We start from the raw sequence: 72,089 nt of genomic DNA, 5'->3' as shown, positions 1-72,089 counted from the left end.
ACGTGTTGGGCTCTCACTCAGCGGGCTTATGTTCGATTCTCGTTCCAATACTTCAATTTTTTCGTCAATAAAGTTGTGATGTAAAATTAAAGTATCACCTAATTTTAGGTCAAAAGTGACGCTCGTATATGTCAGCGTCACAGCACCTAAAATTACATGAATATTTTTAGGTGTGTATAATTCTTTCCAATTTTACCATTCTTCATCATGTACTTTGATAACATCGAAGTACATTCACTGTAGGCCTACAAAATATCTATGTACCTATGAAGTTATGAATTTCATGAATCATAATGATAAAACTATTCACGATATAAAAATAGTGCTTAAACATAATCATGATGTTAACTTGGCAGGCTTCCGATTACTCCAAAATGTTGGAAAAAGTTTTTCTTTTCATATGACACATTCCACGCCAAGGGACCAAAATTTTAAACTGAAAATTAGGGTACATTATCTTTAGGACACGAAAATGTATATATTGATTTATAAGAAAAACATTTGTTTCATTGAAAATTAGTTTGGGAACATATTTTAATAGCCAATCAAAATAGTAGACTTTTAGTATGAGAAAAAAAACTTCCTAAGCTAATTTATACAAATGTGCTCCATCGCACTTATTTAGGTTCAAATGTATTGGTTAATACATGATAAAGTAGAGTTTATGATGGCCTTTTTGTGAGCCAATTGTATTACTTCGAAAAAATTGTTTTCTTAAATTTTCTGTACTTTGAAAACAGTGACATTGAAATGGTGTCGCGTTACAAAAATAGTCGTATAATTGATACTACACAATAAGTACACATTGGAAAAATATTACTTCGGATTCTCTTAGTACTCATCAAGAGCTTTCTTTTCATGTTTCAATATCCAAAATCGGAGTATTTTTCACGAAGTTACACTAGGTACAAAAATTTGGTGTCGCGTTACGCGAATTCAGTGTTTTACTGAAATGAGGGATAACCGGCTTTCGGTGGTCACAATGGCCCAGAAATAGAGAAAAAACATCTTTTTAGTATATTAGGGTTTGTACGTGAATAACTGGGTGTATCATTTGATAACTTTCCATACTAAAAAATGAGTTCCCATGCAAAAAATGTTACGAAGTGGTGGGAAGCTTCAAATTTTGGTATTTCGTAGAACTCGTAGGGGTCATCCATAAATAACTCACGAGAAATTTGAGGTCATTTTTTTGTTCGAATAGATTGTGAGGATTTTTTAAACCTCTCTCTTCGTGCTCGATATCACCATGTACTCATATGAGTAAACGTAGCGAACAGTTTACTTCCGAACACGGCTTACTTCTACCCTTTCACGGACCTTCAGACTCTTTGCGGATGCCATGTAGGACGTTTTTTTGCTTCAATTATTTATTTGAAAAGCTCATTTGTCGTGAAGCGTTAGGGAGCCGCAAAAATGCTTTCCGATACTAGTTTTATCTTGATTCTAATGCGTATTTTTGGCTTTGGAGATCAGCAAGACAGTGCTTTTCCTCTTGATTTGATGATTTTTAGTATTTTGATTTGTATTCCTTACGATCAGTAGATCCGTAATATTTTTTTTTTCAACTGAGATCCGCACGGCCCAATGCTTGGTTCATGAATTTCTACTAATATTCCAGTTGAAAACAAATGTTAGTTAATTGCAAGATTTAAAGGAGGCGTCGTAACCATGTGTCAATTTAGCCGATATTTTAGCTTAAGGAATTTCACCAAAATTGTCACAACCTAGAGCGTTGGCCACTGGCAGTAGAAAATATAATGGATAGCATCAGGAAAACAAACTTCAGCAACCACTACAAGAATAAGGGTTCATTGAAAAAGGCAAACAGGGGGCTTCTATGTGAAACATTGGAAATTTATTGATTTCCCGGTTATGTTAATCGAGATGAACCTGTTTAGGGCTGAAACCTCTTTATTAAAGACATATTATATTCGGTGTTTGTGTTTTATTTTACATCAGGACATCAACACTATTCTTAAAACATTAACTCAAGAGCGTAAGGGCGTAAGGGTTCAAAATGCACTTATTATGCAATTATTTCTGACCTTCTTGGGTCATCATCATCTTTTAAAACGCTTAACATAGAAAAAAGGCAACACCGAACATTTCATCTAAAAGACGAATCACTTCTAGGGAGATCGATCATCTGACCACGTACTTAAAAACATATCCGGATCGTACCTGGGCGTGACTAATATAAATATCAGAAAACCTATTACCATTGATTTCGTTTTGAAAACTGGATATGTGACATGAATGGTTTTGGTTGTTTGTTTGGATGGCCGGTTAGTCCCTAAAATCTTAATAGTCGAAACACCAGATCGTGGCCACCAACTCGAACAACATTCAAAGATAGATAATGTAACAATATCCCCTGTCGAATGCAACATGCCGCATCGAAATCTGCTGAAATTATGCACTCTATCACTGCCGTAATCTGGAAAAGTGACGTAACAGTCATTTTACAACATGCATGTTTTCCATTTTTCTGTTAAAGAGCTCGATGATTAGTACTCGTTAACACCATTTTTGGAAAATGTCGTATACGTCACTTTTTCAGATTACGGCAGATCAGCGAGAAACATGTTCGCGTAACGCGACACCATTTGCAGAACACTGTTTGTCGATCAGCGTAACGCGGTGGTGTTGAAATCAATCCATCGAATTTCATTGTAATTTCCGTTTTTACCCACAATTTGAGTTCACAGCCTCATTTCTGTTGATGTATACGAGAAGTGCTTGGAATAAATCGAGATTCCAAACCATATACCAGAGCTAAAAAACGCACTTGCATAGCAAACGACAAAAAAGTTCATTTCAGCGATGGTGTCGCGTTACGAAATGCACCGCGTTTTATTTACTATATTTAAAGCAAGAAATCTTAAAGTGAATATTCTATCAGAAAGGAAATTTAGTGAGGATTATTATAAACCTGTTTAATCATATGCCCCCGAAGCTAATTTTTGAATACAGACCAAATTTCTCGCTGAAAGTCGGCTCCTCATGGTGCCGCGTTACGCTGGAATGTGTCAATGGGCCACATATAGTGTATTCTCAGAAATCCTTCGCGGGCCGCAAGAAAAGGCTTGAAGGGCCGAACTTTGGGGATCACTGCCCTAACGGATTCTTTTCAGAATGTCAAACGGATTCTGTTCAGAATTCCAGACGGATTCAATTTGTAACACCCGAGTTTTGCTCACAATCACAATAAGGTTTTTCTCAGAACATCCTCGTTATTTTTGCTATGGCAAGTTATAGTAGACAATAAACCTTGAACATAAAATCGGTCGGCATATGATCATTTGGAAAAACAGCTTAACATTCTGTCAATTGAGCGAAAAAACAATTTCTCGTCTTCTCAGTTACGGCGTTAAAGCCTGTAGAATGAAATGTACTTACAAGTACATATATTATTTGAAAGAGATTCACAGGAATACGATATTTTGTTTTAATATACAATATTCTGTATTATGCAATATTAACATAAAAAATGTTGCAATATACTGCGACCCTTAATAGTAAGCGCGCTGGGGACCATCATTGGGTATACATCATTAGTCTCTGTACAGTGAGCCGGGAATTGGGTCCATTGGCCCAAGTAGTGATTTACCCTATTCGCACGCCCAACCGGCGGTTGTTGGATTTTCTTACAATTCTGCATAAGAATCTAGCAAAACCTGTATGAGAACTGGGGAATGCGAAATTGTTAGATTTTTATACAAAAAATGTAAGAAAACCTTACAAAATTATTCCTTACAATATTACAATATTACCTTACAATATTTGTATAAGAATATAGCAATTTCGCATATGCCCAGTTCTTATAAAGGTTTTGATAGATTCTTAAACAGAATTGTTGGAAAATCTAACAACCGCCGGTTGGGTGCTATTTTTTTCTGTACCTAAAGAGAATGAACTTTTTATTTATGTATCTCGAATGAAAGAATGCCATTAACGGGTGCCCACCCACTAAAAACGGGAATTTCAATACATCAATACTTTTCTATGAAAACATTAATGCTTTCAGAGAAATATTTCCTTATGTGAATGAATCCTTTGAATGTTCAGAAAATTGTCGCCTACACACTTTTATTCCAACGAGTTTAGTTGTTTCAAACATGCCGTCAAACAGGAAGTACTGCGGCGCGCATTGTACAATTCTCTCAAGTGAACAAAGATCAGGGGAAAAGTACACGATGGTCAATTTTAAACGTGAAATTTTTTCGAAAACTGTTAAAGGATTTTTGGTCTACTGGGCTTCATTGTATACAATGGAGATTGACACGACACGAAGGCACGAAGCAACTCATCAATAGGATCATAAGCATCATTCGGAAATGGCAGCCGTCTAGCGGTCGTGTGATATCTGTAAGATTAAATTACGCACGGCGGACCACAGACCATATGCTATTATTCATTAATCTATGTTTGAAGAATAAAGAAAACTCTTTGTATTACGTATATCAGATTGAACTGTTCTGCAAGCAAATTGATAGAAAATATGCGATCTATTTCTAGGGTGACCATATGAAATTTTTCCAAAGGAGGTGAATCGTCCTCCCAAATCGTAGCGAAAAAGGAGGACATAAAAACATCGGTGGACATAAAAACATTGGTTTTTAATATGATTAAAAATATTAGTTATTATTAATTATTTGTTAGAGTTTTGCACACTAATGTTTATTGAAAGAAGTTTTTGTAAGAACCAGCAAGTAACCCAGCAAACAAGAGATCGTATTACATTGCGAGTAAGTGCACAAAGTAGAGATCATATCCGTACACTTTGAATGAACTCAAATAAAGGCATGCGCCTATATCGCCTCCACCTTACACTTATTCGCAAGCACATGCAGCTTTGTTTTAGCTGGGAGATACGACATCTTCTACTTTATTAACATTACATCTCCAGATGAAATATTCCCAACTGTCATTATAGCACATTATAGTCTATATCACTTTCGAGTTGTAAACTGCCAGCACCTTCTTCTTAATGATAAGATTTTAGCTTCAACTAATTTTGAAATCAACAGTGAACAGAATTTTAACAAGAACAGCTCATCGCATACAATTCTGAAAATTTGTCAATAGATAACTGACTGAACATTAGGTTCTATAAGGACCGAACACAAGATGCTTAGTAGACAAGTGAAATTTGTTTCTTGAATGCCATTGAGAATCACAATTTAAGGCATGTAAATGAGAATGATATTGTTAACTGTATCACCAAGTTCTTAACTGAAGAAATTAAAAACTGTTCAGATTTAGACTGAAGAAACTCAACAGTTCAGATTAGTTCAGATTTCTATTCCATTCTAGGCATGACATAGGGACTGCTCTTTGCCGCACATATTCAAGAAACATACCGTGCGATGCGTTCCAAAGGCAATTCGATGGGTGTTTACTCGTCTAAAATTTTGAGAAACATTATCATTTTTCCTAATCCATTTTCCCAATACCTATTCTTCTGATATTTTTGAAATCTGTGTTACTGTAACTCAGGAATTTAGTTTCCTATAAAAACATTGATTTTATTCAAAAACTTAAAAGAAAATATTTCATATTAGAAATTAAAACACCATAATATATGCAACGATTAATTTGCGAATGGATCTCTGTTGCAGTAGCTAGAATTAGTACTGAAAAATCTTTTTTGCAATTTCTGATCATAATATCTGGTTTACAGTTCGTCTTTGAGTGATAAAACGGCCTACAGGCTTCGGAATTCTCACTCATATGAATAAAAACCTGCGATTAATCCATTAAGCGGAGTGTGATTTTTCATGGTCCCCATGTGAGAAAGTATTCTCACACAACATTTTTATCCGGATAGAATGGCGGGTGATAAATTCGTGAGCGCCGGCTCGCCGGATAATTTAATTTTAATCCACAAATTTTCCTTCTTGTCGCCTCACCTGATAAATTTTACAAGCATATTTACAAAAATTTAGGACCGCAACGGGATTCGAACCGAGAACAATCTTAAAATATTTCGAGCGCCCACTATAACCACGCCACCACATGATTTGATTGAAAGCGAGAGGAAAAACTGCTGTATTGAACCTTCTGCTCGTGGCGCATCGTCAGATTTAATCCACTTGGAGAGGCAAAGTAAGCAGCATTTGATTTTCGCGAAACATGGGAAGAAGGATAGCAATTTTTCGCACCATCGCTTGTGCCGGAGTTTATCGCACTGTAATTTATCCGGATAAAATGGATGGTGGAGTGATCAGTTGTCGCGTGAGTGAGTGAGAAATCCGAACCCTGACGGCCTACTTTTCTATACCAACGAAATTGATGCTTTAATGAACATTATGCAACTCAAATGGGTTGCATAATATTCATTATAACACTCATTTGGGTGCTATAATGAAAAACCAACACCAGAACAGTCGATACGTGACTACATGGTAACATGGAATCTGATTCTTCTCCGCAGCAACATATTTTAATGGCAAGAATGATCATGTGGAGAAAATAAGACTACAATTTTGAAACAGATTTATCAAATTAAAGTCCATTTTTCGTCATTGCAAAAATAGCGTGTGCAACTCGTTGCAAAACTCTATTTTTCAGCACTTAGTATGTTATCCAACTCGGCAAGCCTAGTTGGATAAACGTACAACTCGTGCTGAAAAAATCATCTTTTTGCAACTCGTTGCACAAACTACTATTTTTTAAATATCCGGAAGTCTTTTTTGTTTTTCAACTGAAGAACTGTCGCTTTGGAGAAAATTTATTTACAGACCCATCGCGCCACGAAAAGTTTAACAAGAACTATGTATATTATCAAAGTCTGCCAAAAGGTTCCAAACCTGGTTCTTCATACTGGTTCTTCTTTAACATTACGCTAGAAGGTGTCATGCGGAGAGCCGGGTGTAACAGCCGGGGTACGATTTTCAACAGATCCAGTCAATTTATTTGTTTCGCGGATGACATGGACATTGTCGGCCGAACATTTGCAAAGGTGGCAGAACTGTACACCCGCCTGAAACGTGAAGCAACAAAAGTTGGACTGGTGGTGAATGCATCGAAGACAAAGTACATGCTTGAGGACGGAACCGAGCGCGAAAAGGGCCCGCCTGGGAAGCAGTGTTACGATAGACGGGGATACCTTCGAGGTGGTCGATTAATTCGTCTACCTTTGATACTTGCTAACGGCTGATAAAAATGTTGGTTGTGAAATATGAAGGCGCGTCATCTGTGGAAGTCGGGCCTACTACGGGCTCCAGAAGGAACTGCGGTCAAATAAGATTCACCACCACACCAAATGTGTCATGTGCAAAGGGACATGGAACTTGGACAATGCTCGAGGAAGAATTGCAAACACTCGGATTATTCGAGAGACTGGAGCTTAGGACCATCTTTGGCGGTAGTCGAAATATGTTTCCGCTGTCTCAAACCGGGCCACAAATCGTGGACATGCAAAGAGCTGAACAGGAGCAACTTCCAGGGACTATCCGAGTCGATTAGGATCGAGATCGAGGTGGGAGTTGAACAGCATAAGATCACTGGAAATCGGTTATCGGAGTAGAACGCGTTAACATAACGGCCTCCTCCACTTCTACCCAGAATTCCTAGATCGACTTCGGCACTCGAAGGAAGATCGTCGGTTGCGGGGGACTGAACCCTTTTACCAGAGCATTTACCAACACAAAATTACCTACCATTTGAAGAGTAGAGAAAACAGTACAAGCATTGGGGTAAAACGGTAAGCAACTGCAGCTGAGCTCGCCGCGCTTGTGTCCAGTAGGTAAGGGCATATCGTCCTGCCTACACTGGAACGTTTTGACCAGTGAACCATATTTTCGAAAAACGTTACACTTTTGAAGATGGAAGCAATTTTATATCAACCACTGAGAGATATTAGGTATTTTGTTGCCCAATTGAGTGTTTCACTGCAAGTTTTGCGGACAGTATGCTAGCATCACCCCAGAATGTTGAACAAACAAACATTGAGAGTTGCATCAAAACTGACATTGTACACTGACACTGTATTTTGCTATTATTTTCATTATGTAATACAAAAATACTTCCTCATTCACATACCTTGATGGTTTTACAAATATTTATTTAAAGGTACCACTCGATTTTTACCAAACTTAGTTAATTGAAGTTTTCTAGAAATCATACAGGGGCGTTTTGGCCAGGTGAGCGCATTATACCGTCTTACCCTACTTTCATCAAGGACGACTTGAAGCTGTTTGTAGGGTCTGTGGAGAAACTTCACATTTTTTTTATTCATATTTTTTCACAACAGTATTCAGCAATGACATCTGGATGGAGTTTGGGATCGATAAATGACAGCCTATATATACGACAAGGTAAACTGGTCAACTAACATGATTGTAGGCGAAACGTACAAGTTACTAGGTTTCCTGCAACCAGACAACCGTCTGCCCAAGCAGCACGTACAATTTCTTTCAAATAGCTTGTTGTTTCTAAAATCTTGTTACTATAATCTTGTATTGAAGACTCTGACAACTTATTCTCATTAAATCTTCTTTTCGATTTCGGAAAAAAAAGGATTTGATAACGATCGACCATTACACTTAAAAGTCATGAAGAAAATATTGTATCGAACAAAATAAGATTAGCTTTTAAATAAAATTATCCTTGAAACTCCATCACACCTTATTTATAAATGAAAAAGCGTAAGTTTCAAAATAGAAGAGAATCCGATGATCCTTTATCTTACATAAGCACAATATTGCCAACAGAACAACCTATCCGCGGATGACCTTTCATTCATGAAAGCGAATCTCCCGAAATCATCGACCGTCTATCAATCATTATTCCACTTTTCACTTTCAACTATCGACGCGTGCATCTACCATGGGACGCAATCAACACATGCCAGCTGACCAATAACCGTAGCGGCGTAGCATGGTTTACCTTTTTGACGCAATACCCTAGCTGTCCTTTCGCTTTCCATTAGAGTGATTCAAATTACGAAATTTTTTTTATCTTTGCTTAAAAAATTGGACTTTGCTGTTTCTAGAGACATTTTATGTATTTTTTGTTATACTTTTGCATTACTATGAAAATAGTGACTCTTCTGAAAAAAAAACAAAGCTTTTAATATGCTTGTAAACGTGTCGAAAGAAACTCTACAGTCTACACGTAGGATAAAACAATATCAATAACATTGCTCACAATCTTTTGCAACATCGAGAGAAAATTTTGGTGAAGTCTCATGTGGAGTCAACGCATTAATTTGATGAAACCTTACACAACACTATTTCACTAGTGTAATACTGTACAACACATAGAAACTCCTAAATATCAAATATCGAATGCACACTCGGTAAAATGTAGCCGCTGTGGTCGCTGAACGACAGCACCGCGACATTGTCAAAATATCACTCTACTCTACGTATCGAGCGAGAAGGAAAGGCGGAACTAGAAGTGTGATCGTGTGATCTTTTCCATTGTCCGGGCCTAACGAGATTCGACCCTCTTTTCCGCTCCTACTTCGAAGCGATCTATCCAATCGACCCCAGCTGCTTTCACGCAGATGCTCCTAGATACGTACGTATTATCGCCATCGGACAAGAAATGTGTTATTATTTACTCACAAATTTTTCGCCTCGTCATTCGGTTAATTAATAATGCGTCGGGCGGGTGCGTGTCGGTAGGAGGAAGCAACCGTTTGAAAGATAAACAGAGAGACGCATTACTTTATCTTCATTAAACTGACCAAACATATCAACGGTTCCTAGAAGCCAATAATTATTCCTCGTTTGTATTTCACTCTAAGCGGTGGATCGCGATTATATTGATTAAAATAGTTTAAATGGTTGTATTACTTTCAAATATTTTTGAATTTGATAAGCATATCACACACAAGGACGTATTGCAGCTACAAATAGGGCCTTCCACGGCTTACATAACCAGCTTAGGACTCGCCACATGTAGACGAAAACGAGATTAACCGACCTTATCAACATATCAATTCATCTGATTCGAATGGTATAGTAGATAAATTGTTCCTATATGTTGCAAATGAAGTTTTGCCCGTGCTGTGTGCCAAACGCAAATTGTTTTTTTCTTTCACGATTATTATATTTTTTTATATTTTTACGTTGTGAGAACTTCAAGAACATTTCCATTCTTACATTTTCGCATCTTCGCCTTTCGCTTGTATGTTTAATTCATTCATATAAAGTCACTTATATTAAAACATTGGCTACTTCTTATTAATTTCACGCACACAAATTTTTGAATTGAAATTAGCTTTATTACTAGATTTACCATAGATGAAATCCTAAGTTTTTCAACAGTCACAATATTAACCCAAAACAAACCAATGAAAACATCAAGTTTTATAACCCAATAGACTACCAAATTAAAAGAACACACTTCAGAACAGCGAAAACAGAATGCCCCAATCACCATCGGCTCCAGCATACGGGCCATGAAATGACTCAATTTATCAATTAGTACACACTCGTCCAAATAACCGCTCATTTACGGTATTAATCAAGCCGCAATTGAGGGCCGAGGCCGTGTCGGTACTTCCAAATTAATCATATTTTACCACGCTGCTGCTGCGCTGGTTGCTTGCTCACCGCATCACGCGAAAGGAAGCAGCAGCATCGGCAAAATCATCATCATGGTCCAGTTGAGGCAGAAGCAGCAAATCGTTTGCTTAAATCAAATTACACTCGATAATCGTTTCGTATTTTCGCCGGGAAACTTCCTCCGACCGGGCTTCTGTAATGCGCATGTATAGCAATCTTCCTACTCTGGCCTACCAGATCGTCATCTCTTCCGAGAGAACGTGCGGGCCAACCACGCGGGCTCGACGATGATCACGGACAACTGCGGACCGGACGGGCGGTAAAGGTTTGTTCTCACATTTTGTTGGAACTATCACTGTTTATCGCTGGGTTCTGCGAAGATAAATTTGGCCGAAGGCGTGCAAAGATGTGCCCTGAAGGGAGTATGGGGTTCCGCACGATCGAACGGTGGCGGAACTAAGAACGGATTGACAATATTCAACAAATTTGAAAGAGAACTATTTAAGTTGGTTTAGTGACAGTGAAATGTCTTCACCTGTGTTAAGGTGAATTACCGCCAAATTCACAACATTTGGCGAGAATATAATTGCATGAGTGCCTTTCCGTCTATAGACAATACTCTCTAACTTTCATCTACTCAGTGACTGAGTAAAATTGTATTTCCGTCTCTTTTCTTCCACGGAAATTTTACTCAGTTTCCGTCAAAAGCAGGACTACTCATAGTTTTGAGTAGTTCCGTCTACTCTGGCTTCACCCTAAATGTGGGTGACATCGTAGCATGCGACGTTGATTGCTTGTTTGACAGGAGCTGTAGGACCTCCAGTTTGTTGACGATTTTAGAGAATGTCACACCGCTATCCAATGGTGGATTCGTCCAACCATTTCGGCTGGGATACGACATGACGAGTCGGTAGAAAGTATGTGAAAGTTTGGAAAATCTGACTAGGGCAATAAAATGGATACTTCCCACATTCCATTATTGTGTTTATTAGATGGTAAGTAAGTAGCTTTTCCCACATTTTAAGTAGGGCGTCTTGAAATTGAATAAAAGATTATATCATGGTGCGATCAGGAGACTCATGATTGAAAATAAAACAAAATGCCGGAGCGAGCAGGTCCCGAGTAGAAATACTAGAATAAGAGATCGGCGAAGACGCCATCTTGTTTCCAATCGAACCGTCAAAAGCGGTTCCATTTCGACTTGTTTACTTTTTGCTTCCATAAGAAGCAAGCAAAAAGTTCAAGTGCTGCCAGTAATATTTTCACGATTTCATGCATTTTCATACGTTGCCATTTCGACAGTTTTTCACTCCGCCGGTCTCTGGTTATAGTGTTGCTAGTCCCGAGGATAAATAAAATATCCAGAGCAGGTGCGCTGGTAAACCGTTATTATAAAATAAAAATGTCCATTAAAACCAAAATTCTGCACCTCTGGACCAATTTAAAAAAAAAATCTCAGATGAATCTCAAGAAATCTTGATTTCATCCTAAACCCCGTCCATTCTTGAACATTGTAAACTAACCTCGAGTCACAACGAGTACGCTGGCTTCTACCCTCTTCTTGCTAACCGTATAATAAAATGATATTGATTGTATATATCACAAAGAACCATTGCTCCGTAAAGTGTTATACACGCCTGAGCCTACCAAATAAACGAACTTGAAAAACAAATCTTGATTTGAACTTTTTTGTCAACAAAAACCCTAAATAATCCACTTAGACATAAACATCACTTCTATTCTTCTTGATCCTGCCGGGTCGGAAGTAACCACCATCTTTGCAGGGTTGCTTTCCGGCATTCTTGAAATATGCCCTGCCCATTGTACCCTTCCAGCTTTAGCAACCTTCTGGGTACTGGGCTCGAAGCAGAGCTCGTGGTTCATCCTTCGCCGCCACAAACCATTCTCTTGCACAGCGCCAAAGATGGTTCTAAACACACGTTGCCGTTATTAAAATTATAAATATTTACAACTGACTTATCTTAATACCAAACTGACTTAGGTATGTTTGCTCGGGTTTAGTGTGTGTTGTGTTTTGTATGGCCAACTTGCTCGGGGTTAGTGTGTGTTGCTTTCTATGTTTAATAGAATGAAAGGTAAAAATTAATTTTAATTTAGTGTTTATGTTCACAATGGAGAGATGTAAGACCAGAGTTCGTGTAGAATAATAGTAGTTAGAAGATATTATATTCAATCACAGCACTTATTAACCGATCTTTGCAGCCAAATCTCGTCAAAGTTCTAATGAATGGACTAGAAAAAGCATGTTTGATATGTAAGCCAAGACCTCTTCCGGTGCCTCTACAGAACTCTAAAACACGATAATTCAAGATATGGAACTTTGACGTGAATTGAAGCTGCGGCTTTTTTCAGCTGCTAGCAAAGCCATCAATTGCTTCTTCAAAACCATGCTCGAGTTTCAAAGAGCTGTATCCTGCGTTCATGTTTTTGAAACCATCCAACCTGATGATTGAAATATTAATTAGACAATTGTTAATGTTTAAGCAGAGTAACTTACCGTGACGTAATCCAAAAGATCGGGATTCTAGTGAATTCTATGCAATTTGTTAATGTCTTATCTGTATTTTGTTCACTCACAAATTTACTCTACATGGCGCTTCTCGAGAAACTTGAAAATCGTGTTAACAATTCCGAACTAGATGTGTAGTGGCGTAGATGAGCAAAAGTTCATTTTTTTCTTAATTAGGCCGTTACAAATATGTAGTTATCATCTTGTCCTACTGGTGTCAGAAAGGTCCCCCTTGACCCTTGACCCCTTTACCCCCTAATAAAAAATAAATATTTAAATGAAAAAAAATTAAAAAAAAACTCCTCGGATTTGTTAAAGAATATTTTGAAAATCCTAAAAATTATCCAAATTTTATTTTGTTGCCCCCTCAAAATATTATTTTTTGGCAAAAAAATCCAAGGGGGGGGAGACAAAATAGTTTTTAAATATTTGTATCGGCCTTAAAGTAAAAACCAAAAGAATATGCACACAGCTTGTTAAATTCTATCTTTCTCTTGCGCATTTTTCCTTAATGTTTTCTTTGGTTCTCGAAATGTCATTCGATATGCCATGCTTACTCTTGAAAATTATACTTTGATAAAAAGGATTTCCTTGCCGCCATCTTTGGAGTCATTACCAGTCCGATGATCCTTTTGCGGGGAAATCTCAAAATTTGATAAAGCTCCGCCAATTCAATTGTTATGGCATCTGACGAAGATCTATCCTGTTATATTATGCTAAACAACTACACTACTTTAAACAAATCTTTAAGCTGTTGGTTTTTTTTTTCACCAATTTCTTCCGTACTCCGTACTAATTTCCCAAGGTTTGGATCATACTTAGAATGTTCTCGTCTTTGGCATTTAACAAAGAATCTGCAGCCTGCACATGAATTCATGAATGGTTCATTCTTGAAGATAGACGACTTCAAGCCATACAAAAAACATACCTAAGTCAGTTTGGTGAGTTTAGTCAGTTGTAAAAATTATAATTGTCATAAGGGCAACAAATGCAAACTGGTTGAAAATAAGTTGGACCACCGCAGAATTAACACAGGAATCTAACCCTGCACTTGGTTTGAATGGACATTTTTATTTTATAATAACGGTCTACCGGCGCACCGTGAGTGCGCTTGCATAATTCTGCTGTTAACCGACTACAGCCACTCAATGATTTACCGCTTATTTGCCACAGAAGTCATATTTGTGAATAATTTTCTGTAATTCCTCTCAATGCCCTTTCCAGTCACTAACAGCAGCAAAACGAAAGTAAGAGTTTTTCGATAAAATTTCACTTGTGCGACCATATACAATACGGCAAACAAAACCTTCTTCTTCATAAAATGATAGTCCTGAAAAAGGACCGATTAAGTGTGCTTTTACGACTTTCGGAAAGCAGACTACGATAGTATCGGTAGTGTACTGGCCAATGTTGACTGGAATCATATTCTAAACCCCGTGGATGTCAACTTTGCCGCACAAACTCTTTCTTACGTCTTGGCATATGTCATTGATAGACACGTCCCTAAAAGGGTTGTCCGAAGCGATTCTCGAACTCAGTGGATGACTAAAGATCTTCGCTTACTGAAAAGATAAAAAAGGCGCTCTAAAAAGGTTCACTAGATTCCGTACACTGCCACTTAAACGCTATTATGTGAGACTTAACTACGAGTATAAGAGTTTGAGTAGCTCCCTCTTCCAACGCTTTCAAAGAAGAATTTAGCGGATGTTCAAATCGTATCCTCAATCTTTTTGGAAGTACGTGAATGAACAACTCAAGGAGGTCGTCCATCCCTCTACCATGTTTTTCAGTGGTGAATCGCCAAATTTGCCAGCGTATTCTAAATCAAGAGTATATCCGTAGATCAGATTTCCACAGCAGTGGCTAACGTTCCCTTGGCCAACCAAACTCTTAGTTTTGTTGATGTTAATTGAGAAAGAATCATGAAAGCCGCCTCACAGCTTAAATTTTGTCATAAGCTAGGTTACATATTTTCTGAGTGAAGACTCTTGGATAAGGGTATGCGATAACACACGAAACGAAACGAAACGAAATTTAAAATGTCTATGTTCATTCGGATCGAAACGAAACGAAATAAAGATTTCTTTCGAGACTTCGAAACGATACGAAATCAAGGTTCATTGATTTCGAAATTTTTCGAAACGAAACGAATTTTTTTTTCGACGAATTTTTATTAAATTGGTTTTAGATTATGTACGCAATTCTGATTTCACTTTTTCGAAGTCGAATAACTGTTTTGCGACCAAAAGAGTTTCAATAACAGAAAAGGCAATCTGTGATAAATCGCCACATTCTCGCCGTATATACCATTGGCGATAAGACAATACCCCAGCATTTGTGCCGCTTTTAACGGAATTCATAGTGCAGTGTGTGCTCCCGAATCCTAACAATTTTATATCAGTAAGTATATAAGAATAAAGAAATTGTGGGATTTTCCATATACGGATTCAAATTTCGTTTAAAACCTTAGTTCACTTAAGGATTTGGGTATTATGTTGTAGCAAACTACATATTGTCTTGTCAGCTTGGACTAAGTACTGGCTTAGTCAAAATTGGAAAATTAATGCTTAGATTTATGTTTATTTAGTGGGATACACAATTATGTATCCACATCTGCCAGGCGTATACGCAGATATAGAATTGATATTACTAGACCAACATTTAAAAAGAGCGTATCAGCCAAAATGTATTCCTTCTTATTCTTCGTCTACATATACTGTATATATAGCATACATTTGCTCACTAGAAGAATCCTGTGCACCTTTCTAAAATGCACGAAGATATGTATTTCCGATTGAATTTCACAGACCCATAGTCTTATATACAATCAGCTCGACAAACTGAGCTATTGTCTGTGTGTCCTTGGCATATGTGAACAGCTGTTATGGTCAGTATGAGCTGAAAGCAATCTTAAATAAAGAACTTTCAGCAATTTTATTGATCTTTCAACCCGTTCTGGTTTTTTAGCAAATTCCATGCAAAGATCTAGAAATGCCCACAAATCTGCAATGTTCTTTACATATTGTGCAAATAGTCAAAGAAGAGCTTATTAGCTTGATTAACTGTACACATCGTAGTTGCTAATCATGATTGGCCGAGAAACAGCAAATATGCACAGCTCACCAATTAAATAATATTTTTGGGATACCAAAAAGTTATTTTTATTGTATACTTGCTTCGGAGTTTCGTATTCATGACCAATAATAATACTGGTCACGTGCTTATAGTCAATTTAGGATTAGGAGAGTAAAATTACTTTAACATTCATTGTTATAAACCGAGGAATGCTCTGCATCTCCGTGAGTACTACAGGAAAAGAATCGTTGGTTAGTTGAGAAGGTAATTCGTGTGAAACCCCTTGGTAAGCTTATTGTAAACGAAGTTATTGTAAACAAAACTGTGTTTCAAATCAATCGAACGCAAGATCAATGTGTTTCGTCACTTTAGAACTGTCATCACCTTGATTCTGTATTGACGATTAAAGGTTGCATGAAGAAGAAGAAGTCGAAGGATGATATTTGAAAAATATTGCATGGGGAAACATACGGAAAGTTTTTTAAAACTGTTCTCAAAAATTCTAGGAGCAATTTAATTAAAACGATTAGCAGTACGGGGTTGGACTATCCTTCTACTGCATAATAAACGCAATTTTTCGATTTCAAATTTTATTTTATGATATCATATCTAATACACAGTATAAGAAAAGTCCAACTCCGTACTGCTTTCCGTTTTTAATTAAATCGCTTCTAGAATTTTTGAGAAGAGTTTTAAAAAAAATTCCGTATGCTTCCCCGTGCAATATTTTTCTAATATCATCCTTCGACTTCTTCTTCTTCATGCAACCTTTAATCGCCAATACGGTGCAGCTAAGCTAAGCTCCCACCGACGACAAGATTTCTGCAGCAACCACCGCCGACGGCCATCATTGTTGGATGAATTTCGAAATCTTGATGATGTTGCTGACGACGGCCGCACGATTATTTACAGCAAACCGGATCTGCAGCATCCACCAATTACGCGAGAGAACACCACTGCTGCCGACACTTGGAACACTCTCCGGAGAATTTCGAACTAAGTGTCTCGCGCGCGCTGGATGCAACCCTCCCGCGGGAAAGTTGCTCCCAGCCAACACAAAGCTGCATATGCTAGCGAATAAGTATACATGCACAGATAGAAAAATCCACTGGAATTTACGCTAAAAATCATGTACATAATGGAACGCCATTATTAGCATTATTCTACACGGGATATAGCCTAAATGTATACAATATTTGATGTGAATCGCCAGTATTGCATACAAGTTTTAGGCAATCTTGTTAGCAAGTGGACCATTTCAGCACCAAATAGCATAAATTTCTGGAAGTCAAGTGATAGGGTAAATGATGTATCTTGGACAAGCGCAGGACATTCATTAGAAAATATATCGAGATTGAATAGTATAAAACCATTGAAAACCACTAGGTTCATCCAAATACATAACCTACTAGTCGACCCGGCAGACGTTGTCCTGCATATGCGCATACAAATCTTAATTTCAGTTTTTCACGATTTACTCAACTTGAAATATGATTTTCACATGAGGAAATATCCTATAAACCCGTCGGACTGTTGAAGGAATGAAGAAAATCCATCCAGCCGTTTTCGAGTTATGCGGATACGAACACAGACCATTTCATTTTTATTATATAGATGATTAGTCTTGTGTCTCCATTGCCCAATTTTTGAGTAAATTACGTTTACTAGGTGTAAACTGTGATATACTGCGAACAGAAATATTTTCTTTTTGGACATCAAATATATAATTTCGACATGGAAAATGCATGTATTTTGGACAGAATCATTTTCTCCTAATTTAAAAATGGCCACCTACAGATCTCAATGGTATGACTTACCTACACGTATCCACATTCATTTAAATGCATTTATTTGCTTAACTGACATAGATTAAACCAGAAATTAACATTGTTTCGTATTCTTATCGATATCATTGAAAACAGCCTGAAAGTTGGCAATTAATGGTTCATCCATGTACTGTACATGGGGTGACCAATAAATGTCTGATGCATAAAACCATAACTTCATTTTGGTCACTCCTTTTTCATCCGTCTCAAGTTCATGTTAAGCGATTGGAATATGTTAGTATCTCAATTACAATTAAACTTTGGCCGCAGGACCTCAAGATTGCCATTTGAACCAATTTAAACGTGTTTCAGGTGCATGTTACGAATTGTCCTATAATGCATGTTCTCCTGCATACTGGCGTCCAGCAGGCACTTTGGTAGAAGCTTTACATTTTAGATAATTTTAAAGATAAATAATAGTTGATTTGTGAATTCTCATCAGAAGCCGCTAGAGTTGATGTAAAAGTATGCAATGATCATACTTTCGATAAAAATTTTTCTACACATTATCTAAAATTGATCGAAGAAGCTCAGGCTTGTCCAAAATATGTACATGTCCAAAATATATCATTTACCCTACGCGCTATTCATTTTTCATTATGCTTTTTTTCTGTATGGTGTACGTGATAAAGGCACATACCTCCCCGAGCAGCACAAGTCAGACAAAAATAGTTACAGCAACTTAATTGTGACGTAATCTAGTCACATATGAGTTTCAGAAACCTTTTTGGAACATCCCAAGTAACAATTTTCATGCTTGTTAGATTTATTTAATTCTTATAACGGATTTATGACAGCAGTCGCCATGGCTAGTTGCTCATATTTATTGGCGATCTTATTGCTGTCAATAAACCTCTAATAAGTCTGCTCAAAAAGCTTCAAACGTCAAATGCCGACTGGTCTTGTTAGCAGCTCTACAGTTGTAACGAAGAGCATAATAAGTCTAATTTTCAAAGCATGATCAAAGCCATAATTTTGGGTCGTAATGTGGTCAAATGCATAACCCCAATAAGAATGTTTACATTGCAAAGGGTTTATAACGATAAGATAATAAGGGCAACATTTATCTGATCGAAATCTATGATGGCCATATTGGAAATGGAGTACCATCTTAAAGTCAGTGAAATTTATCACTGGAAAAAAAATGAAATTTATCGCCGCAAAAGACACGTTTTTGGTAAAAGATATAAAAACAAACATATTTGGGTGTAATATCAATTAATTTAGTGAAGATTTACGTTATTAATGTTATAATAATTTTAAATTCATTGCCCAAAACTATATTATTTTGCGGGCGCGTATTGCTTAATATCATTTTTGCACTAGCTTTCACCATGAAATTGAGCCCGCACCTCATTTCCATGAAAGTATGTTGGATAAAAACTTGAAAAAGTATTATTTTGTAGTCATCCTCGTCATGATTTTCATCAACACTTTAGTTTGTTATTATTTGTTTGCAAGATTTTGTTTTGTTTCTTTTTCAAAGCAACATTTTTGACAGCTGCCGCAGCCAAATTCCTTTTTTTGCGGGCGGCTTGAAACGGATTTTTATATACTCTTATAAGAGGTTTATAGTGGTAATCTAGAGAGGGCCATTTGGACATATCTTACTCTTATAGTGGTCATCAGAAGGTAATCCTGTAGTAATGGGTTTTATTGTCAGTTCTTGTAATTCGATCTTGAAAACCATTCCTAGAGTGGAATAAAACTTGAAATGTTACTTGGGATGTGCTCTGCTGGGGTCCATTTGACTTCATGCAAAATGTACGCATATGGCCTCCACTTTCTACACTTATTCGCTGTGAAATTTGCACCCATAACAATTAACAAAGGGGCGGGGCTAATGAGTTCACTATATTGAATACAAGAAAGCAGCTTTCCCGCGTGCGTGGGACATCGCCCAGCTAACGCGGAGACAAGCTCAGTACATCATTGCCGACTACCAAAATGCCAAACATCAAGCCTGAGGAAACTGTCACGGCAATCGAAATTGCACCGTCTGGAGCAACAATATGGAGGAAGGCCACTACACGATACTGAGCCCGGATTCCCCCACTCGGCTGCGTCGGTCCGGCGTCCATTCGACAATCGACTTGTACATCACTAACATGAATGATCTCATCTCGCAGCCCGTCGTCTACCAGGAGCTCAGCTCGGATCACTATCCGGTGGTGGTGGAAGTGGGCCCCTCGGTTAACAGTTTCAGCGTACTGGACTGCCTGAGCTTAAGGCACGCTGCAATCGAATCATAAAAATTATCATGGCCAGTAGGGTGAACCTTAAAAATAACGATTTCTCGAATAAGATCAGCACTCTCCCAGACTATGCTAGTCCGTTCTGGAAAATGACCAAAATACTAATATCCAAGCCTCAGGACACACAAACTTTTTCTTTCTCGAGCTCGGCAAAATCGGGCACCGCTGTAGCTCAGTAAATTTCAGAACTGAACTTCGGCATAAAATTTCGTTTATTACTGATTTTCGGCAAAATATTTACCATATCTCAGCAACTGAAACGTCACTTTTACTGATATCTCGACAAAAATCATGTGTGCTGAAACTCAGCGGTGCCCAGCTCGGGAAAATAAGCAAAAAATGCTGAGATCTCGGTGAAAAAAATAAAGTGTGGAGGATCTCTTGATAACTCCTGCAGAGAAGGTCGTTTAAATAGTTCGTCACTTCGTCAGCTCACACAATTTTGTACAGAACATCGTCAGTCCACATGAAGCAGCCGTTAACGAGTATGCAAATAACATTCATCTTACTCCCAACGACTTCTCGGAGGAGTTGGAGATCTCAGTTGGCGAATTGATGCCCTATATCAAATCATCGAAGAACATGAAGGCCTCAGGTTTCGATAACATTCTGAATCTCGAGCTCAAACATATGCTCCGTTCTTTGAGCACATTTCGCTGATCTTTAATCAGCTGCTTTCCATCGTCCTGTCATTGCCATCCGTCCTGAATGTCATTGCCATCCGTAAGCCTGGGAAGAATCCTTCCTCCCCCAAAAGTTATCGTCTCATCAGCCTTCTCTCATGGTTATCCAGGCTATTCGAAAAAGCTATTCATCACCGGTTACTTGAGTCTGTCGAAACTCTCAACATCTTGCTCGAGGAACAGTTTGATTTCCGACGCGGTCGATCAACCTTTCATTAACTGACCCGAGTCACCAACGTCCTCAGACGGAACAAGTTTATCTCAAAAACCTTCGCCATGGCCTTACGCGATGTTGAGAAGGCGTTTGACAATGTGCGGCATGATGGCCTGGTGTACAACACAGATAGAAAAATCCACTGAAATTTACGCTAAAAATCATGCACATAAATGGAACGTCATTATTAGCGTAATTCCACATGGGATATAGCCTAAATGTATACAATATTTGACGTGAATCGTCAATATTGCATACAAGTTGTAAGCAATCTTGTTGGGAAGTGGACCATTTCAGCGTAAAATAGCGTAAATTTCCGCATGTCAAGTTTTACGCGCTGTTCATTTTTCATTATTATTTTCTGTGAACGCTACAATCTTGCCAGCTACCTTGCGGAAAACATCAACAATCATTCTGGATCTCAATCAGTGGAGCACTCGCTCCAATGCGCATAACATCGTCGCAGGCGTCCCCCAGGGTAGTATCCTCGGGCCCCTGCTTTTCAATCTGTTTACCTCCGACATGCCAGATCGTCCACAAGGCGGCATATTCTGTCTCTGTTCGTAGATGACGCCTCCATCGTCTACCAAAGTAGAGTGATCAGAGCACTAGAGACAAAACTCCAACGAGGCCTGGATGCCCTGACAGAGTACCTCATCAGCTAGCTGGAAGAGTTGTATCAACGCGGCGAAGACCCAGGTCATCATTTTTCTCCACTCCAAATCCTCTAAACTTGTTCTGCCTGAGGACTGCAATATTATCCTTAATGGCACGACCTTGCAATGGGCCAATGAGGCCAACTACCTTGGCTTGACCCTCGACAGCAAGCTTATTTTTCGGCAGCAGGTTGACAAGGCGGTGACAAAGTGTAGCGTCTTGTTGAAACTATTAAAAACTATTAATAAAGCTTGCTGTCTACAAGCAAATCATCCTCGATCGAACACGGCATGCCGGTCTGGGAGAGCTGTGCCAAATCCCACCATCTGAAACTACAATGGGTTCAAAACAAATTCCTGCGGATGATCATGAACACACCACCCAAGCCAAAAATATCTGGGGTCCACCGTCTGGCCGGGATTAAAACATTACATGAACGCTTTGGTTCGGGGAACGTTGCTTAGCTTCGGAACAACAAGCTATTAGGTCGCTAAGGGGCTGTCCATATACCACGTGGACGGACAGCTTAGGGGGAGGGGAAGTATGTCGATTGTCCACAATCCATACAAATTTTTGCCCCCGATTGGTCTCCAATGATCAACACATCACCCACCAGCTAATTTAATTTAATTTAATTTAACATTATTTAGGATTTTTTATATTTATTTAGGCCATTACAAATATTTAATTCAAATTATGCCCTAGTGGTCAACGGAAGGTCAAAAGAAGGGGATAAAAAACAATATCAAAAAACAAACTCTTCGGATTTGTTAAAGAATGTTTTGAAAATCCTCAAAAACTCCTTTATTTGCCAACTTTTTAGTTTTTTATTAGAAAATTTTCAATTCTTTGTGGAAATTTCATTTTGCTGCCTTTCGGAATATTTATATTTTTGTCAATTTTTCAAACCGATTTCACATCGTCTCCATAATTTCAATTAATAACAGCTTACTACAGATAAGTGTGTTTGGCTGTTTAGCGATTTGCTGAAAATAAAAATGAATTCTTTAAACGATTTACATGCTTTTCTTAAAATTAACATAAATGCAAGTGTTACAAAAATGCAGTCATAGACAGTGCACCCAACCTGTGTTTGTCAGATTTTCTTACAATTTTATATAAAAATTAGGCACATGTGAAAATGTTAGATTGTGAAATTGTGTGGATTATCCAGACCCATCCGTTGGTGACGTGTGGATAATTAAAGAACAATCTCCTTACCTAGACACACCCATGTCTTTTCACTGCTCTTATAATAATGAAGACGATAATGATGATAGCAATGGTGATCTCCAGTCAAACCGCACCGATCGTGGTTCGTTCTTCTGTCGAGAAAGGTCCCATCGTGGTAAGAGATAGCGAAAAGCCAAGGTCTCAAGATCTCGACGACGACAGAGGCGACGAACTACAATGAACCGCAACAAGCTTGATGAGTCTTGGAGGCAGAAACAGAACAACTTAGACGCATTATCGTCGGCATCACCACCTCTGTCCCGTTGTCGTGCTGCCTCACTGTTCTCTTGCAAAGGTAGGTACTTTGAATCTTACCAACCTCAGTACTGAGGATCGACAGTATCTCGGAGAATACAGCGGCGAACATCTCACACTTGCTAGTTCCATGATCTGCCAGCGTGAACAATTTATTGTAGGGGCTACCCATTTTCATTGACGAGATCTCGTGACGGCTGTCGGCTGATGCGGTGGAGGATTCTTCCGCGCACGCAAACATTCACAGAATCGCATTGCTTAAGTCATGCAATAAATGTGTTTCGAAAGGTATTCAATTCGTTCCATAAAGGATTTTTGATCCTATGCACCAGTCAAATAATTTTTGGGATTGTGTTTGCATTGGAGTGAACCCGTGCGTATATGTTTACAGTGAATGCGAAAATCTGCAGTACCATATAAGAGCTGTTTTATCCGCTAGGTGGATGAATCGGCCGTTTTTCCCTCTCAAAGTAGTAGTTGATTACAATGATTATGTTCATTTTTAAGGTGGTAATTATCACTTTTCACCGCGCTTTTTGCCTCCGATCTGTGGCCATGAAAAAGCCACGGCTGGGAGGGCGTTTTTCGAGTTTTATCTTCTCATTTGAAGCCCACGGTGAGTGTGAGCTTCGCCGCCGTCACTTGAAACACTGAAGGCAAAGTCGAAGCAATTGTGTTAGATGGGTCGTAAAATCTGCTTGCCGTATAATAGATACATTAAACGGTCTTGCCCCGAGGGCGGTGCTGGTGACTAATTGATTCATTAATGCGCCGTTAATTATCGCAATGATACGCTTCAATGGTGTTATGTTGTGGTTGTGGAAGGATTTCGATTGTTCTATAAATCCAGTAATGAATTGTAGTTAATTCATTATAGTAAAAATCTAACATTAAAAATCAAAACATGTATTCTGGGAAGTTGAGAACTAATAATATTACCCATCGAAACATCAATTTCACCATTAATTTAAATTCTATCTTGTTTTGTTGTCAATTTTCGGATTTAAAACAAAGGCAATATAGTGTTGACAAAATTTTTACCTTTATTTTTAGCTAGAGAACGAGAATAGATACACTGTCCTGTCCGGAATTTCTATCTAAAATACTGTCTAAACTTCTGGTGACATGTGTCAAGGATTCTTTGTTCCATTAAGTGAACAAATAATCCTTGGCACATGTCACCAGAAGTTTAGACAACATTTTTACGCCCTTTTTTGTATTTTATCCTCGTACTTTGTCTTACTTGCTTACTTACTCTTATTTTCCTTGTCATTCTGCACCTTTTCTACCTTTTATGCTTTCATTGTTCTCTCGTTTTCGCTTTTTAGCTTTTTATACGTGTCCTTATTTTAATTTTCCTGGCTTCGTCTGGTTATCTTTTGGTTTATTCCGCTTCCACTTTTTTAATATTCCTTTGATAATTTCTATTTTTATGTGCTTTGCTTTATAAACATATTTGTATCTGCGTTTGTGTCATCTTATTTTACCCAATAGTGGGCCCTCCTTAGCCGTGCGGCTACAAAGCAAGACCAGGCTGAGTTCGATTCCCGGTGCCGGTCTAGGTAATTTTCGGATTGGAAGTTGTCTCGATTTCCCTGGGCATAAAAGTATCATCGTGTTATGATATATGAATGAAAAAATGGTAACTTAGAAACCTCGCAGTTAATAAATACTTATTTTTATCCTTGAGCAAGGGTAAACGGAAATCTGCATCCAGACACCTGAGGAGGTTAACTCAGGTAGTGTAGGAATGGGACCCTTTCACCAGTCCGGACCCCCGGCCCGCAATTAAGCAACGCATCAGGGCTCACGCCTATGCTAACGCACTTGACGTTAATACACACAATATCGACTTCAAGGGTGGTTACCTCACTACGCGTCGATTGCAAGCTATGATAGTAACCTAGCGGTCCGTATCATAATCTCACGTTGGAGACGAGCACCCCGACAACAAACACCGCGTATGAACCGCAATAACCTCTATATCCACATACGGAGGTCCCCGCAGCCCACCTGCGACATGTTAGTTGTCGGGGTGAGCAAAGTGCTCACTGCATCACAGATGCCCTTACTGCATTCGTTGGTTTTGTTCAAGACGCCACCACCGCTCACTGTGGTCGGATATCATGAAATCATGGCATTAATAAATAACTCCTTAGGGTTGCCTCATAGAAGTTTGGTGTCTTCCACAAAGTTGTTGCATGATAAGTAGGCCTTCACATGGTGATAAAAATCTAGTTCGGAACTCTACCGCTAGGGCGGTGCTTCAGCTAACTTTTTATATGAGCATGAGAGGATGATGGTGTCTTCAGCAAAAACCAACAATTCAGTATTTTGAGCAACTCTTGAGAAGGAACTATCTTTGAAAAGGCTTTTGATTCTGAATAACAATGCATTTTATGTGAAAAAGTGAGTTTATATCCAAAATTTGATTATTTTTAGTTTAATTTTGTATCTATGTGAAATATTTATTTCCACATAATTTTTCTGCATCTCGGAGAGTAATGTATAGTAGTGTCTGAGCAGATTGGACCATGAAATAACTTGCAGAACGCCTTAATTTTTGGAAAATATTCAATATATGATGAAAAATCGATTTATTTTCCTACTCCCTCCACTTCCCGCTTAGATTTTATCTCGGATAGAATCTTTGGGTTATAAAGAATGTAACGGACGCGAATTCGGTTGCAGAATTTGCCGTAAATCTTCCACAGTGCCTTAATATTTATATAGTTCAGCATGTGTTTGACGGAAACCTTGTCACTTATTCAATCAAAGTAGGCCGTAAAATTCATATTATAATAAGCACATAAACTTTCTGGGCTTCGTTTCGGTTATTTTGCAGTATTGTTTCAAAATAAATTGGTCTGGAATTTAGCTTAGAAATCACTAAATGACGCTACAGATTTGGTTCCCTTGAAGTTAAAGTTAGTACACTCTGGACGGATTTCGGAACAAGATGGTTTGATTTTATCCACATTATTAACAAGCTCTGACTAGATCATATCAAAACGTAAACTAATTAACGTTGTCTGTAAATCTATGTCTTATTCGAGGAATGTGCCAATAATAAAAATTATAAAATGTGTATTTGATCAGATTCGTCAGAAATACCATCGGGTGTCAGTATATTCGAAGATATTCTATTTTCGTCTTCAAGATCTAAATCGTTGAAAATGGGCTCTTATGAAACATCACCGGAAATTATGGAACAGCTCCTAGTTATGAAAAAAGATAGGTACGTTCTTCAATGATTAATGTACAAAACATTTTGTATTTATATTATGTTCTGCATAAACAGTTCGTATGCCAACGTTAAATAAATATTAAAATGTTTACAACTATTATTGAAGAAAAATATAGTATCAGCAAAAAATTTCTATTGCATGGTACTATAAATGGTAGTAATGGTAATTGGTAGGACTGCATCCAAGAAATTTGTGGCGTATGTTAAATTGAGCGCAAAATCATTCAGTTGAGCAAATAAAAGTAGGTCGATTGAGAGTTACGGCAAGTTTCTGCAACCAAATTCCCCTCCATTTTATTCTTTACAACCCAAAGATTCTATCCGAGGTAAAATCTCGGTGGGATGTGGAGGGAGTGGGAAAATAAACCGATTTTTCTATAAATTTTAAATATTTTACAATAATTAAGCTATTTTTTAGGTTGTTTGTCGATTAAATCGGGTCAAACCCTACCATATATTACTCTCTGGGATACAAAAAGTTTATGCGATAATAAATATTATACATAGATACAAAACTAAACCAAAAAAAAATCAAATTTTGGGAATAAAAGCACATTTTTAACAAAAAAGGCATTGCATCTCAGAATCAAAAGCCTTTCCAAAGATGGTTCCTTCGCAAGAGTTGCTCATAATACTAAATTCTCAAACTTTGCAGAAGACACCATCAACCTGTCATGCTAATATAAAAAGTTAGCTGAAGCGCCGCCCTAGCGGTAGAGTTCCGAACTAAATTTTTATCGCCATATGAAGGCCTACTTATCAAGCAACAACTTTGTGGAAGACACCAAACTTCTATGAGGCAACCCTAAGAAGTTATTTATTAATGCCATGATTTAATGATATCCGACCACAGTGACCTGTCCAGCGTTAAATTCTGTTTCTATGGTAACAAGTGGTGCAGGGTTGCTGTTTTTTAATAAACACGTATGAGATATGCAGTTACACAAGAATTCGCTATCAAAAAATGAAATATATGTTCGGTGTCAACAGTATTTTTAGTATAACTTCTGCTACTTTCATCATATGAAAATTGTTTTTATATGAAAATTTTCCTTGAAATGTCAGAATGCGGTTCCTGTATTTCATGTAACTTGCTTCAAAAAAATCAGGATAGTTTTCTAGGTTAAAAATATCCCCTTAAATGGTAAAAAAAGTCAAATTTTCACCGATGAAATATTTTAATCGACACGGATCCTTAAACTAGAGGTCAAAAACTATGACCTAACGACTTAACATCCAAGGTGCATTCAATTTGCATAATAGTTGCCTTTAAACATAGCGTGCAATTGCTTTGCTCTTACCACATCATGCATCAGATAATTCCTTAAAGCTTACAATATTTTTCAAATTGGATGGGCAAAATCAGAGTTACAATTCAAAACGAAACATATTTTCTGAATTCAACAAGGATATTCCTCGACGAATAATTGGCTTTTCCATCCTTGAAGACAACTACTTATATAAAGCATGCTAATATTGAAGAGACGGTCTCGCCGATCCAGGACAAACATGTGGAAATTCGGTGAGAGAATTCCATTGTATATATAACATCGAAACTATATGATTATATAAAAGTACCATCAGGGCACCCGATTGAAGTGATTTGGAGGGGAAGAGTGGAATCGTCAACTTCCTATTGTTAACATCTAGTGGATAAAGGGCGGTCTCTTCTCGCCATCTATATATTGGGTCAATCTGGGAAACGAGGGCTAGATTATATTATTGTATGAACGAACTTTTTTCTAGAAGGAGATTCTCTATTAATCCCGTGGATTCGCATAAGTGTCTCTGCTTATGGAACCACCCCACCCATTTTTCGCCCTTCATACAGGAGTTTGATGAAATATAAACAATAATATAATCATGATCAAATCGTTTGTCAGATATGGCCAGTGCTATCGGCAGGTGCCTTGCTACAATAGATGGTAGTATCATCATCATCATCATCATGAATATGGCGTCGTTAAAAAAAATAATTAGTCGCTTACCAAGGCGATTTCCAATATATTTCTTTCCCAACTAACATACTATTCCTTTCCAGTGCGCCTATGGAAATGAAGAGGATTCCTCGGTCCCTTGTAGCAATGAGTGTCGAACTAGTTTTCTCCCCTTATCCTAATTGACTGTGAGGACGTGGGCGGCATCGTTCATTTAATTTATTTAGTCTACATCTAAACAGATAACACTGAATCGACAATTTGACACCACAATACACGGTTCGAGGTCGCATCTCTCCAACCTCGAATATACTCCACGCTCGTCAAGTCGTTTTGCACCTGATCTGCCCATCTTGCTCGCTGCGCTCCACGCCGTCACCTGCCGGATCGGAAGCGTACACCATCTTTGCAGGGTTGCTGTCCGGCATTCTTGCAACATGTCCTGCCCATCGTACCCTTCCGGCTTTAGCTTCCTTCTGGATACTGGGTTCGCCGTAGAGTTGGGCGAGCTCGTGATTCATTCTTCGCCGCCACACACCGTCTTCTTGCACACTGCCAAAGATGGTCCTAAGCACCCGTCTCTTGAATACTCCGAGTGCTTGCAAGTCCTCCTCGAGCATTATCCATGCTACATGTCCGTAGAAGACAACCGGTCTTATTAGCGTCTTGTACATGACACATTTGGTGCGGAGGCAAATCCTTTTTGACCGCAGTTTCTTCTGGAGCCCGTAGTAGGCCCGACTTCCACAGATAATGCGCCTCCGTATTTCACGACTAACGTTGTTATCAGCCGTTGGCAAGGATCCGAGGTAGACGAATTCCTCGACCACCTCGAAGGTATCCCCGTCTATAGTAACACTGCTTCCCAGGCGGGCCCTGTCGCGCTCGGTTCCGCCCACAAGCATGTACTTTGTCTTTGACGCAGTCACCACCAGTCCAACTTTTATTGCTTCACATTTCAGGTGGGTATACAATTCTACCACCTTTGCAAATGTTCGGCCGACAATGTCCATGTCATCCGCGAAACAAATTAATTGACTGGATCTGTTGAAAGTCGTACCCCGGATGTCACACCCGGCTCTCCGCATGACACCTTCTAGCGCAATGTTGAACAACAGGCACGAAAGTCCATCACCTTGTCTTAGTCCTCGGCGCGATTCGAACGAACTGAAGTGTTCGCCCGAAATCTTCACACAGTTTTGCACACCATCCACCGTTGCATTGATCAGTCTGGTAAGCTTCCCAGGAAAGCTGTTCACGTCCATAATTTTCCATAGCTGTACGCGGTCTATACTGTCGTATGCCGTAAAGATCAGTAAACAGACAGTAAAGATCTGATCCGTCGTTGTCGAGCGGCCGTCAACGAAGCCGGCTTGATAACTTCTCACGAACTCACTCACTAATATCACTGGGATATCACTTTGACTTTGTAGGCGGCATTAAGGATGGTGATCGCTCGAAAGTTCTCACACTCCAACTTGTCGCCTTTCTTGTAAATGGGGCATATAACCCCTTCCTTCCACTCCTCCGGTAGCTTTTCAGTTTCCTAGATTCATACTATCAGTTTGTGCAGGCAAGTGGCTAGCTTTTCCGGGCCCTTCTTGATGAGCTCAGCTCCGATACCATCCTTCTTCTTCTTATTGGCATTACATCCCCACACTGGGACAGAGCCGCCTCGCAGCTTAGTGTTCATTGAGCACTTCCACAGTTATTAACTGCCAGGTTACCATTTTTACATTTGTATATCATGAGGCTAGCGCGATGATACTTTTATGTCCAGGGAAGTCGAGACTATTTCCAATCCGAAAATTGACTAGACCGGCGCCGGGAATCGAACCCAGCCACCCTCAGCACCCAAGTAGCACATGCAACATCTTCCGAAAAGCACCTTATTTCTATTCAGTTTCATTAAAGGCATTGGAAAAACACGAAAATGTTGCATCAATGTGTCAAAAACGTTCGAATTGTGATCAATGTTCCATTTACATTGCAATGCAGTACGCGTTTGACATTTGGAAACAAACAACCTAAGAATACTGCTGTTGTGACCCCCGGAAATAGCGTTCTAGCACCAAACTCCGACACACAGCACGCCTTTACCGGTGTGATAATCGTGCAATAATTGCAACGCACAAACGGGTTCTGTTCTTCGGTTTAAAGCTTTTGAAACAAACTTCACAGCACTTTAACGGGTTTATAAACAGTTTATTTGCTTTAAACACTTATTACTACTAAACAGACACTTTATTGGGCAACTAACAATACATTTATTACATTTACTACTTCTAATTTAACTTCTAATAAATTTCGGTTGCCAGCCGAGAAAGATGGAATTTTTTGAATAATGCTCTAAGTTTCGGGAGGTGGTCTTTTATGAAGATAGATGGCGGAAAAAAAAAGTTCGTTTCTAATCGGAGCTTTCGAATCGACCTTAACTTATATACAAATATATATGTGTTGAACGTCACAGTGCAATAACTTTACACCTACCCTAATGCTAATACACACAACATAGCCGGCCACCTAAATTTGAAAGCTCGAATTTATATAAACAAACTATCACGATGCAGACGAACAGGAATGGCGTTATTTCACAAAACAATTACTTAATTATCTATATTTTCAGCTAACTGCGTATCGGAAATATCGGCTACGGCATTCATCGGTTGCTGGTCGAAATTAAGAGGAAAAATTCGGGTCGCAGGTCGTTTGTAGGTTCCACTAGCTGTTCGCAAAGTTACGACCCTTACTACTCCGTCTGCTCCAGGATGAATTTGTTCGATGCGTGCAATAGGCCAATCGATGGTAGGTTTGCCGTCCTCCTGAACAAAAACCATTTGGCCGATGTGGACATCAATGGGAAGTGTTGTTTTCTCTCGACGATGGTTCAGTTCTGTGAGGTATTCTTTCCTCCAGCGATCCCAGTGCTGCTGGACCAATTTTTGCAACTGTTGGTAGTGGTTTAGTCGGTTGGTGGGAATTTGCACGTAGTTTGGTTCCGGGAGGCTTATGAGCGGTGCCCCGATGATGAAATGACCGGGAGTGAGGACATCTAGCTCAATAGGGTCGATGGATAAGGACGTAAGCGGTCGGCTGTTCATGTTTGCCTCGATTTGTGCTAGCACTGTTGCGTAGTCTTCGTAGGACAGCTGCGTTTTTCCGAGCACTTTTCTCAGTGTTGTTTTCGCGGTTTTCACAGCGGCCTCCCATAGACCGCCGAAGGTTGGTGCTCTTGGCGGAATGAAGTGCCACTGAATTCGGTGTTTGCTGCATTCTCGGTTGATTGATTCTCTGGTGTGTTTCGCTTCGAGAAGACGGTACAATTCGGTCAACGTATTCGACGCCCTTGAAAATTTGTACCGTTGTCCGAATGGATTTCTGCTGGCATCCCGTGGTGTGCGATGAAGCGACGTAAGGCTGCAATAAAGGCCTCTGTGGATAGGTCACAGACCAATTCCAGATGCACGGCTTTGGAGGCGAAACAAACAAATACGGCAATGAATGCCTTCCGTGGTGCTGCTCGTCGGTGCGCTGGTTTTAAGTAAACGGGTCCGCAGTAGTCCACTCCAACTACGGTGAAAGCTCTACATGGTGCTGTGCGGGACTTTGGCAATTGGCCAACGGGTTGAGAAACTGGAGCAGGGTTTAGGCGATAGCATTGCGGACATTTGCGACACACAAAATTGGCGATTGTCTTTCCGTTAACTGGCCAGAATTCTTGATGCATTGTAGCTAAGGTCATGCGAGGACCGGAATGCATGCATTGTTCGTGATAGTGCTGTGTTATGAGGCGTGTGAGTGGGTGGAATTTTGGTAAAATTATAGGGTGCTTTGTGTGGTAGTTCTCGGAGGAGTGTTCAAGTCGTCCACCGAGTCGAATGATTCCCTTTTCATCGAGGAACGGGCCAAGTAGTTTTAAAGATGACTTTTTGGAGACGGTTCGCGTTTTATCCAGTTGTTTCCACTCTTCCACAAATACTTCCTGTTGCGCCAATTTCGACAATGTTTCCTTAGCTTGCTCTAGTTCTCCTACTGAAGCGAATAGGTTTGGGTGGCAATTAGGTTTGCGACGACATCGATTCACAAAACGAAGAATTAAGGCAGTAATCCGAAGTAAACGCCAAAAGCTTGAATAACGGTGGAATAGAAAGTTATGCTCTGGTGTTTGTTGAATCACGAGTGCTGTTTTTCGGCGTTCTAGTAGATCCTCGGGTGGCGTACCAGTTGGGTGCTTAGGCCAATATTCCTCCTCGTTCGAGAGCCATGATGGACCGCAGCGCCACACAGTGGTGACGGAGAAATCTTGAGGAAGCATTCCACGTGAAATCAAGTCAGCCGGGTTTTCAGTTCCTTTCACGTGATTCCAGCTGTGCCCGTGGGTTAACTGTTGAATCTCTGCAGTCCGGTTCCCTATGAAGGTTTGCCATGTGTTAGGTGGGGCCTGAATCCAATGAAGCGTCACCATTGAATCTGACCAGAACCAACAAGAAACTCCTTCCATCTTGAGTGCTGCTGAAACTTTAGCATATAATTTTGCTCCCAGGAGTGCAGCACAGAGTTCGAGCCGAGGTAAGCTAACGCGCTTGAGTGGTGCCACCCGTGATTTGGCTGCTATGAGCTCAATTTTGATTTGCTTCGCCTTGTTGATAGAGCGCGCATAGATGCAGGCACCATATCCAATTTCCGATGCATCGGTGAATACATGGAACTGTATAGAGACAAAATCCGGCAGAAAGATGAAGCGAGGTACCTTATAGTCGTTCAGAATCGGCAACTGTGCCACAAAATCCATCCATTTGCTTGCGATTTCCTCCGGAACTGGATCGTCCCATTCAACAGCGGTTAGCCAAAGATGTTGCATTCGGATTTTTGCCCATGCGATGACTGGCGAAACAAGTCCAAGCAGGTCGTACAGCTTGGCAATCGTAGAAAATATCTTCCGTTTTGTCCAAATACATTCTTCTGACGATGGTTGAACCTCGATGCAAAGATGATCTGGTTTTGTTTCCCATCCGATACCAAGCGTTTTTATTCTCTGATCTTCTCCAAAGTGTAGAGTTGTATCACCGACAAGAGCCTCGTTAGGAACATTTTTCAAGACATCCGAATTATTTGAAGACCATTTCCGAAGCTCTAGACCTCCTTCTTCCAACAAATTTTGCACTTCCTTTTGAAGCAGTATTGCCTTTTCCACCGTGGCTGCACCCGACAGGAAGTCATCCATATAAAAATCTTCTTCCACGGAGCTGGCTGCATGCTCGTATTTTTCACCCAAATCCAAAACCAGTTGCTTCAGTACCCGGGTAGCGAGAAACGACGATGGAGACAATCCGTAAGTGACAGTTTGTAGCTCGTAAACTGCTATTGGATCCGAAGGATCGAATCGCCAAAGAATTCGTTGGAGCGGTTTATCGTCATCATGGATCAGAATTTGACGGTACATTTTTGCAACGTCCGCCACCAGGGCAACGGCATGTTTCCGGAATCGAATCATTATTTCAAGTAGTTCGTCTTGAATAGTTGGCCCTGTAAGTAGAGCTTCATTGAGCGAATAGTTCGTGGAAGTTTTCGCTGATCCGTCGAAGACCACACGCATTTTCGTCGTTGAGCTTGTTTCCTTAAATACAGGATGGTGTGGAAGATAGCAGACAATTTTGCCTTCATCCAAGCTTGAGTCATCCGCCACTCCAATGCACTTCATGTGACCCAGCTCAATGTACTCCATCATGAAGTCACTGTACTGCGATCGCAGATCACAGTTTAGTTTCAATCGTCTTTCAGTGTGATGAAATCTTCGGAGAGCCATCTGTTTCGATTCACCAATCATGCTGTTGAAATTCATGTGCTTAGGGTACCGCACAATATACCTGCCAGTGTCATCACGAGAGACTGTGTTAACGAAATGTGTCTCACAATCTTCCTCTTCCTGTGAGCGTGGTGTTTTAACCGTAAATTCTTCCACTGCCCAAAACCGTTCGATTGCCTTGTCCAAAGATTCCACCTTCGCAATATGGCAACTAACCCGCGACTGCCCTTCCATACATGTAACCTCGCCAGCTGCTACCCATCCAAATACCGTATTGACAAATACTGGGAGCGTATTGTCGAATTTACGAGTTTGCAACCGGCCACCATCGCTTATATGGAAATCATAGAAGTATTGGGTACCTAAGACCAAATCGATCGGACCAGAAACGTTAAAACCAGGATCAGCCAAAACCATATCAGCCGGAGGTTTCCATTCTCGCATCGGAATCGAGTATGATGGCTGATCGTCAGTGAGCTGCTCTAACACCAGAAATTCCATTGAAGTTGAGAAATTCTCCGTCCGAGAAGAAATTGTAGTGGAGACTTCATAAGCCGTGCGATTTCGTGATCGACCAATACCAGTTATTTCCACCTTTTTGTCCCGCCTTGAAAGTTGAAGCAGCTTGCAGAGATTTGCCGACATCAAGTTGGCCTGTGATCCGGAGTCTAGAAGCGCCCTTGCCTGATGTATCCTTCCCCAAACGTCCTTCACATTGAGCAATACCGTGAGCAAAAATATATGCGAATTAGCCTGCCCTACCGCCGAATTGGATGAAATTAATGCCATCGAACTAGAAACAGATTCACCAGAGTTCGAAGCACCGCCAGTTGATGATGATGTAGAAGGATTTACGTTTTCATTCGTTGCCGAAGTAGAAATAGAAGTGGGAACAGAACCAGAACCAGGAAACCCAGGATGCAACAACGTATGGTGCTTCTTCGAGCACGTTCTGCAACGATATTTTGATGGACAGTCCCGTGCCAAGTGATTCCGGCCAAGACAATTACTGCAGAGCCGCTTGGAATTAGTGAGCTGCAGCCGTTTATCTATTCCTAAATTTGCGAAAGTTGGGCACTGCGTAATCCAATGCTTTTCATTACAGGCGAAGCAGTTCGGCGACTTCGTTTCAGTCGCCGAGTTGACCGAAACTTTCGTGGGTCGGAATTTGCTTATGCTAGATGACGTTGTCGTTGAAAACATACGCTGATCGACCGAAACCGCATCTAACACCCGGGTTTGCTTTTTGAGGAAATCGACCAACGACCCAAATGACGGTTCCTTATCTGGTGTCACAATTTCTTCCCACCGTTTCTGAATAACTTCGTCCAGTTTGGAAACCAATAAATGGACTAACATTGCTCCCCAACCACTCGTTCTTTCACCTAACTGGTCCAGGATTTTTGTGTTGCGCTCGAAACAATCAATTAGATCGTGCAGACCAGCAGCTGATTCCTTCTTCATCCTTGGGTACTCGAACAACGCATTAAGATGACGTTTTTTGAGGAGATAATTGTTGGAGAACCGATCGACCAAAACCTCCCATGCAACCCTATAATTAGCCTCACTCATCACATATGAATCAATTACCTTTAAAGCATCACCTTTCAAGGAGGCACGCAGGTAATGGAATTTCTGTATGTCCGTGAGCTCTGCCGAAGAGTCAATCAAAGCTACATAAATATCGTGAAACGGAAGCCAATTTTGAAAGTTGCCATCGAACTCCGGCAAATTGATCTGTGGAAGTCGTACGGAGGCTTGGACATTTGGAACTTGATTTGTGTGCGCATTGGATGTGTTTGGTGTCGCTTGACCTTGCTGTACCTTTCTCGCCAACCCTGCTCTTACCTCAAAAGTACTTTCCTTCGAATTCGGCCCTGAGTTGATGGTGCTCTGGCATGTTCTCCTCATTGTCCTCCATGCTCTCGATATCGTTCTGGAGATCCTCGAACTCATTCCACTTTTGCTCGAGTTTCTCTATCCGAATGTTGACCGACTGCTCATCGAACTCCTTGGTGTTTTTCAGGTACTGTTCAATCCGGTCCATGAACTCGAGAACGCTGTCTCTGTTGCGTATCAAGCTCTTGAGTTTCTTCGACGTCGACATCTTGCTTGCACCGAACGGAATTCACGAGATCACCAAAGAGCTGTGGAAATATAACCAGGGAAGCACCTTCCAGAGAAAGTATATTTGATGGACAGGGACTCACCTGGTGAGCCTGTCTAACAGGCCTTGTATACTAATACAATCTCTGGGCAGCAATAGTCCACACCACCAGCAATACCATACGAGAGCTCGAAGGCTGGTGAGCCCGTCTAACAGGCCTTGTACAATAATACGATTTCTGGGCAGCAATAGTCCACACCACCAGCAATACCATACGAGAGCTTGAGGGCTGTAAAATTTAACCAGCGAAGCACCTTCCACAGAAAAGTATTTGATTGGACAGGAACTCACCTGGTGAGCCCGTCTAACAGGCCTTGTACAATAATACGATTTCTGGGCAGCAATAGTCCACACCTCCAGCAACACCATACGAGATCTCGAGAGCTGTAAAATTTAACCAGCAAAGCACCTTCCAGAGAAAAGTATATTTGATGGACAGGAACTCACCTGGTGAGCCTGTCTAATAGGCCTTGTATACTAATGCTCTGGTCAGCAAACACCGCCGGAAACACCTCGCGAGAATTGACGCGCCTTGCACAGGACCGTCCACTACGTTAGCGTTAAGGGAGTCCTAGATTGTTCTTCCTCACCCACCAGTAGTCCAAGATGCACGTTGAAGAATCCGGCCACCGAAAACTCCGTCGAAGTAGTTTTAGAAATAGAACCAAGAAATGACCAGGTAGAGATGAATATAGAAGTGTAATTCGTTGGACAGGTCCTCACCTGGTAGGCCTGTCTAACAAGCCTTGAATGATTATTCAATCTCTCCTCGAAACCAACTCCAAAAACTGCTATGGCTGCGCCCAATAGTTCCAGAAATGTGATATTCGTGATGGCAGCTCGAGTGCATTCACGATAGCTATGGCGCTTTTCACCTTTGTAGTCGCCGAGAATGGCGCCAAACCAATTGTCCGTTGACCCAAATGGCTTATTGGCGTCGGAAATTTCCAAAGAAACGCTATCCTGGTCACGGCACCAATGTTGTGACCCCCGGAAATAGCGTTCTAGCACCAAACTCCGACACACAGCACGCCTTTACCGGTGTGATAATCGTGCAATAATTGCAACGCACAAACGGGTTCTGTTCTTCGGTTTAAAGCTTTTGAAACAAACTTCACAGCACTTTAACGGGTTTACAAACAGTTTATTTGCTTTAAACACTTATTACTACTAAACAGACACTTTATTGGGCAACTAACAATACATTTATTACATTTACTACTTCTAATTTAACTTCTAATTAATTTCGGTGACCGGTTGATCAAGATGGAATTTTTGAATAATGCTCCAACTTTCGGGAGGTGCTCTTTTATAAAGATAGATGGCGGGAAAATAAGGGTTCGTTTCTAATCGGAGCTTTTGAATCGATCTTAACCTATACAAAGCTACATATATGTGTTGAACGTCACAATACAATAACTTTACGCCTACCCTAATGCTAATACACACAACAACTGCAACTTATGTTGCAAACACGAAACAAAATCATCAAGTTGCATATTTTTTCCCATGTAACTTCAATGCGTCCATTAAAATTTATTTGTTTGTTTTAATTAAGTTGCAGATAAGTTGAGTGTGTCTTGATGTTTAATTTAGCATCGTTCAACGTTTTGACAACTCACATTTTTCCGGTGATGGTGCAATCAAGTAACAGAAAACTCGAGAATAAAACTTCAAAATCGTATGGTTTTTATGGTGAGTCAACATGCAGTCCCTTCGAAGTGTTGAATGGTGCTGTGGTAGAGTGAAGGACTATCAATCACAAGATCCATAAATCGAATCCAGTTTTATATTTTTATTTTATTTATTTCCGCTGTAGTGTTTTGCAACATTATTGCAATTTTACTGCAATCGAAGGATGTTTCCGTAGGCTCCACCTCTTGCGCTTTTTAGATTGCAAGAGAGTTATATTTGATGGCACATACGCAAAGATTGTTTCTTTCCGAATAGTTGCAACACAGTGAAATGTTCTGTAGTGAAACAAGTTGTGCTGCTTGGGCATGGTCTTGCTTTGTAGCCGCCCGTCTTACCGCACGGCTAAGGAGGGCCCCCGATACCATCCTTACCAACTGGTTGATTGGTCTTTCGCTGTTGGATGGCATCCTTTACTTCCCTCAATGTCCATCGTCCGCTGAACTGACGTAGTTTTCTCTTCCGCTGCCTTGACTTTTACTGCCCGTACTCTCAGCGCCATTCAAAGGTTCCTTGTAGTGCTGCTTCCACCTTTCGATCACCACACGTTCGTCCGTCAAAATGCTCCCATCCTTATCCCTGCACATTTCGGCTCGCGGCACAAAGCCTTTGCGGGATGCGTTGAGCTTCTGATAGAGCTTACGTGTTACTTGAGAACGGCACAGCTGCCCCATCTCCTCGCACTCCGCTTCTTCCAGGCGGCGTTTCTTTTCCTGAAAAAGGCGGGTCTGCTGTGTCCGCTTCCGTCTTTAACGTTCCACGTTCTGCTTCTGCCAGGTACCTTGCTGAAGCGCGACCGCGCTGCATTCTTCTTCTCCAGAATCTACAGGGGATGGACAAAATAATTAGGATAGGCAAATTTTAGGTAAAATTAGATGTGTTGTAACTACCTTAGTTATCATCCGATTTTGACAATTCAGGCATGCCTGAACTAGAAAATTAATGCAGTTTGACGGTATGTCCATGGAATCGACTATGGCCACCGGATTCCGGAGATATTCCGGGTTTTTCGGAGGTAGGTTCAAAACCGTAAATTTGAGGTAGATATTAGGAGAAGTTGTAGTTAAAAATTGAATAATATTAGTAACCACAAAAGATTGGAACCATATATTGAGGTTTGGAATCGGACCAGAATCAAGTGAGATATGGCCATTTCTTTAAAATCGGTTCCGATCGATACTTATCAAAGGGGTCAGGCCACAACTTCATTCGAATTTCGCTTTTTGATAGATCGTCCACTATGATTTTATTCTAGAAGGGCTCTAATGTGTCCAGAATAAAAAACTAATTGAATAAACGAATCCTGGAGTCGCTGGGACGTCCCCGGGGAACCTGTGAATGGGGACATTTTAGTTTTACCACCAAAACCAGTCATTCGACGGCTCTTTTTTCATGGTTTTCGATCAGGAAGCGAAGTATGAATATAAAATGGTCTATTGATGGCTCTGACCGCTTCCAGGATCTACGGATTGGCCCAGGGAACCTGTGGAAGGGACATTTTAGTTTTAGCATCAAAACCAGTCATTCGAAGGCTCTTTTTTCATGGTTTTCGATCAGGAAGCGAAGCATGAATATAAAATAATCCATTGACGGCCCTGGCCGCTTTTAAGACCTACGGATTGGCCCCGGGGAACCTGTGGAAGGGGACATTTAGTTTACCACCAAAACCAGTCATTCGACGGCTCTTTTTCATAGATTTGATCAGGAAGCGAAGTATGAATATAAAATGGTCAATTGATGGCTCTGACCGCTTCCAGGATCTACGGATTGGTCCCAGGAACCTGTGGAAGGGACATTTAGTTTACCACCAAAACCAGTCATTCGAAGGCTCTTTTTCCATGGTTTTCGATCAGGAAGCGAAGCATGAATATAGAATAATCCATTGACGGCCCTGGCCGCTTTTCAGACCTACGGATTGGCCCCGGGGAACCTGTGGAAGGGGACATATTAGTTTTACCACCAAAACCAGTCATTCGACGGTTTTTTTTCATGGTTTTCGATCAGGAAGCGAAGTATGAATATAAAGTGGTCCATTGACGGCTCTGATTGCTTCCAGGACCTACTGGTTGCCTCCGAGGAACCTGTGGAAGAGGACATTTAATTTTTAGCACCAAAATCAGTCATGGCTGGTTTTGGTGCTAAAACTAAAATGTCCCCTTCCACAGGTTCCCCGGGGCCAATCCGTAGGTCCTGGAAGCGGTCTGAGCCGTCAATGGACCATTCTATATTCATACTTCGCTTCCTGATCGAAAACCATGAAGAAAGAGCCGTCGAACAACCGGTTTTGGTGGTAAAACTAAAATGTCCCCTTCCACAGGTTCCCCGGGGCCAATCCGCAGATCCTGGAAGCGGTCAGAGCCGACAATGGACCATTTTATATTCATACTTCGTTTCCTGATCGAAAACCATGAAAAAAGAGCCGTTGAACGACTGGTTTTGGTGGTAAAACTAAAATGCCCCCTTCCACAGGTTCCCCGGGGCCAATCCATAGGTCCTGGAATCGGTCAGAGCCGTCAATGGACCATTTTATATTCATACTTCGCTTCCTGATCAAAAACCATGAAAAAAGAGCCGTCGAACAACCGGGTTTGGTGGTAAAACTAAAATATCCCCTTCCACTGGTTCCCCGGGGCCAGTGATAACCACGGGGGGCTTTGGGCATAAAACCCTCCCCAAGAGACGAAATTTCCAGTAGAAAATTTTTTTTTGTAGAAAAAAATGTTCGGAAAACCTCCCCCAGATCAATTTTCCGACTACGCCACTGCCCGGGGCCAATCCGTAGGTCCTGGAATCGCTTCCTGATCGAAAACCATGAAAAAGAGTCGTCGAACAACCGGTTTTGGTGGTAAACTAAAATGTCCCTTCCACAGGTTCCCCGGGGCCAATCCGTAGATCCTGGAAGCGGTCAGAGCCGACAATGGACCATTTTATATTCATACTTCGTTTCCTGATCGAAAACCATTAAAAAAGAGCCGTCGAACGACTGGTTTTGGTGGTAAAACTAAAATGTCCCTTTCCACAGGTTCCCCGGGGCCAATCCGTAGGTCCTGGAAGCGGTCAGAACCGTAAATTGACCATTTTATATTCATACTTCGCTTCCTGATCGAAAACCATAGAAATAGAGCCGTCGAACGACTGGTTTTGGTGGTAAAACTAAAATGTCCCCTTCAACAGGTTCCCCGGGGCCAATCCGTAGATCCTGGAAGCGGTCAGAGCCGCCAATGGACTATTTTATATTCATACTTCGCTTCCTGATCGAAAACCATGAAAAAAGAGCCGTCGAATGACTGATTTTGATGCTAAAACTAAAATGTCCCCATTCACAGGTTACCCGGGGACATCCCAGCGACTCCAAGATCCGTTTATTCAATTGGTTTTTCATTCTGGACACATTAGAGCCCTTCTAGAATAAAATCATAGTGGCCGATCTATCAAAAAGCGAGATTCAAATGAAGTTGTGACCTGACCCCTTTGATAAGTATCGATCGGAACCGATTTTAAAGAAATGGCCATATCTCACTTGATTCTGGTCCGATTCCAAATCTCAATATATGGTTCCAATCAGCAAGAGCCCTACTTCATTTGTGGTTACTAATATTATTCAATTTTTAACCACAACTTCTCCTAATATCCTCAAATTTACGATTTCAAACCTACTTTCAAAAAACCCGGAATATCTCCGGAATCCGATGACCATAGTCGGTTCCATGGGCATACCGTAAAACTACATTAATTGTCTAGTTCAGGCATGTCTGGATTGTCAAAATCGGATTATAACTGATATATTTACAACACATATAATTTTACCCAAAATTTGCCTATCCTAATTATTTTGTCCATCCCCTGTATCTGCAGTCTTTGTCGAACTAATCGTTTCGTCGACTTCGTCCCAGATACCCGACGTTGTTCTCCGCTGCGTCGGTAATGGCTGCTTTGACTGTATTCCTGCAGTTCTCAAGAGGGACCCCATCGAGCTTACCCTCTTTCCGGCAACACTGCTTCGACTTTACTGGTCTTGTTGTTTTCATTTTTTTGCAGCGGGAAAGAGACAAAGCAGTCCGTGCAGTGCCCTATAGGCATCAGGATTAGACGACGGTCGAATTTTTTACAACATTTTATAAAAATCACTTTTCCTGGCTAAGACTACTCTATTTTTCTATTTAAATTTCTATGTTGACTATGTTGAAACTCTTTCTTGCGCTGTTAACAATCGACTGTTTGTAAACGCAAACGTGACCTTTAATTGGTCTTATTGTGTAGGGGTTATCACGCCTATCTAGAGAGTAGGATATTGAGTGTTCAAGTCCCTCCAAGACACGTGAATTCTTTCTCGAAAATTTAGTATCAATTTGTCAATTTCGGAAACATGTACTGTGCTTATGCGCAGCCAAGTTAGTTAACCTTTTGTATGTGCTCTGGGGTCAATATGACCCCAGGCCATTTTGAGTGGCTGCCATTTTTTTATTTTTCAACCCATTCTCTTAATTTTTGGTAGTTTGGTAAAACTCGCCGAAATCTGTCTCCTAGGTGCAAATTCGTTTGAAAAATTTTGAAAATATGCGCTACAGTGTACTTTTTTCAAAAAACTTACGTTGTCTGTGCTCTGGGGTCAAATTGACCCCAAATTGAAATTGCTATAACTTTTTTAATGTTTGGCCAATTTTGGATTTTTGGGGCTGTTTCGAAAGATAATTTAATCATCTTTCAGGTCGTTATCAAATATTGACATCGCGGGGAGGGGTTTTCGTAAAAAAGGGTACAAAACCAGTGATTGTTCATACTTATATCTGAAAGTCCTACCCATTCTGAACTACACCTTTTCAAATAGGTTATACAGGAAGGCATGTGCTTTGACATAAGGCATTGATTAGTTTAGAGCTTGGTCGCTAGGTGGTGGTATATTTGAATTCATTATTTTATACTACTCAAGTAATTCCGATATATGAAATTTTCCTCTGTGTAAATATTCTTATCGCACAAATTTGAAATTTGTAAAGATGACGTCTTTAACAAAGTTCACAAGACAGTCCATTCCCACTAGACGACCTTTGATCAAGACGCATTTTTAACAAATTTTGAATTTGTGCGATAAGAATATTTACACTGAGGAGAATTTCATATATCGGAATTATTTGAGTAGTCTAAAATAATGAATTCAAATATACCACCACCTGGCGGCCAAGTTCTAAACTCATCAACGCCTCATGCCAAAGCACACGCCTTGTTGCATAAACCTTTTTAAAAAAGGTGCAGTTCGAAATGGGTAGGATTTTCGGATATAAGTAAAATAATCATGAAAAATCAGTTTTTGTACCCTTGTTTACTAAAACCCCTCCCCGCGATGTAGCCGCCCACCAATAGTCAATCCTTGGTTACGACCTAAAAGATGATTAAATTATCTTTCGAAACAGCCTCAAAAATCCAAAATCGGCGGAACAACAAAAAAGTTATAGCAATTTCAATTTGGGGTCAATTTGACCCCAGAGCACAGACAACGTAAGTTTTTTTGAGCACAGACAGAAGGTTAACAAAACATATTTTCCGTACGACCGAGTTGCTAAATAAAATGCAATTAATTTTAAATTATTTTTCTTCGATGTTTATCCATAGTTTTCTATAAAAAAACTTCCGATAAGTTTTGCACCGCCTTATCGTAAGCCGATTTGGCCAGGGTTCTTATATTGTATTCACCTTGGACTTGGCTAAAATTTTGTATAGCATCAGAGCGTTAAAAAGAACGGAATGAGAAGGCGGCCCATAAAAAAAATCCAAGTAGTTTCCTGGGTACAGGGCCTGGGTTACCTGGACACACATGTTGTAACAAGTTTCTAATGGTCATATACAACCAAAATCAGTCATATATGAGTTACTGCCACTAAATCGGTCTGAGTTGTGCTGATAGGGTACTAAACACTAGTTTATACTAATTTGACCCACCATGTGGCCACCATTTCAACAAATTGAATCAAAAACCTATCGAGTACGCAAGAAAAACCCCTTTGAAATCCAGTGAAAGCCAAATAATGTTTATTATTATTACAAGTAAGAACTACACAATTTAGACCAGGTCGTAATTCATCGCATGTAGTATAAACAATTCTTTGAGCGTTTCTACATCAAACAGTGAATGAAGGTCACCAACTCTAATCTGAAAAAAATAACACTCTTTCAAATGTGCATAAATCGAATCGTTGTGGAACGGCTTGCCAAATTGACTATTTGCATTCCATTCGAATCTAATCAAATATCTATCAGTTCATCGCGTAGCTCCACGAACTCTAACACTGTGGCGCAGGTGCTCCATACCCGTCGATGATGGTTCTGCTAGTCGTCGCCGAGGTCAACTGACACATTTGAAGAAAGACATTCGCTGAATGTCGAAGCCGTGTTTTCTTCAAACAAGCAAAGCCACCGCAGCACATGAAACGTGTGGCAGCCCATCGATCGTTTGTAATTTTATTCAACGACAAAATGGCGATTCTCGGTATTATTGTTGTTATTAAAATATTGACGGCAATAAAATGATATCGGTTTAGAGAGTGTCGGTGAGTCGAGGTGATGTCGTCTTCTGGGTCCGTTCGATTTTTGATCCCGCTTTGGTCATTGAGTGGATGGGGCGGTTGACGACGATGATGATCATGGATGCTTGATCGCCTGGTTGGTTGTTCACTGGCTGGGTTAGCCGATCAACTGGATGGCGGAACGCAAATAAAAATTCTTTCCAGATTATATGAAATAAAATTATGAATGGCTTGTTTGGGAATTAGGGTTAATCATTTTAACTGCCTTGATGTCGGCTCTTCTAGGCATGTGCGTCGCCGGTCGGGCAGCCGACGTATTGACTTTAGGAAGCTACTTCGTCACGGCTGGATGCTACAAATGGCCATTAGCGGAGGGGATTGCTCCTTCCAGAGAGTCATATAGAGGTGTCATTTGCATTCGTCTTTAACCCCTAACGCGTCGATTTATAGCGAATCGAAAGCTTTTACCGCAGATTGAATAAATTTTCTAATAAATAGGAATCGACCAAAGTGGCCATTCCGAGGTGTCAAGCTTTAATCACCAGTGAGCTATTGGTAGTCGCAATTTGCATTGGAGATGTCGCAAGAACGTGAAACTCGTTGAGCATGTGCCGTTTCGAAGCGTAGCACAGGAAGGTAGGTTCTACTTCAACTTTATAAGATGTTTTCATATAGGACAATTATTGTTCAATTTTCCATTCAACATTCGTTTAAAGCATAATCTTCATTATAAGTTATTTAACAATTATTTACAATCGAGAAATCCTTTGGTGAAAGTTGACGACCATCTGTATATCTGCGTATATATTAAAATGAGTTTACTTCTCTTATGAGGCATTATATTTCATGAACGGACTGACCGATTTGCAAGATTTCCAATGCAGCAACTTGAATGTCTGCATATTATAATTCTATGAACCATGTTTTTATCTGATATTAGGAAACGTCACGATTAATTTGAGATTATCCAACTTTTATTCTGGGTAAATAAGTCTTTATGCTGTTTGGATGTGACAGCATGGAAAAAAATGCATATTTTTCCATCGAAAGAACGAATAGCGAAACATGACTAAAAAATTAGATGCACTCAGAATTTCAAAACCCGGCACAATAACCAAAAGTAAGCCCGTTTATTTTAAATAAGATATGATTAGGTAATAAAATCGGAGTAGCTGTCCATTTTGCTAGGCTGAATAACTTTTAACTCAGTTAGAATAATTTCATTAGGTTTTGAACAGTTTCCATTTATTACAAGTGCAACTAAAAATTGCTTAAGTAATTTACCAGAAACAAAATCGAAAGTATGTAGATACTCATCAAATATCCCGCCGATGACGACGACGTTTCGTCTATGGCATCAGATCCCGGTGAAGAGCTTCGTTGTTCTCATTATTCCAAATGGGGTTTCATCTTTTCGGGTCCAATCACGATTCAATAGATGCTTGCGCTAGTCAAACGCTCTTGAAGCCGGGCCCCCAGCGGGCATTGGCATGCAATCTGTGGCAAGAGGATTACAATCGTTTCTTCTTGCATTTCGTTCACCGCATCGGCGCGCAAGACCGCGCTCTTTATTGTCCAACCGACGATGATGACGACAGTGGGGCATTGCGCCCACGTCGTCGTTCGTCAGTGCTTTCCTTTCAATCGGCGCTGAGAGTATCACATAGTATTTTGCATTCGCGCAATGAGGCCCTGGCTTGAGATTGAGACCCTCTATCTTGTACTTAGTCGGCAAGCAATGTTCGGATTGTATGCGGTGCTTAATTGAATCTCGCAGTCTCGTTTACTTGCGGGCGATAGTGGAAAAATCACTTAGGCCGCCACCGCCTTTCCCCGATCTCCTCGCTGATCCCGGCTGCTTGATCTGGGGGATAGATGTCATGAAATATGATGTAATATTTCGAGGATTACTGGCTTTCGGTGTGCCTACAGAGTCGATGGGCGGTTGGTCCAGAAGGTGTTGGCTGTTCAAATAGAGAAATTAAATAACAATCAACGGTCGACGACCACGGCGATGATGACGATGATGGAGTGCACTACAAACTCCTTATGCGCACGATTTTCCTGCTGAGTGCTGATGGATGATGGTGATGTAACAGCGTGTTAACCTAAATTTGTGGGTGGTGATAGAAGCAAGGGTAGATCATTCAACATCCTATATTTTGTAGTGGTGTGAAGAAGTTATACCGTTGGCACAATGGCAATATTAAAACGATTGCATGGTTTAGGTGTGTCATGCTACAAAGTAGTAACGTGTTGTTATAGTTCTAGATTTCTAACCAATATTTTGCTTTCCATAAAAAAATGTCTTATATAGATAAGAAATTAGAGAAGACAATTAAATCCCCACTGTAGTTCAGTATTCATATATTTATCTAGATTTAATGCACTACTAGTCCCATATTTTTCACAGTCAAACTTTGCGTTCTGTACTTACATTATAGGTTCTATAAAGCTTTCCTAGCGAATTTTTGAATAGAACCAATAACAATGCTTGGATTGCTATAAACTTCACATTTTTACGGATAATGTTTCAAATCCAGAATTATTTGAAATATTAGAGTTTATAAAAAAGGAGAGCATGTAGACAGCCTACCTTAAGATGGAGTACTTTTTGTAGTCTATACTTCAAATTCGCGATTTTATGAAGAACATTTTATTACTTTCAATGAGCGTTTTCATTTCAGTCCGTCGTTCTGTTAACTATGATTTAAGGGCTACTGCAAGGTGATGGTCTTTCGTGCCTGTAATTCAAAATCGCTGTGGAGGGGGCAAAACAGAGGGTAGGGATCAGGCATTGTAATATCATCTGAGCACAGGATATCATCTTTGCTTGTGAAAAGATATTATCCCTAATCAAAGAGTTATTGGATAAAACAACGTCCGGAGGATTTCCTGTACTTTATTTTGAAGAAATTTCAGAAGGGCTTTGCGAAGAAATTCCAGGAGTTTCATGGTAAATAACATTTTTCAATGCATATAGAAATAGCTCATACCGTATCCGTAGGTACTTTTAAGCACTTCAGTGCATGTACAAATTTTTACACACAACTAGTGTTTCCAAAAATTTCTAACAATTCTGTACAACAATCTACCAAAGGCTGTATAAGAACTAGGCATATGGAAAAATGCTACATCCTTACATATACAAATATTGTATGATACCTTACAATTTTGCAAGCTTTTCTTACATTATTTATTTGTGAGCTTACACTTTTGCATAAGAATCTAACAATTTAGCATAGGCTCAATTCTTACACAGGTGTTGGTAGGTGTTGGTCGCTTTAGCTGTCGTAATCCCTTAAGCATGTCTTCCTCTTGTTGTGTACCGGTAAACCCCATTCGTATGTCGTCCTCTCGTTGCTGTCTCCCAAAAAACATTTGTCTCGTTACAGAAGTGAAACATCGCTAAGGATTTCAACTGTGTGAACATCAGCATTGTAATTAATTAAGCACCTAAATTCCTTCCTTTCCTATTGTATAATTGTATTCCCTAACCTCGACCAAACCGCGACTTGGGCATAAGTCAAATTTCCCATTCTTTAGTTAGGTAATTTGAGATTGTAAATATCCCCGGAAACCAATCCTTTAAATTTAAAAACATTTTCCTGGATATAACATATCCCTGAATATAACATTTTCCGCAAGTATTACATCCTTGAACACTTTTCTTCGGAAATAACATTTCGCCCGAAAATGACAGTCCCTCGAATATGCCAATCCTAAAAAAAAATCAGTGAAACGGTTGAAAATAAAGAAGGTAGATTGAATATTACTTTCAAATATCTATTTTATATTACCTGTATTTTTAGAAGTTTTGATCTAGCGGCTTGACCCCAAACAATGACTCAATATTAGAGTACGGAATCAATAAAAGGATGGTAATATTTAAGTAGTGCTCCATTAGGCACAAAACAGCGGACTCTTTTCATGAGGCCACACAGTGAGGAAATTTTATTAGAAACATGTTTTATGTGAGTGTCCCATGTTAAACATGAATCTAAGTGCCACCCTAAGTATTTGAATGACGAAACATTTCCAATGTGCAGACTACTGATACATGGATCGGCGTGCTGTGGAATTTTTTTTTCGCGACGAGTAAAAAACCATATAGGGGGAATGACGGCTTTTGCAGGTTTTGTTCTATTATTGGCAAGGGTTTTTTTTATGTCTGACTATGCTCAAATTTGGCCTAAACATTCTTTGCATATCAAAGAATATTGTGGCCAAATTTCATAAAATTTGCCCGACAAAAACCCCCCTGCCAATAATAGAACAAAACCTGCCAAAGCCGTCTTTCCCCCTATGTACTTTGTTTTTTCTTTAAGAAAGTTTGTTTCCATTAAAATATTCTAAAAGTACCGTTAGATCGGATTCAATATCTCTTACAATGGAATGTACACATGAGTTTGGGTAAAACAAAGCTGCATCGTCAGCAAAGAGGCTTGGATCTCCACGAAACTTCAAATTCCCTAAATCATTGACAAATATATGAAATAGCAAAGGGCCAATATTGCTGTCTTGAGGGACTCCTGTATAAACGGGTAGAAAGCTACTCTCAGAATCATTTATGGCTACTAATTGCTTGCAGTCTGTTAAATAGCTCTTATTCCGTACTTACAAAGTTTTTGTAAGAGAATTTTATGATCGATTGTTTAAAATGCCTTTTTAAGATCAATGAACAGGTCACCCACAACACTTTTTCGATCTATTTAAAAAAAATAAGGTAGAATGCCGCCAATCGTTGGTTTACTCTTTTTTTTCATGTTCAAGTCTTTTCGTGGAATCATCAATGCAAATGTTAGTAGTAGCTTATATGAAACAAATAACTTAATGCTTTCATACAGATAGCCTGGTTGTGTGGCTAGAGTAAGCACATCCTTATGGCAATTATTGTTACTATTCTGGATTAGAATCCTGGCGCGGTCATACAACTTTGTAATTGTTCTGCGATAATTATCGCGTAAAGTGAGTGAGTAGTAAAAGATGAAACGAAAAAGAATTTCCATCTAATAAGAAAGATGTTCGTTTATCTTCCAAGGCTAATTCAAGAGAAAAAGATTGATGGGTGAAAGATGACCCTCAACATAAACAACGAAAATAGATCATCGCTTGGCCCGAAAAACGCTTGCTTTGGTGTCATTGAAACGAAAAGTCAAAACCCTGCTTAACACGCATTTTCGGCCAAATGACCCATTCAGCCATAAACCAACACAGTCCATAAACCAATTAAATACACACCATACAACACTTATGCGCGTAGTATATGCAAACGAAATAACCGAAGCATTCTTGATTGAATCAGGACTTCCAAAAGCAGATAGACTGGAGGACAGGAGATCTGGAGGTGTTAAGTCGTGATGACGGTTATTTGAGCACACGCGACTGCTGCTTAAAACAGTCACACTCATCAAATGCTTTAAAAAGCAAGTCATTGGCATAGCAAGGTGTGATTAATTCACACTTTATACAAATCCACCCAGCTCGGTGCTGGGGCATAGTGTGTGAGAAGTTCTCGATAATAAACAAAGTGGGCTCGATTGACTGTGGATATACAACAGTAAAGCACATGTGACGATTGGGACAATCAAGCATCCGAAAGATATTCGTTTTACAAAAAGAGCTAACCGCTGTGGAGGTTGGTACTCGGATTCTGATAGCTTTCCCATAAACCGGACCTTTAAGTGGTCTTGTTCCTCTAAGACACGAAAAAAAATCCTCGGATTTGTTAAGGCATGTTTTGAAAATCCTCAAAACTTTATGAAAATTTTATTGTTGCCCCCTCTTATTATTACTTTTAGCATTTAGTATTTAGCATTGAGCAATTCGCACAAATTCGTGGGTGGTACAAGCCAAGACTATTGTACGAGAGTAGGCATCACTTTCATCCGTTATCACAGATAATGATTTTCGACTAATCACTACCTCTTAGATGAAGGCAATGCACTCTTAAGTAGTTTCTGTAGATTAGTAGATTCTGTCCTGGCCACGTCCCACAGTGCTTCGAACGTATGGACCTACGGGACCAAAATCATAGCTTACATTCTACACGTTTTAACTCAATGGTGTCTTTGGGAAAATGGTTGTAAACTAGTTTTTCTACTATTTGCATTATTGACATGTTAAATGTATAACTGCATAAGTGGCGTAAACGCCAAATTTTTTCACATAAAATAAGCTTCGTATAATCGAGATCATTTTGAGAAAATTGTGACTTATGATAAAAACTACTATTTGCATAATTGACCTATGTTGAACAGATAATTGCATAAAAGCCGTAAACGCCAGATTTTACGACATGCCTCAAATAACCAGGATCTTTTTACGAAAAATATGTGGTATGATAACAGTTTCTATTACAACAATTAACCAATTTCCAATTGATCATCTCATAAGTGACATAAACGCCAGCTCTCATGTTTTATACAATAGAATCAGAATATCCTTATAAATGATTTGTGGAATTGTTTTTAACGCCGGTATCATTTTTCAAGTTCGTTTTCTTTGGTAGGCTCAGTCATGTATAACTCTTTACGGAGCCATGGTTCTTTGTGATATATACAATCATCTTATTATGAAGTTAGTAACAGAGGGTAGAAACCAGCGTGTCGTGGTGACTGGGAGCATCTTCCGGATGGCCAGAGAATGAAGGATGTTGAACATGGCCACGGATTTGACCAGAGGATAGTGATAAGAAAATTATTTTGAGCTTTTTAGTGGAATGTTTTCACCTGTCATAAGACGAGTTTGAACAATCCCATTGAATTCCACCACTTAATTGTATCCTGACAGATACGTATTTCGACCTCAACAGTAAGGCCGTCTTCAGTGTCTTGTACGTCGAGTCAAGTACAAGACACTGAAGACGGCCTTACTGTTGAGGTCGAAATACGTATCTGTCAGGATACAATTAAGTGGTGGAAGTCAATGGGATTGTGCAAACTCGTCTATGACAGGTGCAGAGGATAGTGTTGTTTTTAATGTCGATAATTTTTAATGGAACTAGAGCAACAAGCAGACTCTCATCTGAGCTCTCAGCCTTCGAAAATTTTCGTTTGTAGGTTTTTATTTCTTTATTAAAGTGATTTTTAAATTAAAAATAAAGTTCATCACTATTCGTGTTCGTGTGTAGGTGCTATGCAGGGCCGGATTTATGGGTGGCCGGGGAGCCGTGGCCCCGGCCCCCACAAATCTTATGTACCAAAACCAACCTTTTTGTACATATTGGGGCCCCCAAGCTGTCAGCCCTGGGCCTTCTTCCGGCTAAATTCGGTCCTGGTGCTATGTCTTATGCTTCCATCAAAACCCTATTTGCATATAAGTTTCACCGTCCTTGAGCTCTCTACCGAAAACTGCTGCAGCGGACGTTTCAGACGCGGAATGATTTTTTATTTTTTCTTTTTCAACGCGTAAAGGCTAGGAAGCAGATTTGCATGTACCTCGTTTAAAGTACTTTGAAGCATATTGTACTTTCTCTCGAAAAAAAAAATCTATTCAATGTACAACGCCAGTGCTAGTGTCGCTGTCATAACCTTTTCATGATTTGCCACATTTCATTGATATTGGCCGCAGATGCTAGCTCCTCAGGTTCATTTTTATTGATAAGGTCTTCAACATGTAGTTTCTTAGTTTTATTTGAACATTCCTGAAACGGTTTTTGAGGTCTACCCTTCGCGATGTTGAATGAAGACTGGGCAATTCCTTCAATATTTGTTTTCGGATTGCGAAGAAGATTTACCAACGAAGACAATCAGAGAGTTTTGCTTCTCGAATTTTCCGGATGATCGAAAGCTCTTTAACCATTTTTGATCAATTCTCAAACAAAAGATTCTGCAAAACTGCTTTAGTTCTCTCTCAAGTTCCTCGGAGAAATCATCTGGATTATATAAATCAGACAGAAACTTCAACACATGAGCTTTTCGTTGGGACGGATCAACAGAAAGCCACTGTTTGTCTATATCCATGTTATTGAGCGCAAGAGTATCGTCTAGAAAATCGTTAACAGCTATGATAAGGCAAATAAGAGCAGCTGGAATCACTTACATTCTCTTAAGAATACTATAAGTGAGATCTGGTGTGATTTTCAGAGATGTGTTTTGATGTACTTTTTTTAAAAAGCTGTTTGAAGTTGTAGATTATTTCTTCCTATATAACTTCATGCCCAAGACTTGGAAGCTTCACTTATCACAATAATCGAAATATATCCCACTGAAACACATTGAATTGGATCTTACTTACTTGATTTTACGCTTTCCATATCGATTTTCACAGCGAAAGGTGCCGTTTCGAAAACCTTGGCAATGAAAAAGATGCTTTTCACTAACAGGTGATAAATCATCCACTCTCAGCGATGGAAATGTTTACAAACACGAGATGTTTCGATCGTCCCAGTGACCTCACAAAGATACTAAAGCGCAAACAGCATAATTGAAACATATGTTAATATCATGGTCTGCTTGATTCGACTAAATACGAGAGTCGATTTTTCCATTTTTGTCCAAGGGACACAGCACTGTGCGTCCTAGCGAATGCTGAGGAAGGGGAAGGATGGTTAGTTGGACACCTTCTGAAGACAGATGCAGAGTCCTCTACGAGCTCTCATAGGTGACACAGGAGGTTTTGGAATTCAGCACCAACATTTCAAAAGGCGAAACTGCTTTTGTAAACAAAGCTTATCACGTTGCTGGTGGGCTGATTCGTGCCCACCCACGCAATACAGAGCAATTCAATGAAAGAAGAGGATCAGTGTTGTTGGATTACGTGGGTGGACTCAAATTAGCCCACCAGCGACGTGAGAAGCTCTTGTTTACAAAAGCAGTTTCGCCCTTTGAAATGTTGGTGCCGAATTGTGAAGAAGGTTATAACAGTAGGAATCGTTCTGGTAGAACGTGAAACACAGATTGAACTGAGATAGAAATACAAAGTTGGAAATGGACGAGCCTGGAATCGAACCCACGACTTCCTGCTTATAAGGCAGAAGCGGTAGCCACTAGACCACCGAGCTCGTCTTACCCGCCTTATTGATACTTTTGGGCAAAATAAATTGAGGGAGACATAATTCTTTTAAATATTTGTATCGGCCACATTGTCTCTGTCGATTATTTGACTTAATTCATGACAATTTTGCAAGAACTCAAAGAAGTATAGCTTCCAACTAGTTCAAAATTCGAAAATAAAACAGCAAAAAAAACTACCGAAAGGCGAAACCTGATGATTTGTTTATGATATAGGCCCAAAATCGGGTGAATATTAGCCCATTAGTCACAAACTTCACATATTTACTAGACTACAGCTAAACACTTCAAAATAGCCATGGCTAGACGTCTTTGGGGAAGAGGTTCAACTCAAACTGTCTATTTTAATCTAATGTACGAAAAATCCCTGAGAAATTCTCTCTGAAATCGATGGTCGCATTATTTTTGTATTTTTTAATTCCGTGAAATTTTGCATGTCCAATCCTTATGATCAAAACACATAATTTGCATGATTGGTTTGCCATTTTGACAAGGGCCTAAGCAAAACACCCTTTAATACAACCATTGTATTGAATTCTAACAACTTTGTAATACTTCATTGCAGTATCTGTATGGGAAGCTTACGTTTCTAGTGTTGAAACCTTGCTGAATTATATATGCCAAGTTTTTATACACTAATTGTAATATATTTGTTTTTCTTTTTGGGTGTAGCCTTGAGCGGGCCATGCTACTCTCGGACAGTACCAAAAAATCATGCAGTCAAAAATCAAGGACATAGTTGGAAGAGTACCACGATGGCAGTCAATATGGCACCGGACCTTCCACGGGTCAATACCGCACCTCCCGCACTCCTCTCCCACCAACATTCGAATGCATCGAACAGCACCGAACAAAAGTTTGATATTCAAATTACTAACCTGCTCACAGCATATTTATTCACTTCCCGTGATAATGAACATGTTTCTTCAAAGAATCCTGTGCATTTCGGCACGATTTATAGCATAAATCAGCAGTTTCGTGCCAATTTAATAGCCGTTCGCGATTTGATTCGCATAGTAGGCTTCGGTAGGAACGGAAGCAATTATTTTTAGCTAGTGACATTTATGTCTTTGTTTCAAAACTTCAAACTGTTGCGTGAGTATAATTCCTGGCAAGAAACGACATCTGAAGACGCCCCTGCTGATCGCATAGCTCTGGCGTACGTTACCTCCGCTAGTAAGAAAAGCGAAACGCACAATTTCACCTCTCCAAAGGACACCACACAGCCTTGATGACGTCACTACGTTCCTCGCGATGACCGGAAGGGGTTTCGTCAAACGACATCATCTACCGAAGCCGCTGACAGAACTACGAACTACTGCAGCCTTACATAACGCCGATTTTCGATGGTCGACATGGAAAAGGTATTCAACGTGATCAGCATGGATGGATGTCTTCCCAAGGGACAGATCACCCCACTGTAAGGGCGGCGGAAGCAAACGCGTTGCCATTTCTTTCCGTTTCATTTTATTCCTACTAGTCAGCCGAGTAAAGGTAAGCGACACTCCACTTTTATCTTACTTTAGACGAAAACGAAGTCAGCAACGATTAAAAACGAAAGTTATGAAGAAGTTAGTTTATTCATGTTGGTAATGATCCAAAGTTTTATATGTCTAATATTGTTTTAAAATAATTGTTTAAGTTGCTATTGAGTATAGACTATACTTCTCAGAAATCAAGCAAGTATGGGAAGTAATGCATGACTACAAAACTGAAAATCAATTTTTCAGTTATTAGTTGATTGACCACGAGAGGGATCATGTTGTTCACAGACTATTTTTCTTCTCCGTAGTTGACTTTTTGTTTGTGAAACTGAGGTTTGAATTAGTCCAAATTGACGTAGGTGTGGCAGAGATGCATCCTGAACAGGGTTCATAATGCTCACTCAATCTCAGGAGCACATGATTTTCCCTCACGACAGTTTTCGGGGAGAAATCGCTTTTCGGGAAAGAAAAACAGCCTGGAGAGTGATAACAACTTTTCGCTCACTTCGCTTGCCGCTGAACGTTGGTTTGCTCGTTTTCTTTCATATTCGGGTCTTTTCGTGGCATCATCAATGCAAATGGTAGTAGCTTATGTGGAACAAATAACTTAACGCTTTCATACAGAAAGCGTGGTGGTGTGGCTAAAGTAAGCGCATCCCCACAGCTATTATTGTTACTATTCTGGGTTCGAATCCCGGCGCGGCCATACAATTTTGTAATTGTTCTGCGATAATTCTCGCGAAAAGTGAGTGAAAGGTGAAATTAATGAAACGAAAAAGGATTTTCATCTAATAGGCAAGATTTTCGTTCATCTTCTAATGCTAATTCTAGAGAAAAGATTGATGGGTGAAAGATGATCCTCTACATAAACAACGAAACAAGATTTTCCCTTGGCCCGAAAAACGCTTGCTTTGGTCTCATTGAAACGAAAAGTCGAAACCCTGATCCTGAACAGAACATGAGCCAAGAGCGTGCCTTGGTGTTCTTAGTTTTGAACTCTGAACACAGTTCAGTGTGCACTGGGTTGGTACGCAAGCAAAGCAATCATGGTAACTAAGACTCCTTGGATTTGAAACTATGCAAAAACATACGAGCATGCTTGATTTCTATCCGTTAGATGCCCAGCCCACGTGTTCCATCACTAGTCGAAAAATGTGTAGCATGCCGTCGCTTGAATTTGTTTTCTTAGGATACAAGTTGCTAAGTTAGGTCAGTGCTCTTGAACAGTGTGCAGTGTTCAGAACGTTTTGAGCACGAACACGCGTCCTCGTGTGCAGATACATCTCTGAGGCGTGGTTCAATTGGATGTCAACTGTCAGCAATATTTAGGAAAATTGTTAGTGATAATAAAGTTTCCTATAAGTGCTGTGTATTAATTGTAATTGATAAGTGATAGTGTGTCAGACATGATAACATGTTCCAATTTCTTCATCCAGATGCGTTTCGTAATTTCAACACTAGTTGTAAGGTGTAACCACCTAGTTTTACTGCTGATAGATTTAATAATTAAACGTGATCAAGGTATGTAAATATTGTTTTATGAATTTATTAAACTTATTGATTGAATTTAATTGATTTTTTTTTCTATTTCATCTCGTTTCAGAGAGCGAGTAATGGCGCTTTAACCTAAGCATAAAGCTAGGACACGTGGGAGAAATACCTGTGTCCCATCCTTATATCAGCAAGGAGGGATACTAATCTTCTTAGCAATGTTACTCCCAACGTCACGTCATATACCCCCTGATTGTGGAATGGTTGGTATGGCTGTCCCCGTTTCTTCCTTTAGTGGATTCAAAACTCTTCGTTGATCATGTTATTCATTACAGAATAATTTGATTGCCGTCGAGTGATGAATTATCTTCCAATTCCAAGCCTGCATGGTGGGCCTGACCATTTTAATATTTGTGTCATATTTATGATATGCTGCAAATATTAATGCTGACAAGAAAATACTCGGAAATACAACCGACATTTCCAGGATGCTTTTCAATACTGGCTATGCATGTGCTAAGACAAGACAAAACAATTTAATAGCCGTTCGCGATTTGGTGGGCTCATCACTGCACTTCACTTCTTCTCAAAGGGCATTGAAAAAATCAATTTCTTACTCACTTCTCCGCACATGAGCAGCCCGAAATGTTGATAGAATGCAAATTAAACATACTTTTGAAATCAGTCACTTGTTTGAATCAAAAACTTAATGAAAACTGCTATTTTTGAACGTAAAAAATCACTAAATACGGATCGCGGAGCGAACGTAAACACCGGTACCGGCAGCAGCAAATTAATATTTAGGGTGGCTCAAAAATTATTTTGCTTCGCCACGCTCAGTCGAATATATTTCATGTTCTGGGTGTTCTCCGATAATTTGAGCTGGTTTGAATAGGGACTTACCGTGCACAGGCCTTTCCAGGTTTGTATGAGAGTTGATATGGCGATGATGAATTTTACATTATTGTGATTGTGGCGATTCGCCATTGGGTGAGGGGAGACCATATGACTGGATGATATACTCAAGACACAGAGAAACAGACGTCTCACTTAGAACAAAATGCAATCAAAATCATCGTCACGAAACATTGTCGCCCAATGCTAAAATCATTGTGTTTGGTCAAGCGGCAACCAGATGGCGGTAGTACGCAAACGTCAAACACAAGCAAAATCGATGGAAGCGCCATCGGTGGCCGATTAACCACCTACAAAAAAAAAAATCAACCGTTAAAAAGGTGAACGATGTAACATGTGTTGAGTGAGACGTCTGTTTCTCTGTGCTCAAGAGCTTTGACTCCATAGACAATGCATATTGAATTGTCGTTCCGATAGTTGGGGGTCGATTCTAATCGAGGTTGCGAATCCTTAGCATGATAATTAGGCTTTTCAGAAAGCATAAGTGCAACATGTAATTCAACAAAATAGCCTAAGTTTGTCTATGATATCTATCGCACCAGAAGCAGATACTTCATACAAAAAGTGTGACATGGGAGTGAGCGGAGTATAAAATGCTATTTTTGCGTTACGTAATCATTGGATATCTTTCCCAAGGTGCGGTTTTCATTCAGCTATGTGGGTTCTCTTTTCACCAGCATTTGGAGGAGAGGCACTGTAGCCAGTGTAATGAAAGGTTTAGTTTCCCATACTTGCTTTCATATAAACTTGAACCGGCTTGTGCTCCATCAGTTTTTGTTCAAATCGGCTTTTGGAGGACACTCGGAGCATGGGACGGAATCGATTGAGCGTGGTGGAGCTGGGTCGTTTTTTGAACCATCCTACTAATATTCTTTGTTTTTATTATAATTACGACACCAATACTACTACAGTTTATGACAGTTTTTATTGTACCAATACTTTCAAAGCATTGTTTTGGTACTCAACCCACCTTCACCTTAAATGTATGGATCGTTGTCCCAATCTATTGGTAGAAAACTGTTTTGCCCTATGTTTGATATATTGTACTCAACTTGACTAACGGAGTTTGTTCTTACTATGATCACGTCACGTCTTGAGAGCGTTTTTTTCATGTTACGAACAGCAGATCGATCGCGCGATCTTCCGAAATTTTGTGTTCTGCATAGTGCGGTCGGTAGTAACGTTAATACGTGCGCGTTTTTTCATGCTACGAACAGCAGAACGATTGCGCGCGTAAATAAATAATCGCTTACCAAGGCATCGTTATTGGTCTTGAATTATTGAAACTCCAAATCATGTACTGTTAGAATGGTTTTCTTATCCCAGGAAAGTTATTCATTTGGTGAGCTGTGCATAATTTTGTTGTTTCTCGGCCAATCACGACTAGCAACTACGATGTGTACAGTCAATCAAGCTAAGCTAAGCTAAGCTAACTATGATCACGTCACGTCACGATTAATATGAAAACTTGCTATCCAACGCAAAGGATTCTAACTAGGTGACGAACTGTGTGTCTCAAGAGCTATTACTGAGTCTATTAGCTCTAGTCTTTAATGCTCCATGAGGTAACACATTTTCCGATTAACAAACATTACGGTAGTTTGAAAACAAAGGGCTCTTATTCAAAACCATTTGGAGGAATGTGCGTATGTGAAGTCTTCGATGATCTTTTTAGGAAATTTTAAATGGAGTTCTATGGAAACTATTGAGTGTCTTTCAGTTAACTACGATTAATCCCCCAAATGTGAAGGAAACAAACAGATACGCAATTACACGGATTAACTTTACAATGTCCCATACACACATGACATTTGGGCTATTTAATCGCAATGGGTCCTAAAACCTACTATCAATGATAGGTCAAGCCCTGCCAAGGTTGCCTTTACCTCTTTCTTGCAATAATTTTTCACATTTATTCTCCCTACTATTAGCTACTGAAATAATCGCCGCACCATTTTCCTTCAATGAGTCACACGTAAAAGTAGGAAGAGAATAAAAACTCATCAACAGCTCAATTGGACGCCATTATTAAAAATCGTAATTTCCATTCCATCAACATACTTCCTAAGCCCCCTCCCTTCAAATGATGAACAGCTGCACTATGGGATTTTGCTGTACAACATGGGTAAAGTGTAATGATATTTTCTGTCACGTTGATTTGAAGATAGCTTTTCTACGATCAACATAACATGAACGAGTAAAAAGTAACGTCATAACAAGTGATAAAAAGGAAATTTCGAAAAGAGATCCATAAAAAATGTAGACCGGATGACATATTTAACATATTTAAAAAGTATCACTAGGATAAGTATTTGAGGAAATTGAAAAAGAGTTCGAGTATTCCATTTTTTAAAAGTACGCACAAAAATTAACAAGTTTTGGTAAAATATGAAATAGAGTTGCCAAACAGTGCCGAATACAATTCAACTGAGTTAATATGAACAGAACAAAAAACAATAATACATATATTTAAATGTATCATTGTAAATGAAAAAAATTGATAAATACGAATTATACAGAAAATAACTATTCAAGTTTTTTAGCTCAAAATGTTTTAAGAGTCTTTGAAATATTTGCTTTGAATTAGAAATTGTTACAACAAAATAATTCTCTTTTAACGTCTTTTTGAATAAATAGTCCGGGAGCATTCTATAAAGTTCTATAACGTTTTTCTTGTCCGCCAGACATCCCATTGTACCCCACGATGCTAGATGGCCGTTAAAGGGATGATGGTTGCGGTGGGTACTGGGGATGCCTGCCTTTTTGCATACAATGTGCTACATAGGCATTAAATTACTCAGCAGCTCAATACGGTGAACACACATTCGCACTGGCGAACTGAAGCCCTTCCTCCTCCTGAGCTGGCCTTCTGCCCAGTGCAAAATGCCAAACACAATGTGTGGATTCCGTTACCGCTCCCATTTCCTCCGTTCAATACAAGAGGAAAAATATGCACTGCAGCAGAACAAGTGAAGTGTAATCGAACAACAGCAGCCGGCAACAACACCCTCCCGGTTCGGAGATCGGAGTGCCAGAAACCAGAAGCCCCAGAGTCGGGAGTCATCGTCGTATTCGTCGCCATGCCCGGGCGCGATTGACGTGTGTGCGTGTGATTTCTTCTGACAGGTTGGCAAATGATGGCCCCCTTGTGCTTCCGCCATCCTTATCCCCGGCACGGCAGAGACGACCCGAAACCACACGTGTCGAGAAAAGACCTAAAAGCAAGGGGGAGGAGTGAGCGCGCACTCGTGGGAAGGCACAGCAGCACGAGGATGTGCTGGCATTAACATGACAATTATCCTCTGCATTCACTTGTCCGCTTGCATATTTATTCGATAGCCACATGCGCTCCATTCACCGGAGTGCGATGCGCCTGAGGTTCGGAGGGACAACCAAAGGGGGACCTGCAGCCATTGACGAGGTGTTGAGTTGTTCGAAGGAGAATGGCAATAGGTTGACAATCTGGCAGGGCGGTTATCTCTCTATTTCAGTGATGCAGCGAGTATTATGTTTAGAGGTGCTGCCGGGTACGATGTCAATTGAGCACGATGATAAACATGTAAGCTTTCGGGTTTATTTGAATTGAATGGGATCGGTTAGTGCTGGGAACAGCGGCACGGATGTATGGGAAGTATTCGTAATTGTGAAAAGTGTGATATGCTGATGCGATGATGCATATATGATGCTCCCCCTATGATGGAAGTTTTATCGAGCGTGAGATTAAATAACGATGTACAAAGCCGCCATAAACCAAATCTGTTACTATAGAATGACTTTATTCAAAAAATAAATTTAACAATGTTTGTATGAAGAAGGTTTTGTTCTATTATTGGGGGTTTTTGTCGACCAAATTTTATTAAATTTGACCACAATATTCTTTGATTTGCAAAGAATGTTTAGGCCAAATTTGAGCAGTCAGCCATAAAAAAACCCTGCCAATAACAGAACAAAACCTGCCAAAGCCGTCATTCCCCCTACTTAAATTGTGGTTAGTTTTGTAATTGTTTATTGTTAATATTGATTTATTAATAGAAATTTTGGAAATCTCAATGGAAAATTTTGATTTTTTTATGGCAAATAATTTTATACTTATTTATTACCTCAGCCCTGATTTATTTATTGGCATTTTTATTATTTTTTATAGAAAATTTCTAATATTTTATAGAATTTTGATTTGGCTGCCATTCATTTCATTTATTTAGTTAACATCTAAACAGATAACACTGAATCAACAATTTAACGCCACAATGCACGGTTCGAGGCCGCATCTCTCCATCCTCGGATACGCCCCACGCTCGCCAAGTCGTTCTGCACCTGGTCTGCCCATCTCGCTCGCTGCGCTCCACGCCGTCTCGTACCTGCCGGATCGGAAGCGAACACCATCTTTGCAGGGTTGCTGTCCGGCATTCTTGCAACATGTCCTGCCCATCATACCCTTCCGGCTTTAGCTACCTTCTGGATACTGGGTTCGCCGTAGAGTTGGGCGAGCTCATGGTTCATTCTTCGCCGCCACACACCGTCTTCTTGCACACCGCCAAAGATGGTCCTAAGCACCCGTCTCTCGAATACTCCGAGTGCTTGCAAGTCCTCCTCGAGCATTGTCCATGTTTCATGTCCGTAGAGGACTACCGGTCTTATTAACGTCTTGTACATGACACATTTGGTGCGGTGGCGAATCTTTTTCGACCGCAGTTTCTTCTGGAGCCCGTAGTAGGCCCGACTTCCACAGATGATGCGCCTTCGTATTTCACGACTAACGTTGTTGTCAGCCGTTAGCAAGGATCCGAGGTAGACGAATTCCTCGACCACCTCGAAGGTATCCCCGTCTATCGTAACACTGCTTCCCAGGCGGGCCCTGTCGCGCTCGGTACCGCCCACAAGCATGTACTTTGTCTTTGACGCATTCACCACCAGTCCAACTTTTGTTGCTTCACGTTTCAGGCGAGTGTACAGTTCTGCCACCTTTGCAAATGTTCGGCCGACAATGTCCATGTCATCCGCGAAGCAAATAAATTGGCTGGATCTGTTGAAAATCGTACCCCGGCTGTTACACCCGGCTCTCCGCATGACACCTTCTAGCGCAATGTTGAACAACAGGCACGAAAGTCCATCACCTTGTCTTAGTCCCCGGCGCGATTCGAACGAACTGGAGTGTTCGCCCGAAATCTTCACACAGTTTTGCACACCATCCACCGTTGCTTTGATCAGTCTGGTAAGCTTCCCAGGGAAGCTGTTCTCGTCCATGATTTTCCATAGCTCTACGCGGTCTATACTGTCGTATGCCGCCTTGAAATCAACGAACAGATGGTGCGTTGGGACCTGGTATTCACGGCATTTTTGAAGGATTTGCCGTACAGTAAAGATCTGGTCCGTTGTCGAGCGGCCGTCAACGAAGCCGGCTTGATAACTTCCCATGAACTCATTCACTAATGGACAGACGACGGAAGATGATCTGAAATATAACTTTGTAGGCGGCATTAAGGATGGTGATCGCTCGAAAGTTTTCACACTACAGCTTGTCGCCTTTCTTGTAGATGGGGCATATAACCCTTTCCTTCCACTCCTCCGGTAGCTATCAGTTTGTGCAGGCAAGTGGCCAGCTTTTCCGGGCCCATCTTGATGAGCTCAGCTCAGATACCATCCATTACCATTTGCTTTATTGGTCTTTAGCTGTTGAATGGCATCCTTAACTTCCCTCAAGGTGGGGGCTTGTTGGCTTCCATCGTCCGCTGAACTGACGTAGTCATCTCCTCCGCTGCCTTGACTTTCACTGCCTGTACTCTCAGCGCCATTCAGGTGTTCCTCGTAGTGCTGCTTCCACCTTTCGATCACCACACGTTCGTCCGTCAAGATGCTCCCATCCTTATCCCGGCACATTTCGGCTCGCGGCACGAAGCCTTTGCGGGATGCGTTGAGCTTCTGATAGAACTTGCGTGTATCTTGAGAACGGCACAGCTGTTCCATCTCCTCGCACTCCGCTTCTTCCAGGCGGCGTTTCTTCTCCTGAAAAAGGCGGGTCTGCTGTCTCCGCTTCCGTCTATAACGTTCCACGTTCTGCCGGGTACCTTGCTGCAGCGCGACCGCCCGCGCTGCGTCCTTCTCCTCCAGAATCTGTCTGCACTCTTCGTCGAACCAATCGTTCCGTCGACTTCGACCCATATACCCGACGTTGTTCTCCGCTGCGTCGTTAATGGCTGCTTTAACTGTACTCCAGCAGTCCTCAAGAGGGGCCCCATCGAGCTCACCCTCTTCCGGCAACGCTGCCTCGAGATGCTGCGCGTATGCAGTGGCGACATCAGGTTGCTTCAGTCGCTCTAGGTCGTACCGCGGCGGTCGTTGGTACCGAACATTGTTGATGACGGATAGTTTTGGGCGCAGTTTAACCATCACCAGATAGTGGTCCGAGTCGATGTTAGCGCCACGATATGTCCTGACGTCGATAATGTCGGAGAAGTGCCGTCCATCAATCAGAACGTGGTCGATTTGTGATTCTGTCTGCAGTGGTGATCTCCAGGTGTACCGATACGGGAGGCTGTGTTGGAAGTAGGTGCTACGAATGGCCATATTCTTGGAGGCGGCGAAATCAATTAGTCGTAGGCCGTTTTCGTTCGTCAGCCGGTGAGCGCTGAACTTTCCAATAGTCGGTCTAAACTCCTCCTCTTGGCCAACCTGAGCGTTCAAATCTCCTATGATGATTTTGACGTCGTGGCTTGGGCAGCTGTCGTACTCACGTTCCAGCTGCGCGTAGAATGCGTCCTTATCATCATCAGTGCTTCCGGAGTGTGGGCTATGCACGTTGATTATGCTGAAGTTGAAGAACCGGCCTTTGATCCTCAACCTGCACATTCTTTCATTGATCGGCCACCACCCGATCACTGTTCCCAGCTCGTGTGTGTTGCCGCAGCTCTGGTAGATGGTATGATTACCTCTAAACGTTCGCACCATTGATCCCTTCCAACAAACCTCCTGCAGCGCTACGATGCCGAATCCACGGTCTTTGAGCACATCGGCGAGTATGCGTGTGCTCCCGATGAAGTTGAGAGATTTGCAGTTCCACGAACCGAGTTTCCAATCGCTAGTCCCTTTTCGTCGCAGTGGTCTTCGCCGATGGTTCCGGTCCGTACTCTCTTGTTGCTTGTTCGTTGCTTATGATTTTTTAAAGGCTGGCTTGCAGGGCCTGACACCAAACCCCCTAAATTTCCGGAGGACCATTCCTCCTTATTTCCGGTGGACCATGGTGCACAGTTTCACTTAGAGTCCCTCGCTGGCACTCGGACGATGATCAGCCGCCCCTAACATGGAGAGCAGACGCTGTTGTGAGCCGATCCTGACATGGAGAACAGACGCTCAATAAGATTTGCACCTCCGGAGAGGAGCAAACCCCCCCTTCCCTGTCAGCATACGACCATAGTTCCCACCGGGGTTGGTTACCCGATCTTCCCTAAGGTTGCTCGTATCCCGGCCAGCACCGCGGGAGGTAGGGATAGGAGTTGCTGGGTAAGAGGCTAAGGACCGCGAGATGGGTCTATTTTATTCCTTTAGGTACGCGAAGTACCAATGGTACGCTTTACCCAGCATTTGGCTGCCAGATGCCTTTCAATCCAGTGCTCTTATGATCTTTTTCATGGTTTTCAATAGAAGGATACGAGATGAACCAGCAACGGGCTGTAAACTCGGTCATAAAGCCAATAATAATAGGACGCGAACATTTTCTATCCGACTTTTTTTTCTTAATGTTCGTGTGACAGCTGTGTAAAATACTGTTTTTACGGGATTCACTAATCTTTACGGAACCACTAATCTTTGAAGTTTTACCACAGCTTTTACTGCCATAAGTACGTCAACTGCCAAATCGAGTGGACACCGCAAACGGCAAAGATGGGTTTTTGGGAATTTTCATCGGTGTGATTGGACTGCCAAATCGGGTACAACATCGACCGAGTATTCGCTTCCAAGGACTTGTTTCTGCTGTCCTGTTCATGGTCATCAACTTCTTTTTCACGAAGTAAGATGTGGGTAATTTTTTATAGGCAAAAGATCTGTTTCGGCAGCACTTCATGTTCCCTCCCTCGCTCAAGACTATCCAATCACATTACAAACAAAAGTAATACACTGAATTATTTTTTCACACGATTGATGCGTGCGTGAAAAAAGAAAAGAAAACCCAACTTAATTCACCGAGTGGTGATACTGCCTTTCTCGCATTTAGCCAAGACACCAACCTTATTTGGCGCTTATATAATTAGATTCCATTTTCTTAATAACTTTTAAATGCAATGGTCGATCGTTATCAAATTCAATAGTGAACAAGGCTTTGTCCCCTGTCGAATGCAACTTGTTGCGAGAAAATCCGTTAAGAATTATTTTATGAAAAAGTGGCTAATGTTTTTCGGTTTTCGTGTGCACACACACACACACATACACGTGGACAGACAGGCATTTTTTTCAGCTCGACGAGCTGAGTCGATAGGTATATTACATCATGGGTCTTCGAGGCTTGTATAAAAAGTTCGATTTTGGAGTTAAAAGCTTGAATTTAGGGCGTAAAGAGAGGGAGCGTTATGTGAAAAAAGGCAGTGCTATTTGGAATTCAGAGCGTAAAAAAAATTGAAATTTTAGGAGAGCAATGTTTTATATTTAATTTACTTTTAGTCTAAGATGTGTCTTTTACCAATTTCGGTATCGGGTCATCCAAATTGTTTTCGTTATCATGGTCGTCCAATTGCTTGAATGCTGAGGCTTTAAGATGTTCTTAGTACGCCAAGAGATCAAGAAGAATCCACGACAATAACAAGAACTGCTAGGAATGCAAACGAACACCAAGAAGGGGTCACACAACTAGTTTATTTTTCAATAACTGGCTCTATGGAGTTTGTAGACTATCTGGAACAATAGACAACAACAAGATCTACCTGGAATGAAAACATGTACCTAGAAGGAGTCAAACAACTCCGATAACTGTCTCCATTACGGGGGTTGATGCGTAGTCCTTGACTCTATGGAGTTTATAGTTTACCTGGAACTCACGACAACAACAAGAACTACTTGAAATAGAAAGGGTCACACAAACTGTTTGTTATTCGATAGCTGCCTCCATTTCGGAGGTTGATCCACAGACCTTGACTCTATGGAGTTTGCAGACTACCTGGAGCCCAGGACAACAACAAGAACTACTTGGGATTCAAACAATTACCAAGAAGGGGTAAGTCAATATGATAAGTCTTCCAAATTTGCTTCCATTACAGACCTTGACTCAATGGAGTTCCTAGATTACCTGAAAGTCAGGACAACTACAAGAACTACTTGGAATACAAACATATACCAAGAAGGGGTCAAACAAATTGTTTATTCTTTGGTTGATCCACAGACCTTGACTCTTTGGAGTTCGTGGACTACCTGGAACTAATGACAACAACAAGACTTATTTGAAATGCAAACATATACTAAGAAGAGGTCACACAACTAGTTTATTCTGCCTCCATCAGAAGACCTTGACTGTATGGAGTTCGTAGAATACCTACAACCCATTTATTTATTTAATACCAGACTAAGGCCGGTGTGACCTGTGCAATACATAAAAGTCTTCTCCATTCAGCTCGGTCCATGGCTGCACTTCGCCAACCACGCAGTTTGCGGAGGGTCCGCAAATCGTCCTGCACCTGATCGATCCACCTTGCCCGCTGTGCACCTCGCCTTCTTGTTCCCGTCGGATCGTTGGCGAGAACCATTTTCACCAGATTACTGTTCGACATTCTGGCTACGTGCCCGGCCCACCACAGTCTTCCGATTTTCGCGGTGTGCACAATGGATGGTTCTCTCAACAGCTAATGCAACTCGTGGTTCATTCGCCTTCTCCACATACCATCCGCCATCTGCACTCCATCATAGACTGTACGCAACACTTTCCTTTCGAAAACTCCCAGTGCGCAATGGTCCTCCACGAGCATCGTCCAGGTCTCGTGTCCGTAGAGAACTACCGGTCTTATAAGCGTTTTGTAGATAGTCAGTTTGGTACAGGGGCGAACTCTATTCGATAGGATCGTCTTGCGGAGTCCAAAGTACGTACGATTTCCAGCCACTATGCGTCTCCGAATTTCTCTGCTGGTATAGTTATCGGCGGTCACCAGTGAGCCCAAGTACACGAATGCTTCAACCACCTCGATTTCGTCACCACCGATAGAAGCTCGTGGTGAGTGGCTTACATTGACCTCTCTTGAGCCTCTTCCTATCATGTAGTTCGTCTTCGACGTGTTGATGACTAGTCCAATCCGTTTAGCTTCGCTTTTCAGTCTGATGTAGGCTTCCTCCATCCTCTCAAAGTTACGTGCCATGATATCAATGTAGTTGGTGAAACCAAATAACTGGACGGACTTCGTGAAAATCGTACCACTCGTGTCAATCCCTGCCCTTCGTATTACTCCCTCCAAAGCGATGTTGAATAGCAGACACGACAGACCATCACCTTGCCGTAACCCTCTACGCGTTTCGAAGGGACTCGAGAATGCCCCTGAAACTCGAACTACGCACATCACCCGATCCATCGTCGCCTTGATCAACCGTTTCAGTTTATCCGGAAATCCGTTTTCGTGCATTAGCTGCCATAGCTGGTCCCGATCGATTGTATCATATGCGGCTTTGAAGTCGATAAATAGATGATGTGTGGGCACGTTGTATTCGCGGCATTTCTGCAATACCTGACGTATGGCGAACACCTGGTCTGTGGTAGAGCGTTCACCCATAAATCCCGCCTGGTACTGCCCCACGAACTCTCTTACAATTGGTGTTAGTCGGCGGCATAAAATTTGGGAGATTACCTTGTAGGCGGCGTTCAGCAATGTGATTGCGCGGTAGTTGCTACAATCCAGCTTATCGCCCTTTTTGTAGATGGGACACACGACACCTTCCATCCACTCCTGCGGCAGAACCTCATCCTCCCAAACCTTGGTAATCACCCAGTGCAGCGCTATAGCCAGTGCCACATCACCGTGTTTAAACAGCTCTCCTGGTAGTTGGTCAACTCCAGGGGCTTTGTTGTTTTTCAGCCGGCCGATCTCCTCCTGGATTCCCTGGAGATTCGGAGCCGGAAGTCGCATGTCCTGCGCGCGTGCTCCTAGGTTCATTACCATACCGCCACCGTTGTCTGCCATATCGCCATTCAGGTGCTCTTCGTAGTGCTGCCGCCACCTTTGGATCACCTCACGCTCATTTGTAAGAAGGTTCCCGTTTATGTCCTTACACATATCGGGCTGTGGCACGTGCCCCTTACGTGAACGGTCCAACTTCTCATAGATCTTTCGTGCGTTATTAGCGCGATACAGTTCCTCCGTCTCTTCACGGTCTCGATCTTCCTGCTGGGGCTTTTTTCTCCGGAAAATCGAGTTTTGTCTGTTCCGCGCCCGTTTGTATCGTGCCTCGTTCGCCCTCGTGCGGTGTTGCAGCAATCTCGTCCATGTTGCATTCTTCTCCTCAACTAACTGCTCACATTCGCCGTCATACCAGTCGTTTCTCTGATCCGGAGCCACCGTGTCTAGTGCAGCGGTTGCGGTGCTTCCAATGGCGGATCGAATATCTCTCCAGCCATCTTCAAGAGATGCTGCGCCTAGCTGCTCTTCCGTTGGGAGTGCCACTTCCAGCTGCTGCGCGTAGTCTTGGGCTAGTCTACAGTCTTGTAGCCGCCCAATGTTTAGCCGCGGCGGACGACTCCGACGCGTGTTGATCACCGTCGAGAGTTTTGAGTGCAGGCATACTGCAACGAGGTAGTGGTCGGATTCAATATTCGCACTGCGGTAAGTGCGTACGTTCGTGATGTCGGAGAAGAATTTACCGTCGATTAGAACGTGGTCGATTTGGTTTTCCGTTACTTGATTAGGTGATTTCCATGTGGCCTTGTGGATATTCTTGCGGGGGAAGAAAGTTCTTCGGACTACCATTCCGCGGGTGGCTGCGAAGTTTATGCATCGTTGGCCGTTGTCGTTCGATATGGTATGCAGACTATCCAGTCCGATGACCGGTCTATACATTTCCTCCCTTCCTACCTGAGCGTTCATGTCACCGATGACGATTTTGACGTCCCGCAGTGGGCATCCATCGTATGTCTACTCCAGCTGCGCATAGAACGCTTCTTTATCGTCGTCGGATTCCAATCGTGATCCTTTATTCGTCGCCCAGGTCGTTGCCGATTGTATCGAGTCGTATTATCTTCGTAATAGTTGTTTTTAAAGGTGGCTTATTGGGCCAGCGCAAACCTCCTGTCTCGTCGGAGGGCCGTCGTGTCAGGGCTGTTTAGCGTTCCACCTAACACCAGGACTTGGGCTTGTGCGCTTTGAGCGGCACACGGTCGCTTTAGCGGAGCCTACTTGCGGATTCATGCAGCTTTAACAGAGCCCACTGTCAAACCCCACCACATCCTAGGCAGGCGCCACAACTCGCAGATGGGCTGGGGAGGGATCGTCAAGCCCTTGGACATAGTCCCTGCTGCCCCCCACCTACAACCCATGACAACAGGTAATAACACTTCGCATGCAAGCATAAATCCTGTTCCTCGAACATCCGCAGTACTTAGATCATCTAAAAACAACCTCTGAAACTAATCCAAATTTGCCGCATACAAATGCTTGGGATCTCCAGTAGCCTTGCGAGCAAAGGCGTAGGATTGCCAATATGGAGATGGCGAGCTCGATTCTCGGTCCGGTCTAGGCTGTTATTGTGTTGGAAACATTCTCGACTCCCTGGGCATAGTGTATCCATTGTAGTTGCCACACAAGATACATACTCATGCAATGGCAGGAAATTAATAACTGAGAAATTGTTAATAGAATACTAATTTGAAAAGCAGGTCAAATTCCAGTTGGAATGTAGAGCCATTGAAGAAGAAGAAGAAATGCTTGAAGCTTTTTATACGCTCCCACAGGGCGAATTCGGAGCGTAGAAAGAGAGAGCGTTATTTGGAATTTTAAGCGTAAAAAGAGGTTTTACAGTATTATGATCATTACTAATTTCACGAATTTTTGCTACATGACAAGTTGACCAAAAAGGTGCTCTTTAAAATTTTCGAAATTAGGTACATTTTTTTAATTATTTTACGTATTGAACGGGTTTGGGTAACATTTTAAATCCTTTGGAAATTCCAAGCTTCTATTGGATATTTAAGAAATAAATAACAATTTAAAAACAATTTGTTTTTTGTTTGCCTACTGCACACATATACCGAATAAGAAACTAATATCTTTCATGGTTTGTGGGGTGGTGCGAAACTTTCCATCACCGAAGTGGGCAACCATCTTTCTTTCGCTAGCAAATCCAACAATCGATAATTATTATCCAATGCAGCGAACGGAAGGGGCTGCACCAGCAAGACTTGTCCCCCAATGAATGCAGGGGCAATTATGTTTCAATTCAATGACTTTCACGTCGTCTTCACCCGTATAAAGCAGGTGTGCACTTGTGTGAGTCTTCGATACCGACTATACCGGGGACAGAGTGAAAGAGATTTGGCTTCCATTGGAAAGTTCTTGCTTCGCTTCAGCGAAATCATGGCTGCTGTATAGCTGCACCATCGTCGCCCGTTTGGACTGTTTAATATCAAAAAGGCCGGGTTCAAGAGGTATAAAATCTGCATACAAATTGCAGCACACTTTGCCCACACTCACGCGCAGCTGAGTGGTCAGGCTGCTGATGGGGGAGCGGCGGAAGGCGCTTGTGGATTTACCGTCGCGCATCACAGCAAGCATCCCCTTGCCTTCTCCATGGCGTTTTCCGGCGAGCGATCGGTCCGGAAAAAAGCGAATGAGTGAGACAGGTAGCATCTGGTGGAAATAATTACACACCAAAGTCACCGAGGCAGGCAGGACCGAAGAGATGCAAGTGAACGTTGAAGAAACTAAGGGTTGCGGTATTGTAAATCGCAAATGCACAATACTGTGAAAGTGTATTCATATTATTCTGTTCTCTTATGTTTTTAAAATATATTTGTTTCGTTTATAGACAATTGTATAAGTTTGAGATGCAGAAAATATAAAATATTTGCTAAATGTCAATATATTGCAGTCTGTAATTCGTTTGAAATCTGATATCGTTCGATCGCACAGTATAAAAAAGTTATATCTATTAAACGGCTACTCGGTCTTACAATTTTTACGAGTTCATTATTTACGTAGATATTTAGTGAATTATAAACTCATTGTAAAAATTGTAAGATAAATATAGTTAAAACGTACAGTCGATACATAAACAGTGAAGTATCAAAGAGCTTATAAGTATTCCGTTCAATAATCGTGAAATAATTTCATACCGCATAGCCTTAAGAGAATAACGATCAACCGGACAATCTGCGGGTATCAGGCGGCGGCTGGGCTGTTTCGTCCGGTTGGTTGGATGGTTGAGTGACTCGGGTATAAAGTGTGTTATTATTATTATATTAAAAGCAGCTTACATTTCTCCACACACAACACGCCGCTTTCTGGCTCGTTGACTGCACATATCATATCGCGAATGGAAAGGAAGGAAAGCCACACTCGGCTGACTTGCCCACTTGCGCGCACGTTGGTTGTTGGTTGCTATATGGT

The 72,089-nt window shown here is 40.9% G+C and overlaps 1 protein-coding gene across 1 annotated transcript; it reads right to left on the bottom strand.

Moving 5' to 3' along the window:
* Positions 1 to 31,041: 31,041 nt before the first annotated feature.
* LOC134210091 (uncharacterized) lies at positions 31,042 to 35,813 on the bottom strand. Its single transcript, XM_062686110.1, has 2 exons — positions 31,796 to 35,813; positions 31,042 to 31,739 (listed from the first exon to the last, which is right to left on the bottom strand). Exons 1-2 carry the CDS (start codon positions 35,811 to 35,813, stop codon positions 31,042 to 31,044), a joined length of 4,716 nt encoding a protein of 1,571 aa, XP_062542094.1.
* Positions 35,814 to 72,089: the final 36,276 nt, after the last annotated feature.

This window comes from Armigeres subalbatus, chromosome 2 (assembly GCF_024139115.2).
Source record: "Armigeres subalbatus isolate Guangzhou_Male chromosome 2, GZ_Asu_2, whole genome shotgun sequence".
In the NCBI taxonomy this organism is placed as follows: domain Eukaryota; kingdom Metazoa; phylum Arthropoda; class Insecta; order Diptera; family Culicidae; genus Armigeres; species Armigeres subalbatus.
Note: the sequence above shows the minus strand (reverse complement) of the source record. Positions and strands in the feature narration are given on the sequence as shown.

What these genes read in the sequence shown, in the direction of transcription:
- LOC134210091 (XM_062686110.1), bottom strand. Translation starts at nt 35,813, where the DNA reads ATGAGTGAGGCTAATTATAGGGTTGCATGGGAGGTTTTGGTCGATCGG. An exon ending in AGAAATCCATTCGGACAACG is followed by an intron (nt 31,740 to 31,795) that starts GTACAAATTTTC and finishes GTCTTCTCGAAG; the next exon opens with CGAAACACACCAGAGAATCA.